The sequence below is a fragment of the Heloderma suspectum genome, chromosome 2 (genome assembly GCF_057233095.1).
Source record: "Heloderma suspectum isolate Gila_16-S chromosome 2, 16-S_ref, whole genome shotgun sequence".
Taxonomy (NCBI): Eukaryota; Metazoa; Chordata; class Lepidosauria; order Squamata; family Helodermatidae; genus Heloderma; species Heloderma suspectum.
Genome location: NC_139459.1, coordinates 13,882,874 through 13,954,030, shown reverse-complemented (window position 1 = coordinate 13,954,030; position 71,157 = coordinate 13,882,874). Strand labels below are relative to the sequence as shown.

The window sequence follows — 71,157 nt, the reverse complement described above, 5'->3', positions numbered from 1 at the left end:
TTAAGTTGTTCATGATTTTTAAGAAGTGCATATAGTGTTGGGAGGGTTGGTGGTAATTTGCAACAAGAAACTGGCCAGGGCTCAGTCTTGCTCAGAAACACTGGATCAGGCATTGTGATTGCTTTTCCTCAAAATGTGTAGTCTGGCCACCAGGGTGGGAAGACCCATTAGGTCATTTGTAACCTTACAATGGCCTTGGATTTCTTTTCTCCTCCAAGCTCTGTGAATTTAGAACAAACTTTAACAAAAGATTTCAGAGATTCTGCTCAAACAATTAGACTGGGGTGGGCAACTTGCAGCCTTCGAGATGTTTTTGCCTGCAACTCCCACTAGCGCTAGCCAGGATAGCTAGTGGTGAAGGATGATGGGAGTTGTAGGGCAAAACATCTGGAGGGCCACAAATTTCCCACCCCTGTTCTAGAGTCTGCATAAACGTCAGTGCTGGGTGCCTCTAGTTTTCCCAAGTGTCTCCACTGTGAACAATGACATGCATGGGCCAGAAGAGGGCAGTACATATACAGGAAATACAAAACAAGACTTCTGCACTTTGCAATTAAAGACCTGAAAATCTAGAGTTGCATGCATGCATTTCCTACGTCATTGGGGCTTTGTCATGTTAGCTCCCTCTTCCATAGTTGTCTGGCGTCCCCAGCTCTTGCACTTAGCCATGATCATCTTGCTAACAGTATGCTTAGCCCTTCTTTGTTTTTAGACCTTAAGGAAGGTCAGGAGTGCACAACCTGCAGCCTGGGGCCGCATGTGGCCCTCCAAGGACTTTACGGCTGCCTCCCAATCGTGCTCTAATCCACCCCCCTTGCTGTCAAGTTCCCCCCTGCAAATTTCCCTGCTGCCTGTACTCTCCTTCCTCAGAGATCCTCATAGAGATTACTTTTTCCCTGCCACTGCAACCAGTGAGCAAAGTGATCTGCATCAGGATATGTGGTGAGTGTGTGTAGTCCCTGACCCCGAGCCACTGTCGCATTACCAGCGTGGCTTTTGTGGCTGCAAAAAAGGCAAATGCTATTTGGGGCTGCATTACTAGCAGCAGAGCTTCCAAATCCCGGGAAGTGCTAGTTCCCTTTGACTCAGCACTAGTTAGGCCTCATCTGGAGTACTGTGGCCAGTTCTGGGTGCCGCACTTTAAGAAGGTTGCAGACAAGCTGGAGAGGGTCCAGAGGAGGGCAACGAAGATGATCAGGGGACTGGAAACAAAGCCCTATGAGGAGAGACTGAAATAACTGGGCATGTTTAGCCTTGAGAAGAGAAGACTGAGAGGAGATATGAGAGCGCTCTCAAAGTACTTGAAAGACTGTCACAGAGGGAAGGCCAGGATCTCTTCTCGATCATCTCAGACTGCAGGGGACAGATTAATGGGCACAAGTTACAGGAAGCCAGGTTCGGGCTGAACATCAGGAAAAGCCTCCTGACTCTTAGAGCAATACGACAATGGAACCAATTACCCAGGGAGGTGGTGGGCTCTCCCACACTGGAGGCGTTCAAGACGAGGCTGGATAATCATCTGTCAGGGATGCTTTGACTTAGATTCTTGCATTGAGCAGGGGGTTGGACTTGATGTTCTTATAGGCCCCTTCCAATCCTACTATTCTAGGATTCTATGGGACAGTTGCCCCTGCACTGTGCCTGGATTCCACACCCCCTGCTAAGTCTAAACAGAAGCACCTTACATAGAACTTCCCACATCAGCATGCTGGGGCTGAAAAGGTTATGCAACCATTCCCTAAGTCCTGTTTCCTCATATTGCCTTCTCCAATTCCTTGCACCTCCACATTCAGCCCTGTTGTCAGTTCTGTTCCCCTTTCTATGAACCACCCACCTTCCACCTCTTTGGGCTTCCTGAGCATAAATGCTGTTCACACTGGATCTCCTTGCTTGGCTTCCCTGCCTTCATTTCAGGGAAATGTGCTGATGTGGCAACAGGGCACAAGGTTCTAAGGTGCTTCTGTTGTGTAGACACAACTAGGGGGTGTAGAATCCAGATACAGGGCAGTGGCAACCATCCCATGCTGGTAATGTACAAACTTGGCCTAAGAGTAGAGAGTAAGTTCTTCATCCTCCCACACGAGAAGAGTTGGACAGAAGATTCCTCCCAAATTCATCACTTCCTTGCCCATTGCAATATGGGACAGACACACTGGTTTTCTCAGCCATGCGTTGTGTATTGGGGGTGGATGAAATTATGATCTGAAGATCTTGGGTTTGAGCAACCTTGGTGATGATCAAGCGATGTATTAAGAGGCACAAGATCAGAAGAGTCACAGATGGAAAAGTTCTGGAGTCCATCCACCCTGCAAAGAATTGACATGTACGTTCCATTCAGTAGGAGTCAAAATTTCCTCCCCAGCCTTGGCTCATTTCTTTTCTGTGAGCAGTCACGTACATGATAGTTTTGTCTCTTTCACCTGTGCCACAGCTTGCACAATTGGAACCAAAGTTTCTGGCCACCTTTTTAAATGCCTGACTAAAGAGGTGAAGAAGAAAAGAATGCATCTTACATAATATATTGGAACAACCCGGTCTGACCTGAAGCCAGTGGTGAGGTGGCATGGGTGGAACCTGCAGTTGGCCAATGGAGGTTTGGATCACACCAATCGTAGGCTCTGTCTACGCATGTAGCAGAAATGTGGTAGAGTTAGGGTCTTATGTATGTCTATTTGGAAGTCCGCCCCATAGAGTTCAATGTATTGTGGTCTTTCAATTTAAAAACTGCTCTGAGAATGATAGGAGGTGACTTCGTGATTGACACAAGGGGTCAGCCAACCAGCCTGGGCATTTATTGGAAGGGCAGGGTAGACATGCCCACAAAGAATAAAACAAATTTAAATACATATGGCCAAACAATTCATTTCAGTGTATCTTGTCACTGTTACTGCTGGTACTTTAGAGGAAATAATTGCTTTATCTTGCTACACTTTTGTGTATTCATCAACACATCCTTCTGGATCGGGGAAGGGGGTGCCCTCTTGTTCATTCCATATTGTGCAGCTCTGTGGATTTCAGAAGACACTTTGCAGAAAAGTACACATCCCTAGACGATACTTCCTGATCGTGTTTTCCCCACCTCCACTCTTGCTCCATAGGCTTCCTTGCCATAGCATTTCACTTGTGGATAAATCCTCCCAAGACACAGCTCCATTCTAGCCTGTTCCTTCTGCTCGATCGCAAGTTACAGCACACCAGCCTTCTTAGGTGCAGGAGGGTGAGGGGAAAGACAACAGAAGAGCCATGGAGTTAATATGGAATACTTTTTCCTCTGTGGAAAGAGGAAGGTTCTTCAAAGAAACATCTCTGCCGATGGTGGTAAGAAATCTATGGTTGGTGGGGGGAAAGGAACCATAAGCGATCTCAGAGGAAGTATTTAATTTCTGTTACGAGACTAGCTAGATGTCCTTTGGGGCTTGTATGGGGCATCATGAACATTTATAGGCTGGGAAGTCAAATTTAAATCTAGTGACAGCTACATCCTTTGCAGGCAGAAGGTCCCGGGTCCAGAGGATAAGGCAACATGTAAAGATAAAGAACTTTGCCTGAGGCAAGATTTAGCGTGGCTCAGAATGAGTTGGTACTATGGACTGTCCCAATGCAGGTGTGAGATCAAGGTGTTATGCTCTCCTATGTACAAAACCAACCCCAAACCCCTGCGTGTAAAAAATAAAATAAAAATGGGCGCAACAGAAAGAGGAACGTCTAAAACATTTCTCCCGAATTCCTAGTTTTCTATTTGCGGTTGGTTTTACTTGGTGGGGGAGCATCATTAAAAACAAACAAGCACAGTGTCTTCCCGGCAGTCTGAATCGTCTGATCCAGCCTATCCTCCGTAGAACTGCATTTTCACCCGCTGGGAGCCACAGCTGGTCAGAGCAGGCCAATGGTCTGACTATAAGGCAGCTCCATTTGTCTGTAAGCAAGACCAGCCCTTCACTGGGCAGACTGAAGTGGCCGCTTCAGGCAGGGTGGTGACAGCAAGGTGTTAGAAAGCAGGTCTGTGTGGACACCACGTGGCCTTGCCTGCTGCCCTCATGTGCAATGGAAGACAACGTCCCACGGCCAGTGTTGAAGTGGGATGCAACTGCCTGTCCAGCTGGAAAAGGGAGGAGAAGGTGCCATGTTCTACCTTGCCTCAGGCGACAGAATGTCTTGGGCCAGCCCTGTTCCATGTTAACTTCCTTGGGTATCAAAGTGACGGAAAGAGGGGATTGTACAGCTTTTGCATGAGTGAATGAATAATCGTTTAGGTGTACGAACAGCCGCCCAGTCACCTGTGGAAAGTCAGCCTTGCCTTCAGGTGACTAGGCAGAGATCATTTGTACGCTGGGACTTCGGCCTTTTATACTTTAGGTCATTGATGGTCTGATTTATTATTTATTATTTTATTTACAATTATTTATATACCGCTCCACATCAGAAGATTTTGGAGCAGCAACAACAAAGGTAAAAGAATAAAACACCAGACTATAACAGTTAAAACAGTTTTTAAAAAGACAAATTCCAATAAGGTTGAATTTAATAAACAGTAACTGTCATGCAAGGAAGGCCTCTTGAAATAACAATGTCTTCAGGAGGTGCCAGAAAGAACACAATACTGGTGCCTGCCTGACCTCCTGCCTGACCTTCCGAGGCAGGGAATTCTACAGGAAGGGGGCCACCACACTGAAGGCTCTGTTCCTGGTGGAGTCCAACCAGGCCATGGGTCCACGTGGAACCATCAGGAACATGCTCTCTGATTACCTCAGTGACCAGGCAGGTTGGTAAAGAAGGAGGCACTGTCTCAGGTATCCTGGTCCCAAGTTGTTTAGGGCTTTGTACACTAGTACTAATACCTTAAACCTGGCCCGATAGTGAATAGGCAGCCAGTGAAGTTCCCTCAGCAAAGGAGTTGCATGCTGAAAAGGGGCAGCTCCCACCAACAGCCACGCTGCTGCATTCTGCACTAGCCCCAGCAGCCTTAAGGGCAGCCCCACATAGAGTGCATTACAGTAATCCAGTCTTGAGGTTACTAATGTCTGTACCACAGTGGTCAAGCTATCCCTGTCCAGGAGAGGCTGTAGCTGGCGAACCAGCTGAAGCTGCTAAAAGGTACTCTGAGCTGCCGTGGCCACTTGGGCCTCCAGCAACAGTGATGGAGTACCCCCAGACTACGGACCTGATCTTTCAGTGCAACCCCGGCCAGAACAGGCAGTGAGCCTATCTCCCAGACCCGGGAACTACTCACCCACAGGGTTTCTGTCTTGCCAGGATTCCGTTTCAGTTTATTGGCCCTCATCCAGCCCATTACTGAGTCTAGGCACTGATGCAGGACTTGCACAGCCTCTCCTGATTCAGATGTCACAGGGAGATAGAGCTGCGTGTCATCAGCATGCTGATGGCATTTAGCTCCAAATCCCCTAATGACCACTCCCGGCGGCTTCATATACATGTTGAACAACATTGAGGACAAGATGGTACACTGCGGGACCCCATAGCTCCATTGCCAAGGGGCTCAGGAAAAGTCACCCAATGTGACTTTTGACATAGGTATGCCTGGCCTGGTGAACATACTTGTGGGCTAGTCAGTTTTTATTCTCAAAGCTGCGCTATTGCACACCTGTAACGGAAGAAATGCAGAGCCTTGTCGCACGACCACCTTGAAGGACGTTAGCCTGGGGGAAAGCTCATGTGTGGACCACTGGCCATGATGAAACAACCTCATGTGCTTGGCACTGCAATGCAGGATCCAACTTTCAGCTAGCGGAGGCTGGTGGCTTTCAGACAGAACCCGCTTTCAGTCAGAACTAAAGGAGCTCTCAGAGCTCCTTTAGAGTTCTGACTGGTTCTGACTGAAACCCGGAGTGGATTCACCGCCCCACCGACATCGGAGCCACCGGCCTCCACTGTTTTCAGCATTTTCCCAGTAATTCTTCTGCCAGCACATCCTGAAACCAAGTCCAGGGAAAGCTGGCAGGTGTATGTGGACAGCTTAGTTCAGACTGGGCACTGCCGCACATGGGCTTTTCAAGTGGTTTCTCAGTGGCTGGATGGTGGCATGACTTGGTCCTCAGTGTGATCTAGTGGCTCCCAGTTCGATGTCAGGGGCAACCAGTGCCAGGCATTTGCCAAGGCCCACGAACAACCAGAACCTGCAAAATGGAGTGCTGGTGCCAGAACCGATATCATGAATCAATACGCTTCTGTGCAAGCTGTAGAGCAGTGTTTCCCAGCCCGGATCCCTCCAGGTGGGTTGGACTGCAATTCCATCTTTCCCAGCCAGCATGTTCTCAGCAACCAGAGAGAGTGAGCCAGTGGCGGACTGGTAAATGTGGAAGTGCAGGCACTGATCCTGGCAGCCCTCATAGTCACACCTCCAAGGAGACTCCAAACATGCAGGCAGCTGTTTTGATCATAAGAACATAAGAAGAGCCCTGCTGGATCAGACCAAGGGCCCATCTAGTCCAGCATTCTGTTCACATGTTCACACAGTGGCCAACCAGCTGCCCGCAGGAAACCCACAAGCAGGACTTGAGTGCAACAGAACCCTCCCGCCCATGTTCCCCAGCAACTGGTATGCATAGGCACACTGCCTCTGCTACTGGAGGTAGCATAGACCCATCAGGCCTAGTAGCCATTGATAGCCTGCTCCACCTGGATAGCCTTGATCCCTTCCTCCCTCTAACTGTCTCTCTCTCTCTGTGACCAGGTTCGCACAATCACATAAGGAAAATAAGCCACGGTGGCCTATTTTCCCTCCGCACGCACAGGTTGTCTTGACATCCAAGCCTGGCGAGGGTGGGTGGCTGGGGTGGTTTACAAACCATCCTGAAACCCATGGCTTGTTCTAGGGTGGTTCGTAAACCACCTCAGCCACCCAGCCTCACCAGGTTTCGACGTCATGACAACCCGCGCCCGGGGAGAGTGATGACGCTAATTAGGCGGCTTGCACCCAGCACGTGCGGGGAGGAAAAATAAGCCACCGTAGCTTATTTTTCCTCCGTGATTGTGGGAACCTGCCCTGTGTGCGTGTATTATACATGTCTTCTCTGGTTCTTTGGTAAAGCTAATGGGTCTTAACTGCCCACTGAAGACCAAGCCATCCCAAAATGCTTCGCTTTACTACAGGGGTAGCTCAAAACAATACATTGTTGCTGGGAAAATCCATTTCCCTCCTAGCTGCTGTGAGGATTACATCTGAGCTCAGAGGGAACAGCGAATTCTGAGGGAGTGGCAGGTGCCGTCATCCTCCCTGCTAACCAAAAACTCCCGGCGCTGCATCCCTGCGAACCCTGCGTCCACTACACCCCCGGAGCGAGCCTTTGGAATGTTCTGATGCATCTTCTGATGATGACGACAGGGAAACAAACCACGAAATTCTCCTCTTTGACCTTCCCTATTGTCCCGTCGTATTTTTAGTAATTGTCAATGTGGGTGAACAGGAAGAACAGGTGCTGTCTGCACTCACGTGTCAATGACTATGACGTTGCCTTTCAAACTCTGCTGCAATCTGGGCTGAGGTGGTTCCCTTTTGCAGGCAGTGATCTTGGTTGGTGGTGCTTGCTTTCTTATGTACCCATGTTGTCATTCTGATGGTCCAGCTACTGCTGCCACTGCCCCTTCTGAGAAGGAACCACCCTTTCACATTCCTCAGCTTTCATTAGAAAAGAAAGAAAGAAGCCAACAACAGACTTAGCCATGACTAAGCCGGATGGGAGGTTAATCTCTTTTAACTTCCCCTCCTATTTTTCTCTAGAAGGGACAAGGGAAAATGTGCTAGCAATATTCTTCCCAATTGTTCTGGCTGGGTCTGTTACTGACAAGCATTTGGCACTGTTATTTGAGGCTCAATCCTGGCACGTTTAGGCAGCAAAAAGCCCTACAACTTCCAGCATCCCTCAGCCAGCCATGCTGGGACTTGAAGGGCTTTTTCTCAGTCTAAACATACATAGGATTGTATGTATTGAAGCAAATTGGTGAATAACTTTTAAACATATTTGACAACTTGTATTGTATTTTGCATTTTTAGATCCACAGTTGGGCAAAGCTGTTGTTAGGAAATGTTACATAATAATGACCAAGCTTTTATGTTCTCCAGATGGTACAAAAAATGGGAGAGAGTGGACGGTAAAAGACTACAAAAATTAGGGCACATGTTGTCACCGTGAGGTCTACATTTTGTCTTAACATCTCATCGTTTATTATATTTATTTATTTTTATTTAAAATATTTATATACCACCCCCCCATTTACAAAAACCCAGACCAGTTTGCAAGAAATGATTAAACAATTTAAAATGATAAAACACAGCACTATTATAAATTAGATGAGGCTTAAAACAACATATGGTGCAACCATATGGGTGTGTCTACTCAGAAGAAAGACCCACTGAGTTCAGTGGACTTTTAGAGGGTTTTTTTAGAGTTCTTTGAGAGTGTCAATAGACATGTAGACAAGCTTATCCAGTAGATATTGCTTACTTGGACTTCCAAAAGCCTTTTGACAAAGTCCTTCATCAAAGACTCCTGAGCAAACTTAGCAGTCATGGAATAAAAAAAGGCAAGCATCTCTATCTCAGCTCTATCTCTGTTATTCACAGATAAGAATACTGGTACAAAAGAAGCTGAAAGAGAAAGTCACTGGGTTGATAATGTCAGCCTAATGTGCAGCCGCTGCAAAAAAGGCAAACTGCACATTAGGCATAATTAGAAAAGGAACTGAGACTAAAACTGCCAACATCATACTGCCCCTATACAAATCTATGGTGCGCCCACACTTGGAATACTGTGTCCAGCTCTGGTCACCACACCTAAAAAAAGAGATTGTAGAGCTGGTGCAGAAAAGGGCAACTAAAATGATCAAGGGCCTGGAGCATCTCCCCCTATGAGAGAAGGTTACAACAGCTGGGATTAGTAAGCCTGGAAAAAAGGAGGGTAAGGAGGGGAGACAAGACAGAGGTGTACAAAATGATGCATGGTGTCGAGAATGAGGATAGGGAGACATTTTTCTCCCTCTCTCATAATATTCAAATCCTATGAAGCTGATTGGTGGGAGATTCAGGACAGACAAAAAGGAAGGACTTCTTCACACTGCACATAGTCAAACTATGGAACTCACTCCCACAGGATGTAGTGATGGCCACCAATTTGGATGGCTTTCAACAAGGGATTAGACAAATTCCTGGAGGAGAAGGCTATCGATGGCTACTAGTCTTGATGGCTATGTGCTGCCTCCAGTACCAGAGGCAGTGAGCCTATGCACTCCAGTTGCTGGGGAACATGGGCGGGAGGGTGCTGTTGAGCTCATGCACTGCTTGTGGGTTCCTGGTCGACAGCTGGTTGGCCACTGTGTGAACAGAATGCTAAACTAGGTGTACCGTTGGTCTGATCCAGCAGGGCTCTTTTTATATTCTTATGACATACTCCAAAGCAAGTTGGTTTAGGATTGCAGCCATCACCAGTTAATGGCCACAGTCCAATGCAACAGCCACTCGGCCATGTTGGCTTGTAACGTTTCTGCCTCTCAATAGCCTGCCCTATCACCTCAATTGTTTGCTTACAACAGGGGTGAGCACCTTCAGAGCATCCAGGGGCCTGCTTATTAATTAATTAATTAATTTATTTATTAATTGCCCATCTGGCTGGTCACCCAGCCACCCCCCGAGGGCTGTACATTTTCACTGAAAACAAGGCATACAGGGAGCATGTGCCTTGTGCGAATGAAAAACTGCATTCTGGGAGCTAAAAAAAGGCCTTGGGGGGGGGGGTGCTGCTGCTGCTGCCACACCACCACCACAATTCAGCAGCGGCAGCAACTTGGGTGGTGGTGGTGGCTGCAAAAAGGACTGAAGGGCCCATGTTGCCCACTCCTAGCTTATAAGTACTGTTGGAGCCGAGTACTCCTTACTGCCTGAGCAAACCAGCTTAAATAGCACTTGTGGCTCTGCCCCCTCGGCTCTGCCCCCTCGGCTTCCACCTGTTTCAGCCTTCCCTGCCTTCTCTAGCCATATAGATGTGCTTCCTCCAGCCCTCCCTGCATCTGCTGTAGCACTGCTTCCTAAGATGCCATGTCACCCAGAACTCCGTTGCCAGTTCTTCCCTTGGACAAGGTGCCTGGGAGGCGGCCCCTACCCACAAATCTCTCAGTGACTCAGAACTTTTAAAGGGGCAGGCACCATCTCGGAGTAAAGGTCTGGCAATCACTATAATTCCCTCTATTTCCAATGTTCGGGTGTGAGTGCCGTTGCTTATATACTCAAAACGACGCCACCTGCCCAGGATAGGGAGATATCAGCTGACTTGGGAGAACCTCAAAGTTTGCAGAAATCCAGAACATCTTAAGATCTCCCCTTCCCTGCAAAAGTAGTGGCGGAGGACCCACAAAACCACCCAAGAAGGACCATGCATGCTCAGTGGCCATGGAAAGTTGACTGTTTGGGGGAGGGGGTGAAAACTGGTGGTGGTGGCAGTATGGTTTGGCCTCTGTGGCTTTCAGCTGATTTATTTTACTGCTTTTGATTTCATTTATATGGATTTTGGATTTTATTTGTGTGTTTATTGTACAATCCCTTGAGAGCTATTAACTATAGGGTAGCTAACACATCTTAGAATAAACTGCAATGCAATAGAGTATCGTGAATAAGGGCATGGCTGGCTGACTGCAACAGTGGACAGGAGCACCCCACACTGCAACATTTTGTTGCAGGTCCTACTTTTATATACTAATAACAAACTCATTCTCTGGCTGCCAATCCTTATGTAGTCAAAATGGCACCATCAGCATGCAAAGGAAAGGTATCAGCAGGCTTGAGGGTATCCCACATTTTGCAGAAGTTGAAAAAAAAACCCTCTAGAAAAGGATGGGGGGGGGACACGCCCCCAACCAGTCCAATCAGGGCTAAGCATGCTCAGTGCCAGGGAATGCAGAGAGTTTGATACGGATGGGGAGGAAAGTCAGGGGAAGGGGGAAATGAAACACAGTATCCTGGGAAAGGGTATGGTTCACTGGCACTCCACAGTGCAGCTTTTACTTACAGGTCCCACTTGTCTTAAGCCTTAGCCTTTGTAGATTCTGCATCTGGATTACCGTTAAGTTCCGAGTCCATGTCTACCCCTACAAACAGTCACAGCTGCTTTCGAGGGATTGTCTTGTAATCCTCCTCCCTCCACCCAGCCACCGCCCCGCACACACTGCAACCTCTGTCCCAGACCCAACTGGGACACCCCCTCGACCCCCCCACATGTTGGCCTTGCTGCTACTGCTTTTTTGTGCTGTGTCTTTGCAGCATTTTGCAAATGCCTAGAGGTGCCCTTCTCTGTAGCAGCCATACCCTGGCAGGAGGGGCTGGATAGAAAGATTGGAACTCTAGCCTTCCCCATTCAGTGCTCTGATGAGAACATGGCCTGGATGGGGATGATAGGAATTGTAATCCAACACATCTGGGGGTGGAGGGCGCTAGGTTGGGGAAGGCTGCTCTACTCAAAGGAAACAGGAGGAGAGGTTGCTATATTTTGCTACCTTCTTGGCTTCATTTCCAGCTGTTTGGGCAGGATGCTGCTGGGTCCAAGCATTGTTTGGCAAGCCGGCAATGAGCACTTCCTTTCTCATTGTAGCCTTCGGATTCTTTTCCACGCTACCATGTAATTACTCACAACTCCCATCCCTTGGCCCTGAGTTCAGCCCAGCAAAGAGCCATGAGAGTTTCCAGTCATTAGCTGATGAAGGAGGAAAGACCTGCCCAGAATTCTTAGGCCAGGCCAGGTTGCCTACTAGGAAGCCAGCTCATGGGGCCTCTCAGGGTCTTAGGCAGAGGTCTTCCTGAACATCTTCTCCTCGACACTTTTAACTGGGGCCGTGGCTGCACCTGCTTTGCATGCCGAAGGTCCCAGGTTCGATCCCCGGCATCTCCAGGTAGCGCTGTGAAAGAACCCTCCCTGAAACCCTAGACAGACCCATCCCACATATTCAAGAGCACCCTCCAGAGAGGTTTTCTGGGGCAGAAAGTGGCTGGAGGGGAGAGCAGGGGACATGAACTTCCCCAAGTTAACTTATCTTAGGATCCAAGCCAGTGAAAGCATGACCACTCAAGGGTCCCTTCCAGCATGATTTTAACGGGCATGGAAATGGCTACTTGGTGGCCCTTTCCTGTGCTGCTCAGTAACAATGAGGTGCCCAGGGTCACATTCCCCAGCCAGAACTCCTGCCCATGGTGCAACCATCTGTCCTTTGGACTAGAGCAGCTTTGCTGTGGGAAGAAGTCACGGCATGTGCTCCTCACATAGGATCTCAGAGTTATGGCGTTACTGGGCAGCATGGGGTGTTCTCTTGGGACAGCCCAGCTGACATACAGGCAAGGTCACTGATAGAGCTCTCTACGCTTTGAGCACCTCTACACCAGCCTAAAATCCTGTATTTAGAAGGGGGCTTTCTGCTTCCATTTTAAATGCAGGATCACAACGGACTCCCTTTACAAATGCTTCCTTTCCCCCTCCCCCTCCTTCTCCCCCTTCCATATGTTTCATTGATCTCACTCCTCTTCTTGCTGCTTTTCCTTTTTCACGGGGGGAGCTCAAGCGGAACACAAGCAGGGTAATTTGATAGCTCATTATCTCCGATCAATTTAAAAACGGAATAAGGGTCATTTAGTGCAGGAGACGCCCTGGAGGTTGACAGCGTCATCTAAAGAGCCTGCAAACTTCCGTGAGTGAGCCATCTCAATCGCAGGACAAAAGCTCCATGTGAAGCAGCCCATTATTTCCCATGCTTTTCCCAATACGAATGCTTATGCTAGAAAGATGCCACGTGTGAAGCAAGAATACCAGTTCCGCCTGTCTGAAGGCAGTCACCTACTCCCAGTTTTGATTCTGCTGGTTAAGATGAAAGATATCAAAAACAAACAAGAGCAAAAAATCCTAGGCTATAAATCTAAGAGGCACGTTTTAAAACATTCAGTTCAGGCCACTGACTTTTCATCTTCATCTCCAGCCTTCTTGTGAAGGTTGCATTGGAACATAAGCAGATTGTTCAAAGCCCAGTGTGCAGCCTCCTAAATGAAAACAATATTTAAAGGCCTATTTGATCAATATATTCAATATAAGCATTTTCTAATTATACTAAGAATAATCATCCATGTCGACAGTACTGGGCTAGATGGACCAATGGTTTGACTCTATACAAGGCGGCTGTCAGGAGCGCCCTGGCGGCCTCTTTCAGTAGACTCCAATAGCCAACTCAAGACACAGACAAAAGGATTCTTTTCAAGGCTTTAATCCTTTTACAACTTAATGACTCTTTCAGATGCTAATCACCAGCGACTAAGCAAGGAGCAGCAGAGTGGCCTTTGCACCAAGTAGGCAGTTGATCCCCGTTTGAAGGAGAGTCACTTGAAGACCCTGAACTTATGGGCTAGGGAGAGATCCTCCCTCTTTCCCTTGGGTCCACGGGAGGTGGGCGCTACACCTCCTTTCCGCACCCTCCATCGCTCGTCGCTCCCTGCGTCTGCGTCGAGCGTCCAGCAAGCCCCCCTCCAGCACTCTCTCGCTGCCAGCGTCACTATCTATCCCAGGAATGCCGGCAGGAGGAATCTCTGCCAGCTGCTGTGCCTGTGAGGGATGAGCTGGCTCCTCTCCCACGGACTGCTGATCCTCCTCAGAATCAGAACTGCTCTGGGGTTCTATCGGCTCAGTTTCCACCCTGACATTGGCCTCCAATGTTCCTGTGGCACGCCAGGGATCTTCTGCATGCAAACAGTGCTCTAACGCTGAACGATGGCCCCTCCTTATGTTTTCTCACCCTATGTCCCGAAAGCCGAGTGGCCAGATGCGATGGTGAACGCCCCCTCCCACGTATCTTCAGCGATCAATAGTTGTGTTAAAGAGAGCCAGCAGCATCCTAGAGTGGTTAGAGGAGGGGTCTCCAACCTTTTTTGACCCCTGGGCACATTTGGGAATTTGAGAAACTGCTGTGGGCACCACCACAAAATGGCTCCCACAGATGATCTGGCTAGTCACATAATGGCTGCCTTGGGGGCCTGGCTAGTCAAAAGTGAGCTACACGGGAGAAATAGTGAGGCTAGAGGCTGTAAGGAGGGAGGGGTAAGCAGCAAGGCAAAGGGGTAGACAGGGGGAGAAAAAGCAAGGGTAGGGGCTAGGAGGGGGAGAAACAGTGAGCTAAAGAGGGAGGAATACAGAGAGAGAAAGAGAGAGGCTAGAGGCTAGAAAGGGAGAGAAAGAAGAGTACTCTAATGTTTTCCAAGGTTTTTATTAAATTATATATTTTTAAGGGGGCAGGAAGTGGAGTTTTTTGGTGCCATTAGAGGTGCCCATGGGTGCTGCATGGGTGACCCCTGGGTTATAATGTCCCTCTAGGACTTGGGAGAGGTGAGTTAAAATCCCTGCTCAGCCACAAAGCTCCCTGGGTGACCTTGGGCTCGTCACCACGTCTCATAAGAACTTGAGAAGAGTCCTGCTGGATCAGACCAAAGGCCTATCTAGTTCAGCACCCTGTTTCTCGCAGAGGCCAAGCAGATGCTCCAATGGGAAGCCCATAAGCAGGACATGAGGGTATTAGCCTCCTCCTGTGGTTGTTCCCCAGCAACTGGTGACCTACCTCACAGGGTTGTTGTGAGAATAAAATGGGAGGAGAAAGGACCATGAGCTCCTTGGTGGAATATAAAAGTTGCCATTATTATTTTATTATTATGGAATATCAGCAAGGGCAGCCTTCCTGACCCCTGCTTAAGAAGCTATGCTGGCTCAAGTTTCTTCTCCCCCACAATGCTTAGATTGGGGAACGTTTTAGATTCTCCTCTCTTTTCATCCTGTGAGAAGTAGTTGCAAAAATAATCACATTTTTAGACTCTCTTTTCATCCTGTGAGAAGTAACTGCAAAAACCATCACAGGCTTCCTATCTGCCCTAACAAATCTCCTTGCCAGAAATCCTCCTTTGTTCACAGCCCCACACTCCTTCCTTCTGCTAGGAGGTGAACAATTAATACATGCATCTGGGGGTGTTTTATTTTTACAAGCAACTTGAACGTTGGAGGTAATTATCGCCTGCAAAACTTTGCTGATGTCACCAACACTCCAGCTGATTCCCCCAGCCTCTGTTCAGAAGGTGAGGCTTCTGATATACTAGGCCGCCTTTTTGTCAGGGAATGCTCCTGTAGCTATGCAGCAGGCAGAAATTCAACTGATGCAGCTTTCTGGCAAAGATGGGAAGAGCATCACCTGTTGGATTTCTGCCATACGTCCAAGAAAGGGCCACAGTCCTTGTTCCTGACAGCCCAATCCTAACCATGTTTACTCAGAAGCAACCTATCCATTTTGGTGGGACTTACATCCAAGTAAGCCTGCCTTAAAACCTGTGGCTGTGAATGCTTATTTGGAAGTAAATTTGACTAAGTTCAATGGGGCTTGTTGTTGTTGTTGTTCAGTCGTTCAGTCGTGTCCGACTCTTCGTGACCCCATGGACCATAGCACGCCAGGCCTTCCTGTCCTGCGCTCTCTCCCGGAGCGTGCTCAAGTTCATATTCATTGCATCGGTGATGCTATCTAGCCATCTCATCGTCTGCCGTACCTTTCTCCTTTTGCCTTCAGTCTTTCCCAGCATCAGGGTCTTTTCCAGGGAGTTTTCTCTTCGCATCAGGTGGCCAAAATATTTGAGCTTCAGCTTCAGTATCTGTCCTTCCAATGAGCACTCAGGGTTGATTTCCTTTAGGATTGACTGATTTGACCTCATTGCAATCCAGGGGACTCGTAAGAGTCTTCTCCAGCATCACAGTTCGAAAGCATCAATTCTTCGGCGCTCAGCCTTCCTTATAGTCCAGCTCTCACAGCCATACGTTGCTACTGGGAAAACCATAGCTTTGATTAGACGGACCTTTGTCGGCAAGGTGATGTCTCTGCTTCTTACTATGCTGTCTAGGTTTGCCATAGCTTTCCTCCCAAGGAGCAAGCATTTTTTAATTTCATGGCTACAGTCACCGTTACACCCTAGTAAGTGTGTATAGGATTGCTACCTTACAACACAAGCCCATTTATCCAGAAGGGATGACCTCTGAAGAACAGATCCATCATTATAGCTGGAGGCTCAGGCGGCCTCCATTGTGGGGAGTGCCTTCTACCAGCTTCAGTTGGTAGTCCAGCTGTGACTCCCTCTGGATGGGGATGGCTTGCCATCAGTGGTCCACGCTCTGTAACCTCTAGGTTAGATTACCTCAATGTGTTACATATTAGTCTGCCTTTGAAGATAGTTTGGAAACTGCAGCTAGTGCAGAATTTGGTGGCCAGGTTGCTATCTGGGATGAGGTGATGCGAACATATAAGCCCAGTCCTGGCTTTACCTGCACTGGTTCAAAGTGCTGGTTTTAACCTATAAAGCCCTACTACAGAACTGTAAGAACTGGCACCTGAGTTTGCTTGTCTCCCTTCTCTCTCCCCCACCCCTGTTTTCCTTCTATATCATATCTGTTAGGTCATAAGACTGCAGGCAGAGACTGTCTTGGTTTTTTTGATCCTATGTAAGCCATTTTGAGCCTTTTCAGCTGAAGAGCAGGATAAAAATGCTTTAAATATATAAGTAAAATACTGTGCATAAAGCCTGCAGCTGTACAGCCTGATCCTATGCATGTTTACTCAGGAGGAAGTCTTACTGCGTTCAGTGGGACTTACTCCAAAGCAGGTGTGCAATGCATGGATTGTAGCTTTAGACCATAATCCTAATCTTATATAAAATCTTTTAAAAGAATTGTTCTTAACTAAATAAAATGAACCTACTTACTTGGGAATGAGCCCCACTGAAATGGACAGGGCTTACTTTGGAGTAAACACAGTGAAGATTGGGACTGTTAGAGCACAATCCTATGCATGTTCAGACAGGATAAAAGTCCTACAACTCCCAGCACTGGCTGGGGAATGCTGAATGTTGTAGGACTTTTTTCTCTCTAAACATGGATAGGATTGCATCCTCAGTCTCTTTACTCCAGTCGTGTTGTCCTCTTTTGCATCTCAGGACTGACCAGGACGTTTTATATGTGGGGTGCTTCCAGAACAGGCTTTTAACGGCCCTGCCAGAGTCACCGAATTTTATGGGGGGAGTCCAGCCATGGTCGACATCCGCTTGTAATCTTCCCATGTCTCACCACTGCTTCTTCCATTTTCTTTCTTTCTTTTTTCTTACTGGGGAAAATCCATTAGGGAAGCAAAGATGGAGTAGCCACACAACTCCTTCTGATTGTTAACCGTGGGGAGTCCTCCATCTGGACGCACCCAGGTTTTTGAGCAGAAGAGGAAATGCGAGCAAATGCCGCTTTTCTCAAACCTGCCTATGCGCACACACAGAACATCCTTGCCCTGCATCGCTGTGAAAAGTACATCCGCATAGTCGTGGTTCTCATTTGGTGCTGGACCCCAGCCACACAAAAGAAGGGCCCTGCTGGATCAGACCAAGGGTCCATCTAGTCCAGCATTCTGTTCACACAGCGGCTAACCAGCTGCTCACAGGAAACCCACAAGCAGGACCTGAATGGAACAGCACCCTCCCACCCATGTTCCCAGCAACTGGTGTACATATTTTATTTATTTATTTATTTATTGCATTTATACCCCGCCTTTCTCCCTCTCGCAAGGAACTCAAGGCAGCTTACATTATCCTCCTCCTCACCGTTGTATCCTCACAACAACAACCCTGTGAGGTGGGTTGGGCTGAGAGTCTGTGACTGGCCCAAAGTCACCCAGTGAGCTTCCATGGCCAAGTGGGGACTAGAACCCGGATCTCCCGGCTCCCAGTCCGTCACTCTCACCACTACACTACACATAGGCATACTGTCTTCCATACTGGAAGTAGCATAGAGCCATCAGGACTAGTAGCCACTGGCAGTTACATCTGGGGTAAAAACTAAAACCAGTGTGGTGTAGTGGAGAGAGTGTTGGACTGGGAGCCAGGAGAACCGGGTTCTAGTCCCCACTCGGCCATGGGTGACTTTGGGCCAGTCAGAGACTCCCAGCCCAACCTACCTCACAGGGCTGTTGTTGTGAGGATAAAACAGAGAGGAGGATCACGTAAGCTGCCTCGGTTTCCTTGCAAGAGGAAAAAAGGAGGGATAGAAGTGCAATAAATAAATAAATACATGAATAACTAAAATAAATAAAATAAAAGCCCTCCTCCATGTGTCCAGCCTAGAAGAAACTGGCTGGACACATGGAGAAGGGCTTTTATTTTATTAAAATAAATAAAAATGCTGCGGGGCGGATAGCTTTAGGACCCAGCAGAAGGCGGCGGAAAGCTCGAAGAATTGAGGAACTCGAGTTTCGCAGCCCCGGCGGCTCCGTCCCTCTCTCGCCGCGCTTCGGGGCACCTGGCGGGGATCGAACTGCCGGAGGCGCCCCAGCCAGCATGCGGGAGACCCTGTTCAAGGACAACTTCTGGGTGAGAGGGGAGCCGGGCAGAGGAGGGCGGGCAGAGGAGTCCTCGAGCGCTGCCAGGCGAAGTTGGACCCGGACCGAAGGCTTGGTGGAGGAGAGCCCGGCGGGGAACGACATTCCGGCGGCTGCTGTAACGCGGCGGGTCTGGACCCCGCGCCTTTAAGAGATGCGCGCAGGCGGATTCCGCCAGATGTGCCTTCTCCTGCCCATGCAGCTGTTTGCCGGGGGGGGGACACAGCGGGACGAGTCTTCCTCCTTCAAAGCGGCTGGCTGAGATTCTAGAGGGAGCGGGGAGAGGCGTGAGGCCACCCTTTCCCTAGCCGGGCGTCCTCCAGCTGTGTTCGCTGGGGATGATGGGCATTGTAGACACAGGTTGCGGAAAGCTGTGCTAGACTGCTGTATACCAAGATCCTGTTTGCACCATCACCGCAGCCCGCCGTGGCTTATTCAAACCGTGGGGCATGCCAGGAGACTTTGGAATATTCCAGCTGTGTCGTCCGAACCTGGCAAGGGTGGGTTGTTGGTGTGGTTAACAAACCCAGAACCCATGGGCTGGTGGATGGTTTGTTAACCCATGCCAACCACCCACCCTGGCCGGGTTCACGGGACACAATGCAGTTGCGGCTTGAATATTCAAAATGGCTGCCTGTGCCGAAGCCCACCGTGGCTTAAGTAAATAAGCCACGGCGGACTGCTTGATCGTGCGAACCAGCCCTGATCTGGTTTTCATGACTATTTAAGCCACTGTAGCTTAAATACATCCATAAATCAGGCCACAGGTTCTGGGTGGTTTGTTAACCATGCCAATAACCCACCCTTGCTGGGTTCAGATGACACGACAACCTATGACGGGGAGCTGGATTATGGAACAGGCACCCGCAGGTGCCTGGCACATGATGCAAGGCACACTGGCTTATTTAAGCCACGATGGCTCAGTATGATCATGTGAACACAGCCACAGGCTAACATACACTTGCACAGAGTCTTGTGATACCTTGAAGGCTATGTTTTTTGGGTTCACTTTGCTAGAGCCTCCCTCAACCTCATGCCCTCCAGATGTGTTGCACTACAACTCCCACAAGAAATGATGGGAGTTGTAGTCCATTGCATCTGGAGAACAGCAGGTTGGGAAGGCTGCTTTACCAGATTGTTGGGGTGGATTCCTATCCCAAAAGCTTGTGCCCCGAGAAATTGTGCCCCTTCCTGATGTCACAGGATGTGTGTCTCTGCCTGGAAGGGCTGGATTTAGCAGCATTAACCAGAGCACTGAACTTTTGTAAGGTCTCTGCTCTCTGGTAATCCACATCTCCTCTGTGTCCCTTCCTCCTTCTATCTTTATTCTCTTCTTGTCACAGATGAACCCACAGACTCTGCTCCGAATGATGGAGCATATCCCCAACTCCTGAGTTGACATAATAATGGGATGTTTCATGTGCAGAGTCCTTTCCTTGAACCACTGAGTACCAACAGTGTCAAAAGCAGCGGAGGCTGGTGGCTCCCATGTCAGTAGGGCGGTGAATCTGTTCTGGGTTTCAGTCAGAACCAGCTTTGTGCCTTGGATAGCTCCTTTAGAGTTCTGACTGGTTTGGACTGAAACCCAAAATGGATTCACTGCCCCACTGATATTGGAGCCACCAGTCTCCACTGGCCAAAAGTTTCTGGGATTATTGCTGGGAAATGATTCTGCATCAGGCAGGCTAGAGCCCTGGCTTCTCTCATTTTCGAAATTAGGCACTACCAATCTCCTGCTCCAACTTGCACTATTGAACAGGCAATGCAACCATTTTCTTATTCTGTGTACAAGTTTCTGACCTGCGCTAAATTTGCACACTAAAATTTGGAATGTGGCTTCGAACCATCATGGTTTGGAACAATTCTGTGCATTTGCTTTAGGAGCTTATCTCTCCTATTCCCTCTGATCCGGTGTAGCATAGCGGTGAACAGCGCAATCCTAAATGTGTTTACTCAGAAGCAAGTCCCATTGAATCAGATGAGTGAGCTCAGTGTGGGAGCTGCTGAGAACTTACCTGCTGTATGAAGTCACTGGATAGCTTTACCGCATAATCTTATGCATGTTTACTTGGTTTGGGATGATCTGCCCCAGGGTGCAGATTAATTGAAAAATGTATTTTACCTGAGATGATTTGGATGAGAAATTAATTGGTTGGTCTTGCCTCCTGTGCAATCTTAGTAATTGTTTCTATATTTGCAAATATAAATATAAATTAGTATATGCAAATTTTATGTAGATTTGTGTCCTATGAGCCTGGGCCCAAATCTTTTAAGTGCCTAGCAACACCTCTGCCCCCAGATATATGGGAATAGGATTGTAGCCTTGATGAAGCCATTACCTTTCCAACCTTGTGCTATGGATTTACAAGATGGGGGTTATAATAAAACTGTCCTATCTTTCAGAGTTTATTTATTTATTACATTTCTATACCACCCAATAGCTGAAGCTCTCTGGGTGGTAATCAACCATTAAAACCATAAAATACAACACAGCACAATAAAATACAATATGAAAGTTTAAAACTACAGTACAAAATAAAAATAACCAAACTGAACATAGCAGCAATGCAAAGATTTAAAATATGGTACCAGATTTAAAACAGAAACTAAAGGCAAAGCTTAGGGCGCAATCCTATGCCTGTTTAGACGAAAAAGTCCTGCAGCTCCCAGCGTGCTCCAGCCAACATGGCTAGCTGGGGGATGCTGGGAGTTGTAGGACTTTTTTTCTATCTAAACGTGCATAGGATTGCACCTCAAAAGACTAAAATGCCTGGAAAAATAAGAAAGTCTCACCTGGCACTGCAAAGACACAACGTAGGCACCATGCGAGCCTCTCTGTGAGCTCATTCCACAACTGGGGTGCCACAACAGAAAAGGCCCTCTTCTTAGTAGCCGCTCATCTCACTTCCTTTGGCGGGGGCTCCTGAAGAAGGACTGCTGAAGATGAACTTAGGGTCTGAGCTCGGTTGTGGCAAGAGATTATTGAGATATGGCTGGTTTGCACAATTGCAGGGTAGTTAATGAGCCGTGGTGGCTTGCTAACCACCCTGCAAATGCCAGTTGCATGCTGGCCCGATTTACATAATTACCCTCCCCGGAATAGCTTATTGTGACGTCTCAACCTGGTGCAGGTGGGTGATTGAGGTGGTTAACAAACCACCCAACAACCCTAAAACAGGCCATGGGTTCTGGGTGGTTCGTTAACCACCCCAACCACCCAACCTCATGAGGTTCGGATGTCACAACAAGCTGCACCGGCGAGGGTAATTATGTAAATGCGACCAGCACGTTCAGGGTAGTTACCAAGCCACTGTGGCTTATTAACCATCTGCGATCCTGCGAACCAGGTCAATGTATATGTGAATGCTTTGAACACTCAAAGCTATTAGAAAAATGCAAAATGTTGAAGTGCCTTGGATTTTGAAACTCTTGATAGCATTTGGGAAAGCACGGTTGGCGTAACAATACACACCTATGAATGTGTAGCATGCTTGTGGGTTGCAGGAAAACATTAATTTTAGAAATTTCAACATTATGGGTGCAGTCCTATTTATGTTTAGACAGAAAGAAGTCTAAATGCTTCTGCTGTTTCTTTCTGCTGTTGACATGGATCATTTTTAATGCTACAATTCTTCCATATGTGTCTGTCTCTGTTTCTTGCAAATTTTGTGTCCTTCAGCCTTTGCACCTCCTCCAAATCATACCATTTTCTGTGTTCTTTGCTTTGTAAATGTCTCCTGCAGCATTAAGATAAAATAAATCCTTCTGAAATTCAAGGCTTAGTATAATCAACTCACTATGAGTGTTAGGATAGCACAGAGGTGAAGAGAATGAGCTGTGAATGAGGATGTGCCCCTAGGCAGGCCTCTCTATCTCAGCTCTGTCTCTGTCATTTACAAATAAGAATACTGGCCTACCTTGCAGGACTGTAGGTGGGAAAGTCCAACACAGTTTCATTTAACTTCAAAAGGAGGACATTTCTCTAAAACAGGGAAACTGCTAAAAAGAAAGTTCAAACAGTCAAGAGGTGAAATTTCTCCAGAATGCTTGAGAGTTGCTCAAAACCACAATAATAGATACTTAGCAAAAATGTATGCTAGAGGTTAGGAAAGGTTAGGAAAGTCCGAGAGGTCACCAACATAGTTAACAAGCAATGTCAAGGAAGCTATTGGAAAAAAAGGTTTCCTTCAGAAAATGGAAGTCTTGCCCAAACAAGGAGAAAAAAAAGGTACACAGATGTGAACAAAAGAAATTTGAGCAGACAATAATGGATGCAAACATGGATTGTGAGGAGCATATTGCTAATTTTAAAATCCTTTAAAAACATCAAAAGTAGGAAAACAGCTAGGGAGGCAATTAGACGGCTGGATGACAACAGAGTTAGAGGAATACTAAAGGAGGATGAGTAGACTGAAGAGAAACCAGATGAGTTCTTTGCATCTGTCTTCACTGCAGAAGATTTAGGGCAGATACCTGTGCCTTCAGGAAGGGAGTCTGAGGAACTGAAGCAAATGGTGGTGACAAGGAATGAAATTCTAGACTTTACTGATAAATTGAAAAACAAATCAGATAGTATCTTTCCAACAGTTCTTAAAGAACTCAAATTTGAAACTGCTGATCTTCTAATAAAAATATCTAACATGTCCCTAAGATCAGCCTCTGTACCAGAGGAAAGTGACCAATGTCATGTCAATTTTTAAAAAGGGATCTAGGGGGATCCAGGAAGTTATAGGCCACTGAGGTTAATGTTTGTTCTGGGTAAATTGTTGGAAAGCATTATTAAAGACAAAATGATCAAGCATGTAGGGACAGGTCTTGCTGGAGGAAAAATCAACATAGCTTCTGAAAAGGTAAAGCCCTGTCTCATGAAGCTTTCAGAGTTCTTTGAGGGATGATCCAGTAGACACTGTGTACCTGCATTTTGACAAAGTCCCTCATCAAAGACTCCTGAGCAAACCCAGCAGTCATGGAATAAGAGGAGAGGTCCTCTTATGGATCAGTAAATGATTAAACAACAGAAAGCATAGAGTAGAAATAAATGGTAAACTCTACTGATGGAGGGATGTAAACAGTGGAGCCCCATAGGGGTCTGTATTGGGACCAGTGCTTTTTAACTTGTTCATAAATGATCTGGAATTCAGAGTGAGCAGAGAGGTGGCCAAGTTTGCCGATGACACCGAATCATTTAGGGTGGTTAAAACAACAAGGGATTGTGAGGAGCTCCAAAAGGATCTCTCCAAACTGTGAGAATGGGCAGCCAAATGGCAAATGTGGTTCAATGTAAGCAAGTGTAAAGTGATGCACGTTGAGGCAAAAATCCTAACTTCATGTGTATGGTGATGGGGTCTGAGCGGGTGATGCCTGACGGAGAAAGGGATCTTGGATTTGTGGTAGACAGCTTGATGAAATCTAGAGGGTGTGTGTATGGATATGGAATGCTCTTCTCCTTCCTTGCTTGGAGGGAATGGTTGGGAGCACTTCTCTTAGAAGGGAATACGGTCGGCCTACCATAAGGCAGATGCTAGGAGCAGGGCAGCAGCTCTGCACCATTTTCCCTGCTCCCTGAAACTAGCCTGTTGCTTCCTGGTGTGTTGGAAGGAAGCTGTCCTGTCACCAGTACTGCAGTAAAGTAAGACTCAACTGGCAGTCTAGTTGGATTCCATCTGTGGAATGGGGGTGGTGTGGGCACCATCTCGCCCTTTGCCTCAAAGTGCCTTGAGGCAGGCCTGGAAGGGAGGGTACACGGCAACGTTCTCTTAGGAAGTGTATTGTGAGGCCTAGAAAAATCCATTGCTTGAGGGAGGTACTAGATGTTATCTTGGCAAATGGGTGGGAGGTGGACACTTGCACAGAGAAGAATCCATTGGTTTTATTGACTGCTTACTTTGGGTGTCTCTACACGAGCGATTTATTGCACGCTTGTGATTGGTCACTCACAGAATTTTGCGGGTTCTTTACATGATGTTGTCAACCTCCAGGATGCCTCGCACACATTTTCCCCTTTATCACGCTTTCAAAAAGATCAGAGATCAACTAGTAATAAAAGTTAATGGCGCCGTATCGGCAGTGTGCAAGGCCGGCTTAGTGCCATGAACTTGCCGAGGAAGGACTTTCCTCGGTTCAAACCACATGTCTCTCAATCGCCAATCGGAGGGAGAAGAGAGTAAAATGCCTCCTTGCAATGAAGGGAGACGGATCTGATCCCCACCCCACCAAGCTCAGAGTCAATGTCTTCTGTTGATTTAGAGCACCCCATTGACTTCAGTGGGGCTTACTCCCAAGTAAGTGTGCCGAGGGCTGCGAGGAACAGTGCCGCACAAGTTAAGCAGCAAAAGCAAGACTCTCTCCCCCCGACCCCGCTTCTTTGCAGATGTGCCAGGGAGGAGGGAGGTGCTTCCTCTATGCAAACCATGCATCCGATGGGTAAAGAAGCCCATCCAAATCCCACAAAGAAAGCGAAAGCAGAAAGCCCCAGAAAGGATGGGTTTTTGTTTTTGTTTTTTTGCTTAATGTAGAGATACACCTAGACTGCTTGCCCTTTTCCACCCCTGATGGGACGCAGGGCGGCCTAGATGAGGTACACACAGGATCACCTGTTCAGGTGATATTGCCTTGACTGGACCTGTTTAGCTTCAGCAAGGCTGCTGCATCTCATGCTTTTGGTTCATGCTCTGGTTTTTGGAGCCTGGCCAGGACAGGGAGGGGGGGACGTTTACAAAATGACACGGGCGTTTGCAGGAAAGAACTGTTGGGCAAGGGAAGGGCATACTGGAAATGCTTCCCCTGCATCCCAACATTTGTGCAGTCCATCACTTATATCAGCTGACCGCAACCTGGTGCTGTCCCTCTGATGTCAGTGGGGTGGTGAATCTGCTCTGCACTTTGGAGAGCTCCTTCACAGTTCTGATTGCAACCTGGAGTGGATTCACTGCCCCTCTGACATCGGAGCTACCAGCCTCCAGTGCTATAGATGTAGGAAATGGCCCACCCAGGGGGCACTTTGCCAAGGTCCCCTTTGAACCTGGAGCTGACCCAGGAGTCTGTGGAGTTGTTCACGTCAAAGCTGCTGCCCCATGCTACCTGCCTCTGGAGCCAGTCAGAAGGGCTCCTCGAAAAGCAGGGATTGTACAAATAAAGCCAGTGCCGGATTACAGCTGGGAAGGAAATAAAGCACAATGCCAGGTCGTTGCTAGAGAAAGATGATGATATCACCATCAGGCCATGAGAACAAAGATATGATGCAGTAAAGCAACGTAAAAAATCCAGGAACCTCATGTGTGTGTGTGTGAGAGAGAGAGAGAGAGAGTGAGAGAGAGAGGAATTATCCTATGTTCTGGAAGGTATTTGCAGGATCTGCTTGGCTTTTGGTACCACATTTAGTTATAGTCATTGCTCAGAAATAATACGTAAATTTGCCTTGCCTGAATACATTTGTGCACATTTTTAAAAGGTGGGGGCATAGAGTGGTGGTTCTCAGTTCCTTCACCTCCAGGTTAAGGTATAGAATCATAGAATCATAGAATAGTAGGGTTGGAAGGGGCCTACAAGGCCATCGAGTCCAACCTCCTGCTCAATGCAGGAGTCCAAGTCTGAGCATCCCCAACAGATGGCTGTCCAGCTTATCTTGAATGCCTCCAGTGTGGGAGAGGCCGCCACCTCCCTAGGTAACTGGTTCCATTGTCGTCTTGCTCTAACAGTCAGGAAGTTTACCAGAATCTGGCTTCTTGTAACCTGAGCCCATTATTCCATGTCCTGCATCTCGGGTATCAGGGCTAGGGAAGTTTTTCTACTGGAGACCCTGCAGGGCTGCTATCAGTTTCAGCAGAAACACCACACTGGATGGATTAACGGCCTGCTCTGTACAAGGCAGGTCATCAGATCATGGAGAGGGTCCGTGGTTCAGCAGTAGAGCACCAGCTTTGCATGTTGGTGGCCTAACTCTCAGTCAGCGGCATCTCCAGTTAAAGAGAATCTCTGGGGGCAGGAAAGCCTGCTGCCGGTTATTAAAACTCACGCACATATTGGTCACATTTATAGTCTGGCTTTTCTCCAGGAGCACAAGGCAGGATACGTAGTTGACTCCCTGCCTTTATGTCCACCAACAAGCCTGTGAGGTATGCTGTGCTGAGAGTGACTGTCCCAACGTGGCCCAGTGAAATTCATGGCTGAGTGGAGATTTGGACTCAGGTCCCACCAGTCCTAGTCCAGTGCTATAACCACTACACCACACTGGGCTGATTTGCATGTGACAGGAAGCCACCGTGCTAAAATGGCCCCACAGAGCTTCTTGTTGTGGGGCTGACATTGCTCATCTCTTCCATTAAAATTCCTTGAGCAGTGGAGCTTGGAGAGGGGCAGGGAGCAAACGTCTCTCGTTGGCTGAGCAGCATCTATGGGGTTGAGGACATTCGCTTCTGCTAGTGGGACTCCGCCTATCCAACTGCAGAGTAAGGCAGATTAAGGTGCCATTTGAGCCATGAAAACTGGATTTTAAGGTAGCGTTTACTCCGCATGTTTTGCTTCGTGTGGCTTGACAGACCAAAACCCATTTCCTGAAACTCCACATTAAACGTGAAAGCGGTTCACATTCGGTTGCCATGTAGATTTGGCCCTGGGTTCGGATGATCATGGGTGGGGGGAGAAGCCATCATGGCTTCACCCTCCGCCCCCCGCGCATGCTTTGCGCGGCCCCGTTGCAACACATGACGTGCAGCAGGGGTGGTAGGTGTCAGGAGCGCCTTGGCGGCCTCTCTCAGTAAATTCCAATAGTCAACTCAAGACACAGACAAAAGGAATTCTTTTCAAAGCTTTAATCCTTTTACAACTTAATGACTCTTTCAGATGCTAATCACCAGTGACTAAAGCAAGGAACAGCAGAGTGGCCTAAGCTTCAAGTAGGCAGTTGATCCCCGTTTGAAAGAGAGTCACTTGAAGACCCAGAACTTATGGGCTAGGGAGAGATCCTCCCTCTTTCCCTTGGGTCCATGGGAGGCGGCCGTTGCTTGTGCACCAAACGGGCGCTATGCCTCCTTTCCGTGCCCTCCATCGCTCGTCGCTCTTTGCATCTGCGTCAAGCATCTAAGAAGCCCCCCTCCCGCACTCCCTCACTACCAGGGTCACTATCTATCTCTGGAATGCCGGCAGGAGGAATCTCTGCCAGGTGCTGAGCCTGTGAGGGATGAGCTGGCTCCTCTCCCACCGATTGCTGTTCCTCCTCAGAATCAGAACTGCTCAGGGGCTCTCTGGGCTCAGTTTCCACCCTGACAGTAGGGTGGTACGTAGCCACCCACGCCGTGCATGCGCCAGGTATGCACATTATGTATACAACAGTTTTGTAAACAAAGCTCTTCCTGCCAGGAAGTCAGCCTCAAGATATGCATTTCAACCTTTAAGAAGGGGGAAAAACTGCAAAAGCCAAGAGGTCACCAAACAATTGGTCCTCAGGGGAAGGGGTGGGTCCTTCTGGGGAGCCCCAGAGGGCTGGATTGGGAGCCCAGGCAAGCTGGATGTGGCCCTGGGCCTGAGGTCCTACACCCCTGGAATAGACAATATGGAACTAATATGGACCAGTTATCTGACACTGCACCATGCTGCTTCCTACTGGTACATGCATCCTGATGGTGCAGGCCAGTAATTTAGTCTCTGGACTTCCTTGTCCAGAGTCCATTAAGGGCACTCCTCTTTAGATGGGAACGTGCATGAATTCATGTAGTTCAAAATGGGGTCAGCCAGCCCTGCTGCCTTTGGGGGCCTGCCCATTATGCTGAGCGGGGACCTCGACTTCTGCCCCAAACTCCTGCCCTGATGGCGCCACTGGGGCTGTGGGAATGGCATTGCCTTCTGCTCTCACTTTCTGTTTCCCAACCATTTGAAATGGCTCTGTATCCCTCACTTCCTCCTCCCTCTCCCTCTTCGCCTTGCAAAAGTATGCTGAAAGCACAAGACACATTTTGTTTTCTGAAGGTGGCTTCTTTCTTCAGGGGGGGCCTGAGGTTTGGAGTAGATGAGGTGGTGAGAGACTCATGATTGAATCTCCTGTGGAACTATGGGTTGTTAACCACGAACAACCCTCGATTCTGGGTTTGCATGTAACAACAACCCGTGGTTTAAGCACCGCATAGTTCACAACCCAACAACAAACCATGGGTTCGCTTTGTGGGTTGTTCGTGGTTAACAGCCCATAGTTCCGGGTTGTATCAATAATCAATATTCCTCAATTCAACAAATTGTGGATTGTTGCTTTGTGCAAACCAGGTCAGTATAGGCATTTTGGGGATAAGCATACTGTATAGAAGGAGGCGGCAGAAGGTAGATCTGGATCTACTGGGTGATTTGCAGTGGGTCAGCAAGGATTCCTGATTCCCAATTATTTAACAATAGCAGTGACAAAATGACTCCTCTACCTCCCTCAATGATGCCACTGAAATGAAGAAAGTTTGGGGTATCCAGGAGTAGATTTTTAGGTGGAAGGACTGTGAGTTCTGTTCAGTCCTGATACTCAGACCAAATGCCTGGGCTCAGAATCCTAAGTGCATGTCTTTTGCACCAGGCTCACGTTGGTGGATCTCGGGGTTCAATAAAAAGCAAAGTAGATCCCTCGAAGATAGGCATGATGGCTATATATTGCCTCCTGTATCAGAGGCAGGATGCCTCTCAACGGCCATTGGTCTATGTTAGAGACCTATGTTAGACAGTGGAAGATCTATGTTAGAGACAGTGGTAGTTAGAGATCTATGTTAGAGATAGTTAGAGACAGTTCGCCTGACACCTACGTCATACTCCTTCCAGCGCCAGGTGAATACCTTTTTATTCTCCCAGTACTTTAGCATTTTAGCTTCCTAGTCTTTTAGCTTTGGTGTTTTAAATCCATATTTTAAATCTCTGCATTGCTGCTAGGTTTTATTCTGGTAGTATTGTTATATCGTGGTTTTAAGCTTTCATATTTTATATTGTTTTATGCTGTGCTCTGCAGTTTTAATTTTTGTGAACCATCCAGAGAGCTTCGGCTATTGGGTGGTATAGAAATGAAATAAATAAAATAAATACTACAATAAATAGTTAGAGATCCGGGTTAGAGATAGTGGCAGTATTTTGCTTACTGAGAAGAAGCATCCACTGATTCCAGAGGGGCTTACTTCCAGGTAAGTGTGTATAGGATTGTCGCCAGAAGCTCAGATTAACTGAACGTAGAGCCCAAGGGTGTGATAGCCGAAGTTACTGAAATGAAAAATGAAAGGAAAAAAATAGGATCTTGGTCAACTCTTGGTCATTTCACAGGCTCCTGTGATGCCGCTCAGCATACAGGAAGACACAAGGAGAAGGGAGGCAGTGTGGCAACATTTTATGTTGCTTAGAGGAGTTAAACAAAAAACAAAAAACCCAAACCCTGTGCTGACCCCGCTGGCGGATGCTGTGCTTTCTGTTGCTGAATGAATGAACTGAAGGCATTATGTTCTTCAACCCTTTTCCGGCGTTTGGGGTTTCTTTCCACTTGCCTTGGCACTGCTGCACGTCTCCTGCTGCATCAAGGACTCATCCACCATTGACTCGTCACCTTGAAATTGCCTACTGTCAGGGTGGAAACTGAGTCCAGAGAGCCCCTGAGCAGTTCTGATTCTGAGGAGGAACAGCAATCGGTGGGAGAGGAGCCAGCTCATCCCTCACAGGCTCAGCACCTTGCAGAGATTCCTCCTGCTGGCATTCCAGAGATAGATAGTGACCCTGGTAGTGAAGAAGTGCGGGAGGGGGGCTTCTTAGATGCTCGACGCAGACGCAAAGAGCGATGAGCGATGGAGGGCGCAGAAAGGAGGCGTAGCGCCCATTTGGCGCGCAAGCAACAGCCGCCTCCCATGGACCCAAGGGAAAGAGGGAGGATCTCTCCCTAGCCCATAAGTTCTGGGTCTTCAAGTGACTCTCTTTCAAATGGGGATCAACTGCCTACTTGAAGCTTAGGCCACTCTGCTGCTCCTTGCTTTAGTCACTGGTGATTAGCATCTGAAAGAGTCATTAAGTTGTAAAAGGATTAAAGCTTTGAAAAGAATTCCTTTCGTCTGTGTCTTGAGTTGGCTATTGGAATCTACTGAGAGAGGCTGCCAAGGCACTCCTGACACCCACCTCCATGTCCCGCTGGTATTCCTGCAAATAGCTTTTCTGGGGTTATTTCTGTTTGTAGCTGTGCCACAGATGGCGAACTGGATACGTCCTGAGCCTCACAATTTACACTCGCCTTTCTGCCTCCATTGTTGCTGAGGACGATGCTGGTGAGGTGCCCGTGCCGCTAACCCGGCACAGCAACTGCTGCATCACCTCCGAAATTCATTTGCCTGGCTAGGTGCATTAAGGTCAGGCCAAGTGGAGAACAAATACGGCCCTTTGGATGCTACTTTTTCCTGAGTCCTGTGGAATAATATTGTGGGCTACAAGGATTGCCAACTGACCACAAGAAAACCAGCAAGGCCTGCTCCTGGGCCTTTAATGCCAGCTGGATCTGCAATAATCGGTGGGCAAAGCTTTCTACTGTGTGGAGACGAGCATGACTATCTGCTAATACATGCAGATCCAGTTATGATTAAAGGCACAGGAGCTCCTGGAAGACACTGGAGGGGTACAAATAGAAGATGTAGCCAACTGGACCCCCTGTAAGATTCTGTGGATGAGGCAGGGCGATTGCACAATAAAAGGCTCACCTGGGAGGTACCTGTGTACTTCCGAGCCATAGAGACTGGTGGCTCCGCTGTCCATGGGGCGGTGCATGCGCTCTGGGTTTCAGTCAGAAGCGGTCACCTTGGATAGCTCCTTTAGAGTTCTGACTGGTTCTGACTGCAACCTGGAGCGCATTCCCCGCCCCAGCCTCCGCTGTGTCCGAGGGCCACTTTAAGGGTCAGGAGACCTACGTCAGCCTCCCCCAACTGGGCATGCTGGCTGAGGATTTCGGGAATTGCAGTCTAACACATCTGGAGGGTGCCAGGTTGGGGAAGGGGGTCTACCCCAATGGGCAGTACCTCTCTGACATTAGACCTTAGAGAATGGTCTTTTCCTGCCTGGATCTGGGACCTTCCGCACAGATGGGATGCTCTCTGCGGCCATTCCCAACTAGCTATGGAAGTGTGTGTGTGTGTGTGTGTGTGTGTGTTTTAATGCTGCTCTTAAAGAGCACCGCTCATACGTCATCCTGCTAGTGTCAGTATGTCTGCTTCAGAGCAAATGATCTTGCAGCTAAAGAAAAGGATTTGAAACAGAGTTGTCTCTGCGTTGGGACCTTGAATTCTTTGTGTCATTGAAGACTCAAGATTACGTGGAAAGAGGATCTCTGCTTCTCAGGCTGCCATGACAAGGGCTCCAGGCAGCGGCAACAGTGGTTTTTAATACCCGGCAGAAAAAGCTGCAACCTCATCCTTGCATAAGCTTTTGAGGAAATTAAGACTCTTTTAAGGGAACTCCTCAGTGGGACTGGCCCACTGCATTGCCTGGCAGATCACCAGGCTTTTTGGTGAAGGAGACTGCAGCTTGGAAAAGGTCAAGTCACAATAAAGACATGAGGCTTGAAGGCAGCCTTCCCCAACCCTGTGCCCTCCAGATGGGTCGTACTGCAACTCCCACCATCCCCAGCCAGCAGAGACAATGGGAGTCCTACTCCAACAGTTCTGGAGGACGCTTGGATGGGGAGGGCTGCTTTAAGGCATGGAGGAACTCTTTGGGGCTGGTTGGGCGTGATGGGAGTTGCAGTCTGAGACATCTGGAGGGGAACAGATTGGGGAATGCTGCCCTAAGCCATCCTCCTAATCTGATTTCTTCCCCTCTTGAGGCATTGGCTGGTTTGCAGGGTGCCAGGTAGGGGAGGGCTGTTTTATGGGGCAGCAGGAGCCTTTGATTTGGCACACACACATGCTTGGTGTGTACATCTTTTTTTTTGCGGTGGAAAGCTGGTGCACTCATCCCCTCTAGCTCATGGGGAACAGCTTGTATGCATCTGGGCCTACACAAAGACATTCGTACAAGAGTATGTCCTGCCCCATGTGATCTGTTAACTGTGAGTTGTATGGCGTTTTGGTGGCACGTTGATCACGTCAGTGGCACGTGTTGTACTTACGTAGGCTTCTGGTCATAAGAAGCATTTATATGTATTTGGTATGCGTGTGTGTGGTGTCTCAGAGTGCTTGAAGCTCACTCATAAGAACATCAGCAGAGCCCTGCTGGATCAGACCAAGGGTCCATCCAGTCCAGCATTCTGTTCACACCGTGGCCAACCAGCTGTCAACCAGGAACCCACAAGCAGGACATGAGCGCAACAGCACCCTCCCGCCCATGTTCCCCAGCAACTGGTGTACATAGGCTCACTGCCACAGGTGCTGAAGGTAGTACATAGCCATCAGGACTAGTAGCCATTGATAGCCTTCTCCTCCAGGAATTTGTCTAACCTGCTTTTAAAGCCATCCAAACTGGTAGCCATCACTGCATCCTGTGGAAGTGAATTCCACAGTTTGACTATGTGCTGTGTGAAGGAGTCCTTCCTTTTATCGGTCCTGAATGTCCCACCAATCACCTTCATGGGATGACCCCAGGTTCTAATATTATGAGGGAGGGAGAAAAATATCTGCCCCTGGGGTAGACATGTCCCCCCGCTGCATGTAGAGTGCACAGAACAATGCCAAGCCCACGTATGCACTGGCCAGTGGTATCAGAATCCGTCTTTCTACTGGCTGGGCTTGAGCAGCGTCTCGAGGGACTCAAGGAAGGCATCCGCAGCTTAGCTCAGTTGACATGAAATGTTTTCCCTTTGAGCATCTTTTGGCTTGGCTGCCCTTTGCTTCTGCACCATCGGAGGCACCCACATGCAGGGCCAGTCCAAGAGCTTTTGCTCTCTGAGCAGCAAGTCCACAGCTGGCTGGGTATGATGGGAACCGCAGTCCAGCATGTCTGACCGGCACCTGGTTGGGGAAGGCTGAGCTAAGGAAATAACTTGTGCATTTCTTGCACAATGATGTGTTAGTGTCTGTGGGTCCGCTGGCATGTGGTAGCTTTGGAGAAGAACATTGTCCATGTTGTCCAACTTGAGCTGGCTGTGCACATTGACTGCCCTGTGTGGGATTTGCTCTTTGGCATGCCACTGCAAATGCTCCAGTGCATTTTGGAAGAGATCCCCAGAGGTCCCTCCTTGATTTCTCAGCTCCCTCTCACTTTTCACTTCCTTCTCCCGGGCCGACTTACATCAACCATGTTGCAATCTCATTCTGTGTGAAGCAGCACCCACTTCTCTTATTCCTTTCTCCTGTGGCTTGCTTTTGGGGTAGTGCTACTACTCAGATGGGAGAAGAACAGTAGCAAGCCCTAAATAATGATTGCAAGCTCATTTTCTGAGTGTGAATCCTGATGTGCCCAAATACAGCACCATCCTCCCAGGAGGTATCAGCAGGCTTGGGGAGAACCCCAAGTTTTGCAGAAGTACAAAAAGAGAAAAAGAGCCCCGAGGGCAATGAGCATTCTCAGTTTTGGGTAAGGGGAGAATAGGAAAACAGGTTGGAAGGAGAGGGGAATGGAGTAATTTCAAATGAACATGGCTGGCTAGAATCTTTGCTGTACTGCAACATTTTGTTGCAGGTGCAACTTCTACCCTCTAATAGTGAAGTCTGTGGTCCTGTGTCTACCAGCTCAGCAGTGAAACAGGACTGCTGAGAGGGGTGCGTGGTTTCTGCATATCCAGGGCCACCCCGTTTAAATACTGGTTAAGAAAAAAAGAGAAAGAAGCCGTTCCCTAACGCAAACACTGAAGATTATTATGCTGTAGACCTCTGGGTGGGCAGTGACGGCAGCAGCGGGGGAGGGGGGATTCCCTATTGTTTTAGTGCCTACCCCTATTAATTCCTTGCAGCCCTCCCCCCCCCCCCATGAATACAGGTAATATGTGTTCGGTCAAGTTTGGCTTCTAACTCTTTACCCTCTCAGACCAGATAAGATTTTTATCCTGCTGTCTTGTTGAACTACTCAAGGCAGATCGTCTTCAAGTTAATCCTGAAACAGTTCAGTAACAAACATAAATATTGTTAAAGCGTGCCCATTGCAGTCAAACTGTCTGAAAAACAGGGCAAAGGCCCGGCAACAACCATACTTGCTTTTCGTTAACATTCCTCATTGTTGGGCCCGAAGGGGCCATCCTGGGCTCTGAGCTGTGGAATAGTTTTGGGCTACGAGGATTGCCATCTAACCATAAAAAAACCAGCCTGGCCTGCTCCTGTGCCTTTAATGCCAGCTGGATCTGCAGTGATAGGTAGGCGAAACTTTCTAGTGGGAGGAGATGAGCAGGGCTATCTGCTTATATGTGCAGACCAAGTTGCTATTAATGCCATAGGAGCTGGTCCTGAGACAAAAGTTGGCAACTCTAAAGACTACGAGTGAAGTCAGCAAGGCAGGGGTGTTGAACCTCTTCCAACCCGAGAGCCAAATTCAGTTTTGGAGACACTCTCAGGGGCCACGTCCCTGTGGTGGGTGGGGCCAAAAGAAAATGGGGCAGAGCCAAAGGCGAAGTGGGAGGAGCAAAAATGCCAGCATGTTTTAGCTTAGCGCTCTTACTGCCAGCAGCTGAGGTTTAGGAGAGGCATCTCAGCCTTTTAGAAGGCGGGCGGGGCACAGGCAAAAGCCAAGAATTCACCAGAACCTTCAATTGTAAGGGGATGGGGCCAGGGGAGGTGAGCATGGGCATCTGCAGAACCCTGGACAGCTGGATTTGGCCCCATCAGGTGGGCCGGATTTGAGGTTCTATATCCTGGCTGTAGGCAATGCTGGACTATCCTCGATTGGATCATTTGAACAGAGGGGAATCAAATCAGCGTCTCCTTTGCCAACCTCAGCGGGCTGGTGGGCTCATAGGGGAGGTGCGACGTGTGTTTTTTTCTAAGGATACTCTTCTCTAAAGGCTTTTTTTTAGCATGCATGGTGTGCCTGTGCACCTCCCCAGCTTGTCCTTCCTTGTGGTTTGGATCTTTCAAAATGTTTCACAGCCTTTGTCTGGGCAGCTGTCAGGAATGAATCTGAGTGTGTGGAGATGTCTGGCAGCTCAGATTCAGATTCAGAATGGGAACAGCAAGAACAGAGGGAGGCACCCTCCCTAGGGAGCACAGATACAGCGAGGCTTTCTTCCCAAGACCTTGACACACCGATGGCCCAGCCTGAACGGCTCCCCCATTCCTCCACCATGAGAACTCAAGTTGCAGAGGAGGAGGAGAGCGAGGGGCGTGACTTGAAGGGCTCTAGGGTCCGTCGCAGAGTGAAGCGGGAAAAGCTAGGGGCAGGGCTTAGATGCTCTGCCAGGTTGGCCACTCGTGGAAGCCAACGTAGGAGGGGGCCACTCTAAGGGCGGGGCATCCCGGAAAAGCTAGTCTGGCTGAGAAGTTCTTGCCCAGACTGCTGGCAACTCCTCTAACCTCCACTTTGTCTCCTCTATTGAGATTTGTAGATGTGTGGATTAGTTGGTTCTGTGCAGTCTGAGAGTTTCCTAGGATCTGCATTTGTAAAGCAGCTAGTCCTCTACTAATAAAATAATGTTGGCCTGAAGCTTTGTTTCCTGGAGTGTGCTGACTGCAAAGGGAGAGGACAAGGGAACTTGACAGCAGCCTCACAACATGCATGCGAGATCACGCCTGCTTTGCAGAAAGGAAACTGAGGCTGGGACTTCGGAAGTTTGGCTATGTCTTTAAACCAGGAGTAGGGGAACCTGTGGCCCTCCAGATATTGGACTACAACTCCCATCATCCCTGATCATTGGCCATATCAGTCATACCAGGTTTCCCAACCCTGTGGTAAACCCTTCATGGCGTTGTTATACATATGCGTCTGATCCCCACATGGTTTTGAAACACAAAACATAGCCCTGCCTATGGCTGCTTACATCTACTCTGTGCATAGCAATGGAGGCTGGTGGGGCGGTGAATCCCCTCCAGGTTTCAGTCAGAACCAGTTAGAACTCTGCAGGAGCAATCCAACCTTGGATAGGTCCTTTAGAGTTCTGACTGAAACCTGGAGCGGATTCACTGCCTCATTGTCATTGGAGCCACCAACCTCATTTGGTGCATAATATGGAAAACGTCCGTATTTCCTCTAAATAAGTTTTTCAAACTCTTTGCTTAGACTACAGATTTGATCAGCACAGCTGGATATGACTGCATTGTCCAACACCTCAACGACGGCAGGAAGAACTGCAAGGAATTTGAAGATTTTCTGAAGGAGAGGTGTGTCTCTTGTTCTGTAATGGTGGAAGACTCTCACGTTTCGTCACGATCTTTGACTGTTGAGGAGCCTCTGTGGTCTTCTCCCAGTTTCAAACTGGTTTGAATTTAATAATAGTGTGGCAGATGTACCTTGGAAATACCTAAAAGATGTGGCTTCAGCCCAGCTCCATTGATTACCTGTGATGGAAGCTCTGGGCATGTTTAGCCTTGAGGAGGGAAGACTGATGGGAGATAGGATAGCGCTCTTGAAGTACTTGAAAGGTGGTCACAGAGAGGAAGGCCAGGATCTCTTCTTGATCATCCCAGAGTGCAGGACACGGAATAATGGGCTCAAGTTACAGGAAGCCAGATTCTGGCTGAACATCAGGAAAAACTTCCTGACTGTTAGAGCAGTACAACAATGGAACCAGTGACCTAGGGGACAGCCACCTGTCAGGGATGCTTTGACCTGGATTCCTGCATTGAGCAGGGGGTTGGACTCGATGGTCTTGTAGTCCCTTTCCAACCCTACTATTCTATGATTCTATGATTCTATTCATTACCATCTACTCTTGACCCAAAAGTTTTCCCAGCAGTCCATGTGATAGTTACTCTTATAGGTGATTGAAGGCAAACAAAATTTTGACCTTGCTCATGAGATGTTTCCATGAATCATGGGTATGCCCAGTCTCTCTTTGGAGGACTTCACAATTTATATTTCCCCCCTTTTAATGGGGCTGCTGGGGCTAAGATGTCCTTAGATTGGGCTGACTTGCCCTTTTTTCTGGGCGGGAAAGATGAGCCCTATTAGCCTGGAAACCACTTTCTCCTGAATGGGTCTTCTAGGATATTTGACTCTGTTGACAGTCATGGCCTTCTCAGATTTTGTACTTCATTTTCCTTCATGGGTGCCTCTTAATTTCCTCTTAAAAGGACGGACACCACTTGACTCTTAGGGTGAAGGGAGGAGATGTCAAAGTTGCACTGAGAACAAACTGTTAAGACCCAACATGCTTGAAGTCGTTGGTTGATACTCTTATCAGATGATTTCGATGGATCCTTGAAGAGGCTGAGTCGGTTGCCCCAGAAGAAGTGTCTTTGGACTAGAAATGTTTTGGGCCTTTAATGTTGCTCTCACTGCACCTTGGGCATCTCTTCTCTCCTTCCTGTTCTGATCATTCCCTTGCGCTGCTGTGACTCCAGTTGGCTTTGTAAATATTACTGCTGCTACTCCTCCTCCTCCTCCTGGCTAACCCTTGGCTCACTCCTCTGTTGTTCTGGCATGTCCTGATGATGTCCCCAGAGATTCAGGGCAACCAAGATGGCAGTCGCTTGCTTCCCAGGAGGTTTCCTCAGCAATATGCTAGCCACCCTTTGGCCAAAATATCCCCTCCCTCTCCCTCTCCCTCTCCCTACTTTTATACTCATTCCCTCAAACCTTCTTTCTTCCCATGCAACAGGGCTTCTATCGAAGAAAGATATGGGAAGGAACTTCTCAACTTATCAAGGAAGAAGCCCTGTGGGCAGACAGAGCTGAAGTGAGTCAGTGCACTTCCTTACAATTATGGTTTTTCAGAACTTATTTGGCTCGTCCTGTATACCAGGGGTATTGAACCTCTTTCAGCTCAAGGGCCAAATTCACCTTTGAAGAAGCTCTCGGGGGCTGCACTCCGGTGGTGGGCCAGGCTGAAAGGAAAAGGGGATGGTCCAAAGGCAAAAGGGGCAGGGCAAAAATATCAAACCAAATACCAACATATTTTAGCACAAAGCTTTTACTGCCAGTAACTAAGTTTTAGGAGAGGCATTTTAACCTTTAGAATTGGAAAAAAATACATGCCAAAGCCAAGGAACCACCAACCATTGTGTCATGTTCCTTTGTCCTCCCCCTTCACAATCAACACACTCCAGGAAACAAAGCTTCAGGCCAACACTACTTTATTAGTAAAGGACCAGCTTCTTTACAAATGCAGATTCTAGGAAACTCTCAGACTGCACACAACCAACTAATCCACACATCTATGAATATCAATAGAGGAAACGAAGTTAGAGACGTTGCCAGCAGTCTGGGCATGAACATCATGGCCAGACTAGCTTTGCAGGGATGCCCCTCTTGTAGGGTGGCTCCCTCCTACACTGGCTTCCACGAGTGGTCAACCTGGTGGAGCGTCTGAGCCCTGCCCCTAACTTTTCCCACTTCACTCTGTGACAGACCCTACTGTCCCTCAAGTCATGCCCTTCTCCCTTCTCCTCTGAAATTTGAATTCTCATGGTGGAGGAATGGGGGAGCCGTTCAGGCTGGGCCATCTTTGTGTCAAGGACTTGGAAAGAAAGTCTTGCCGTATCTGGGCTCAGTAGGGAGGGTGCCTCCCTCTGTTCTTGCTGTTCCCATTCTGATTCCATCTGAGCTGCCAGACATCTCCACGCGCTCAGATTCATTCCTGACACATCGGACGAAAGAGGATGGAGCCGGGGATGGGATGGGGCTCTCTCAGGAACCCCAGAGTGCCAGATTGGAAGCCTAGGCAGATAGAAGAACCACCCAGTAACAGTGCTTCCAGAAAGAGGGCTCATAGCACTACAGATCAAAAGGCATTGTGCACCTATTGCATCGTAACTTACTTCCTCTGATAAGAAAAAAGACAGACGACGCAGTGGTAAAGCATGGGAGGATTGCAAATGGAAGACATTGTCATTTGGACCCTGAGAAGAATTCCGTAGATGAGGCAGGAGGATACAATAAGAGCCTTGTCTGGAAGCACTCCTTGTAGAAAACTCTGTTGTTTGTCCAGAATTTGGGTGGCAGTTTGCCCCAGGTTTAGAAGTCCATAAGAGGTAGGGAAAGCAAGAGTGAGATAATATTGCGGGGAAAGCACTCATGAAAATGAAAACTATGCTGGGTAACTCCAATGTTTTGCAAATCTGCTCATGTTGGCCATACCAGTAATCAAACCTTTCCATTTCCAGAAAGTAGTTCCTGGTTTAGTGGAAATGATGAGCAAAGGATGTGGCTTAGGGGAGTTTGCACGCGCTATGTCCACTCATTGCTCCAGATGGCAGCTTTTGCAATAGCGGGGGACAGAGAGCTATGGGCAAAAGTATGAGGTCCCTTGGCGGCTTTGGGCTCAGAAGAACTCATGGGCAATGTCCAGCACTGGCTCCATGCTTTGGAGGGCCCTTGGGCAAGACACCCTCCATGGCCCCCCTCCCTCTGTGAGTCCACCTTCTCACCCCCCTTGTCACCAGCTGCTCCTCCTCCACTTCCTCATCCTTGCTCCCGCTGGCTGGCTTGGCAGGCAGAGAGCCAGGGAGCAGGGAGGCCACGTCATCTGCTGCTCCTCCATCTCACCACCTCTCTCGACTGGGCCAGAGCGAGAGGCAGGAGAACAAGCAGGTTGCGATGGCGAAGAGGAGGAGCAGGCCCAGGGGGCCCCTGCTGAGGTGTAGGCCCTTGGCAGACGCCCGGCTTCGCCTACCCATGATGCCAGCACTGCCATTATCTGTCACACCTGGCTGGTCATGTGTGTTCTGACTCTGCCTTGCTTAGGGCCTGGTAACGTGGCCATCAGGACACATGGCAGTGGCATGGGGAGACCTATTGTGCGGCAGTTCCCTCTTCATAAGGAGTGAATTGCATGACATGCTACCATGGGTGGGGTTCATGGAGAAGCCCTGTGGCAGGTACATCTCACCAGCTCACCAGAGGCTGGGCACCACACAGGGCTTTTTCAAGCCCTTTTCACGAGCCAGCATGTGAGAATAGCCCCTTCCTTCCGAAGTGTTTGGTATCCCAAATACAGAATGTTCAAGCCATGCCCATCTAGTAGCTGTTCCTCAAGCGAGGGTGCAAGGAAAACCTTGGTATATTCCGGACGGTGGCCTTGCTTGGATGAATATCCTTGAATGAATATTCCCCTCTGGAGTTCAGGAGGGCCTCAGACATTTTGTCTGCCCCAATCTCACTGCAGCAAGCAAAGGCAAGTGTTGCCATCACCGCAGGCTGGTGCCTCTGATGTTGGTGGGGAATTGAATCCACTCCGGGTTTTAGTCAGAACTCTAAAGGAGCTATCGAAGGTGCACATTAGATAGCTCCTTTAGAGTTCTGACTGGTTCTGACTGAAACCTGGAGGGGGTGCACTGCCCCACTGACATCGGAGCTACCAGCCTCCACTGGTTGCCATCTTGTCTCCCTAGATCTATGCGCGCAGCTCTTTTATGGGCGTCAAAGTGGAAGACGGATGGATCTGGTCTATGGGTGCACAATCTAGCAGGAAGGTGTCCTGCACAAGACCCACTGAAATAAACTGAAGTTGTGCTGGAGACCTTCCCAGTGGCTTGTGCCCAGTGTGAATTATGATGGATGAAGAGGTCTGTGAGATGCCTTTTGGATTCTAAGCCTCGAAACATTTTAGGCTGGCTCCTGTTGGGAAATCTGGATGTCTTTGCTCAGCCATCAGGGCTTTTGAAAAGGTCGCTGGCAAGCAGGAAAGAGAAGCCTAATTCCTCACGCCCGGCCGCGAAGTTGTGCTCTGGATTTCAAAGGTTGTGTCACCAGGTGTTGACATGGGGCCAAGTCCTGCAAGTTCACAGAGAAGTTGTGCTCTCCTCGCCTTTCAGTGCCATAACAACAAAAACTGAATATTGTTTCAAGGTTTCCCAGCCTCTCTGACATTGTGATCTTTCTTTTCTCTGTGTTTTTCTTCACTTCAGCACCCTCAGAAGAGCCCTTGAGGTTTTTAAGCAACGTAAGTAACCTGTGGTATCTAGGATTTACAAGAACTTAGCTAAATTGTGCATGATGTCAATGTGAACACACACCCGCACACACACTGTGGTCAGGGCTTCAAAATATGTTGCTAATTGCAGGTTGTCTTGGAAAAATGTCGTGTATTATATATAATTCCCGCTGCATTTAATTGAACTGTCTTCCGCAGTTTAATTTCCTTTGCTCCATTTCCTCCCTTGAACCATTACAATGGAATGCAGAATCTGATCCACCCTTAGAAGGTGTATGGGGGAATCTTATTCTCATTTAACTGTTGGAAAGTGCTGCAGCTAGGCAGAAGGGATGCTCAAATAACAGGAAGGGGGCAGGGAGCAGGCAGGCCCCTGTGCACGACACATCAAAACTGGGAACACTTCACCAGAAAAGAGGATGAAAGATGACACCAATTTGCATAGCATTGGCATATGCTAATTTATTTGCCTTTGATGCACATTTAGAAATAATAGCTAGAACTTAAATGGAAATACAGTAGGTCTCAGCTTGGTGGGGACGAGCATGACCTGTGTGTTTCTCAACCTGCGCTCCAGGGTGCTAACTCTTCCTGAGCCGCTTCAAGGACCCTAATCTCCCTTCTTCGAGCTTTTGTCTTTAAGCTGGACTTGGACTGCCCATTAAATGGAGGCCACCTTCAAATAGAGGACCACCCTCTGACAGCTCTTCAAAGAGAGGACTGTCCTCTTTAAATTAGGAGACCTGGCTACCCCAGCAGGGCAGATCTGGTCCCCTCCTTACCTGGTGTTGTGGCTTTCTTAGCTGTTGTTCTTAGAAGTGGTGATTTTGCTAAAATTCAAGGAGGTCCTCTGGATTTCATTAAGGGCCAGCAATCCCAGCAATAATTGCCCCATTGTCCAGCCCCCAGCAATAATTCTGAGCACAGCGACCAAACAGTAGCTCTTAATTAAACCATGCACGGCTCTGCAGGGTTGAATGATTTATGGTGACGTTCAGATCCCAACCTGTTTGAGCCCGTTTTCAGCACCAGTGCTCAGACTTGGCAGGGAAAACCGAAGAGGGCTGTGATGTATTTTATTTAATTAAAAATCTGAACACCTCAGAAAAGCTAAATGCAGTGATCCGTATTACTTATGCAAATCAAGTCAATGTCCTTATTGTCGCTTATTTGGTGTGACTCTGCTTTCCTCTCCACCACCCTGGTGGGCCCCTGTCTGAAATCCTTGACAGCCACTGACAGTCAGTGTGGAGCGGGGGTGTCGAACCACTTGCAGCCCAAGGGCCAAATTCCGTTTCAGAGAAGATCTCTGGGGTTGCATTCCAGTGGTGGGCGGAGCCAAAGGCAAAAGGGGTGGAGCCAAATGCAAAAGAGGTGAGGACAACCCCCCCCCCAAATACAATACGTTCTACCATATTGTAGCTTAAAGGTCTTACTGCCAGTAATGAAACTTTAAGAGAGGCATTACAACCTTTCAGAATGGGGGGAAAACTGTACAAAAGCTGGGAAAGGGGGTGGAGCCAGGGGATGGAGGTGTGGCTATCTGGGAAACCCCAGAGGGCTGGATTTGGCCCCCTGGCCTGAGGTTCCCCACCCCTGGTGTAGTCCTAGGTCAATCTAACTCATTGCCTACCCAAATTGGTAGCAGCTCCCCAAGGTTTTCGCCGTACCCGGAAATGCCAGGTAGCATCTCCAAGCGTGCACTCTACCTCTGAGCTAGATGAACCGATGGTTTGACTGGGGCTGTGTCAGGAGCGCCCTAGTGGCCTCTTTCAGTGCACTCCAATAGCCAACTCAAGACACAGACAAAAGGATTCTTTTTAGGAATTTAAAAAAGGCTTTAATCCTTTTACAACTTAATGACTCTTTCAGATGCTATCACCAGCGACTAAGCAATGAACAGCGGAGTAGCCTATGCTCCGGGTAGGCAGTTGGTCCTCATTTGAAGGAGAATCACTTGAAGACCCTGAACTTATGGGCTAGGGAGAGATCCTCCCTCTTTCCCTTGGGTCCATGGGAGGCGGCCGTTGCTTACGCGGGCGCTACACCTCCTTTCCACACCCTCCATCACTCGTCGCTCCCTGTGTCTGCGTCGAGCATCTAGCAAACCCCCCTCCCACACTCTCTCACTGCTAGGATCACTATCTATCTCAGGAATGCCGGCAGGAGGAATCTCTGGCAGCTGCTGTGCCTGTGAGGGATGAGCTGGCTCCTCTTTCACGGATTGCTGATCCTCCTCAGAATCAGAACTGCTCTGGGGTTCTATCGGCTCAGTTTCCACCCTGACAGGCTGATGGGAACAGGTCCAAAGCATCCGGTGGAGACCAGATGAGGGAAAGCTGTTCTAGTAGCACTTACTCCTGGCTTCCTGGCTTGGGGAGGTGGAGCAAAATAAACCCTTGTGCTTCACCTGAGAGGGGACGGCAGTCGTGTGTAGAAAAAGGGTGTGTGAAACATCCCAAGTGGCGAGGCGATGGTGTATTATGCATTGTACTAGCTGAGTTTGCAAGGCCACCTTTGTGGTGACTGCTGCATCTGCAGGAGGCTGTGGGACCATAACTGGTTTCTAGGAACTGAGATTGCCAGCCCTGTGCAACGCGTGGGTTGCTGGAATTTCACACCCTTGGAAAGACGCCAGTTTTATAGGCAACCGTAGGGCATTGTAGTCTGGGAGTTTCCCACACTGCCAGTGTGGTGGTGTTTTTATTGTCAGCAGGACTGAATTCCCTCGGCCTGGTCTGTCACAGGGAGGGGCTGATCAACAAGAACCATTGTGTGATTAGGGAAGCATGAAAAATTCCTCGATTTGAATCTCGGGGCTCAGGAAACTGGGAAGTTGGGCTTTTTCCTCTGGATATGGACTCCTGCATGCTGGTCCCAGGCATGAGAATGGTCCAAGGCCTCCTCTAATTTTATCTGCCAGTGGTGGAGGCTGGTGGCTCCAATGTCAGTGGGGCAGTGAATCCGCTCCGGGTTTCAGCCAGAACCAGTCAGAACTCTAAAGGTGCTATCCAAGATCCTGATTTACCTTCTGCTTGCGCCTGCAGTAGGCCAACTGTTGAACTGATGCCACCTACGCAGAAGATAGGAAACCAAAGAGCCCTAAGCCCTAGGGCCCTCCTCTGCATCCCATCAGTGCAAGACATACACTGTGGTGGGATGTGGGAGAGGGCCTTCTTTGCTGTGGCACCCCGGTTGTGGAATGCCCTCCCCTTGGAGGCCTGATCGGCATGGACATAGGTTTAGTTTCAGCACCAAGTTAAAACATGGCTATTCACCAAAGCCTTTGAGGCTAACTGAATTCCCTAAAGTTGCACACTGTTTTAATGGTTTTATTGTTTTAGATTTTCTAATTGATATTAGCTTGTTTAATGGTTTAATATGCTTTTAGCTGTTTAAATTATTTACTGTTTATACTGTTTAAATTGACTTTATCTGTATGCCCCCCTTAGATCTTAATGATATACAGTGGGATACAAATGTTCTAAATAGCTAAAATAAAAAATAGATAATCAGCCCCCCCCCCCGCCCCCTGGTGGTTGGGAAGGAGCCTGGAGCTTTATATGAAGGAATTTAGGGTGCTTCCAAATGAGGCTTTTGTTGTGCCTTGCGCACAGAATTTTTCAGGAGGTTCAGCTGTTGCATTTGCCTTCCATTTGTAACTTTTCTGTGTTTTCCCACCACTTTTTCTGTCTTTTTTCTTACCAGAAAAATAAATCCATTAAGGATACAATCCTAAAAAAAGTCCTACTGTTCCCAGCATTCCTCAGCCAGGATGGCTGGCTGGGGAATGCTGGGAGTTGTAGGACTTTTTCTGTCTAAACAAGCATAGGATTGCTACCAATCAAAATGCACAGTGCAATTTTGATTGGTAGTGCTAAGAGCTGTCCATCTCGAAGCACCCTTGGGCCCGTTCCATGCACCACATGGCAACAAACCCAGATTTGACTCTGGTTGTACCATAATTCCAGTCGTTGTGTTTCAGCCTCAGTTTCCCATCTGTAAAATGGCAATACAAGTGACTTTCTTTCCAGAGATGGTGACTAGGATGCTTAAAGCTTGTCATCAATGTTTCCTTCCCATCATTCATCACGGTGACATTTCTTGCTTTCAGAGGTGGACACTGTAGGTCAGAGCCATATCCAGTTGGCCCAGATGCTGCGAGAAGAAGCCAGGAAAATGGAGGATTTCAGGGAGAAGCAAAAGCTCCACCGTAAAAAGGTCAGGAGTACAGAGGGGTTGAAATATCTTCAGTAAAATGTGGAGTGAAATCAGTCTTTAGGACAGTAATGCTTTAAACTGAATCTGTGCGATAGAAGATAATGGTGATTCTAGAAAGGCTCTCTGTCTATCCAAACTCAGAGGAGCAAGCTCATCTGGATACTGCCAATAGAACGTAGGTGTCTTCAGCACAAACTACGTTCTGTCAATAGAACGTGTCTTCAACGCAAACTCTAGCTTGTGTCTTGTGGATCCCAGTCTGTGTCATGATGCCTGTTGGGAGGATGAGAGCTTAATATTTTTGGTAGGTGTCTGTGTCTTGAAAGGGTATGAACTTTGAATATTTATTTATTACATTTCTATACTGCCCAATAGCTGAAGCTCTCTGAGCGGTTCACAAAAATTAATATGTGTAAAGGAAGCATATTTTAAAATACGTTTATTTAATATATTTATATGCCGCTGACCATATTTAAACATATCTTGAAGAGGTTACAGGCAGCATTTGTCCTACTGTTGCTGATTTTAATCTTTGACGTTGGTTGTGAAGGGAGGAAGGGGTTGCCCTAACTGCCAGGGATTTAGGCAGAGACAAAAGGTTACTTGGGCTGAACACCAGCCCAGCAAGATAGGCTGGTACCGCCCCTCACATCCAACGCAGCTTGAGCCAGGGGACTCTCAGACTTTACAGGACACCCCTAAGGCTTATGAAATAGGTGGGCCAAGCTAGCACCCTCTATTTCTAAGGCTGAGGTCTGAAACTTTAAACAGTAGCATTAACCAAGAGGATGGTTCTGGATTTCATACTGAGCAATTTGGAATGAAGCACACAGACAACCACCTATAAGAGGTAGTGAGTTTATTGGGGAAAGGGGAATAAAAGACCCACAAGAACCAGAGTACCGTTTGCAAACAATACTTAAAGGCAAAAATGAAGCTGATTGGTGGGAGATTCAGGACAGATAAAAGGAAGGACTTCTTCACACAGCACGTAGTTAAACCATGGAACTCGCTACCACAGGATGTAGTGACGGCCACCAATTTGGATGTCTTTAAAAGGGGGTTGGACAAATTCCTGGAGGAAAAGGCTATCAACGGCTGCTAGTCTTGATGGCTATGTGCTACCTCCAATACAAGAGGCAATGAACCAGTTGCTGGGGAACATGGGCGGGAGGGTGCCGTTGCACTCGTGTCCTGCTTACGGGTTCCTGGTCGGCAGCTGGTTGGCCACTGTGTGAACAGAGTGCTGGACTGGATGGACCCTTGGTCTGATCCAGCAGGGCTCTTCTTATGTTCTTAAAAATAACAAAGCTGCCTAAACCTGCCTACACGTACCTAAGCTGAGGTCTTCCAATAGGACAAGGCCCAAACGGAGATATTTGGAGTCCAAAGTCAAGGTAAGACGAAGACAATGGGCAGCTGTAACCCCCATGGTTATATGCTCAACCTCCTGGCAACTCTAAGTTGATCCCTGTTAGTCGGTCGCAAGCTGGCTAGCATAGGCTTCTCAGGCCCCTAAAGGGCGGGAGGGTTCCCACTGGAATGCAGCTGAGATCACTCAGTCCAATTAACTTGTTCTGACCTTGGGGCTAGAAACACCACGAAATAACACATGCGGGTGGTTTAGCACTGCGTGCAGCTTCAGCCTTGCAAAACTTGCGGAAGAAAATGGAGTTCTTGACCTGAGGCAAATGTATTGCCTCCTTTTTTTTAAGCAAAAGGTGTCCGAAAGACAAGAGCAACATTGTGCGTCTGATGAAGTGAGCCCTTGTGTCTTTAAAGCTTCACACCTTGGAGAGCTCCTTTAGAATTCTGACTGGTTCTGACTGAAACCTGGAGCGGATTCATCGCCCCACTGACATCGGAGCCACCAGCCTCCACGGAGACTAATGTGACCCCTCTGGGAGACAGCAACACTTTCTCATAGTTTAGGTCAGGGATGGGAAACCTCTGGCCCCCAGGGTTTCCCCATCCGTCCCACAAGCGTCCCCTGCACTTCTCTCTAATGGAGAGAATTTAAAGGCATTTGAACTCGCCATGCCCTGCACAGAGCTGAGCTGTTCTTTTTGGCCAAGAAAGCTCTTGCATTGGGGCATACTCCCGAGTAGACATGCCTAGATTTGAGTTGTCCTTTGCATCCCTGAAAGCTGTTACTCCTAGGTGCCAGGCCCTAGGGCAGGGGTGGGCAATTTCTGCCCCCCTTGAACCCACTAGGGGCAGCACCACCATCTCGCTGCTGAGATCGCTGCTGCCAAACTGCGTAGGGAAAATGCGGCTTTTTTCTCGCTGCAGCATGCAGCTGAAATTCAGTGGGAATTCATTAGCATGGCAGCAATTTCTGGGGGGATGGCCCAGGCTGCAAAAAAGGACGGGAGGGGGAAACAGGGAGAGAACTCAGTACAGAGATCCTTACAAACACACAGAGACTTCAGGTGTTGTAGGTAAAGCTTGGGTGAGCTTTATTCCAAGGACTTCAGCCAGGATTATTTATTTGATTGATTGATTGATTGATTGATTGATTAATTAGCCACCCATCTGGCTGGCTACCCAGCCACTCTAGGCAGCATACAGTACAAATAACACAAAATACAACATAATCAACATCGCTCTAAAAAACCCCTAACCCACCCCAAATGCCTGCCTGAACAGCCAGGTTTTCAAAGCCTGGCAGAAGCTCATCAAAGATGGAGCATGGCGGAGGTCACTAGGGAGGGAATTCCACAGAGTGGGGGCCACCACAGAAAAAGCCCTCTCCCTAGTCCTCACCAGCCTAGCTGTCCTGGCTGATGGGACAGAGAGAAGGCCTTCTGAGGCTGATCCCATTGAACAGCATCCTTGGAGTTGCTGGAGGTGCTCCTTAAGATAGACTGGACCGGAACCATATAGGGTTTTAAAGGTCAATACCAACACCTTGAATTGGGCCCGGAAAACAACTGGTAACCAGTGCAACTCCTTCAGCACTGGAGTGATGCGATCTCGCCGACAGCTGCCTTTAATCAGGCAGGCCGCCACGTTCTGCACCAGCTGCAACTTCCGAACCATCTTCAAGGGTAACGCCACATGGAGCGCATTACAGTAGTCCATAAAGATGGAGAAGGTGGCAACACTAGCCATTTCTTACAGATAACACGCATCCCACAATACCACAGCATCAGGCAAAGTTGGCAGTCCAAGTTACACAGTTGTTTGGTTCATAGGCCATAAAATGCGTGACGCCTGTCTTTTGACCCATAGGTAATAAAATGCGTAATGCCACCTGTTTGCCTGGGGCAACCAACATTGTGCAGACCCAGCGATCAAGCGTGTGCTGCCTTCCCGGTGCTTTGTGGCTGCATATTTTAATTTTCTCATTCCTGTTACCGCTGCCCATTCTATGAATGAAGTCCAAAGGTTATTTCGCCACATATAACATTATAAGGACAAATCAGTGCAGCGGTATGCAACTTCCTTGTTGGGTAGATGCTTGTGTTTTTGCATTTCAAAGCTGTGAAGGAAAAGTTGTTAGTTTTTTAAATTTCCCTTTCAAGCCCAGACCTGCAGTGATTTTCCTCCTCCCCACCCAAGGCAAAATCAGTGCTGTTAGCCCAATTTCATCTTGCATGTGCAGATTCTGAGAAAACTCTGCCAACTGGAGCAGAACCTGGATTACAGAGAATCTCTACTTTTGTTAAACGAAACCATGTTTCTAGTCCTCATGGGGGTTGCAGAGTTAGGAGATGAAAATAGTCAAGCTATACTTGTGGAAGAAAAGCTGTGCTCTCAATGGCTGACTGTTCTGGTGCAGGTCTTCTGTCATGAATCATATCATCCCTTTAAAAAATAAGCTGATACTTGTGGAATTCAGATTCTATGTCAGATATCAGAATCTGTGTGGATATGCAGAAGACCACAAACTTGGCTTGAACGCTTTTAGTAAGTAAATGACAATTCTATTTTGCAAGGTGAAGTGGAAAACAAATCACAATATTTCTCTTTCTTGTTACATGTGGTCTTCTAAGAGCCTTTCCATATGAGGCATTTATTGTGCGCTCGTGATTTTTCACTTGAAGTAGTTCACAGATGCTTTACACAACATCCTCCTCCTCCAGACCCTCTCCCATTCTTTGCAACCATTTTAGTGTGTGTGTTTTTAAAAAATCGGGGAAAGTCTGGTATATCTGAGAATGGCGCAATGAAACTCTAGTGTATTTGCACAATTCCCCTATACCACAGCACCACCTAGAGGTTATGTAAGAAACATATAGAAAGGCAGACAAGGAAAAACCGCAAGAAAAAACATGTGTAGGGGACTGGATCTTTATCCCACAAGGAATCTGAAGCAGAAGCCTTGGTAAAGTGGCGGGTTAAAAGCCTCATGTAGAAAAGCCCTTAGAAGGGGGACAGAGTTTCTTCTTTCCTTCCCTACCCTTCTTTGGTGCAGGACAGACCACTAATGCTGGCTACTCTTTCCACAGGTTGAGCTTATAATGGATGCCATTCATAAAAACCGGAATTTGCAACATAAGAAGACCATAGAGGTGAGTTATTCTTCCCATCTGGTTCTCAAAATACAGCATTGAATCTGTGCAATCCCCCTCCTCTAATGGTTGTGTGACTTAGCAATCCATAGACTTTGCACAAGACAGCATTAGTTTCATGCAGCAAAAGGGAAAAAACTCACCCCCATTTTTCATCTGGGAAAGGGAGCAAGAAAGGGAAGCAAAGGCTAGAGAAAGCCAAAGCTGTCCCCCCCCCCCCGAGTGTCGAGAGCAGCTTGAAAGCGGCTTGAAAGCAGCATGGCTGCCCATCCCTCTTCCACCAAACAGGTTTTGTAGGTTTTCTGTATGGTTTGAAAAATCTCCCAAACCTGTTTGACCACTGGTAAATGTGGGTCAGAAGAAATGTGTGGATACCATGGGAAGCAAAGCCTCTCTCAAACCGCTTTCAACTCTCTTAAAAACTCTTATGTGTGCCCACCTGGGGAATGTCATACCAGTGATCCAAATCTTAGGTTCCTTCCATTTCCCAGCCACATCTTGGTTGTGGATGATGGGAGTTGTAGTCTAACAGATCTGGAGGGCACCAGGTCAGTGAAGTCTGAATTAGAATGACTGCCCTCTGGCTGGACAACAGCACTTGAGGGCTGGATGCGCCTGCTCTTCTCGGATTTCGGAAGCTAAGCGGGGTCAGCCCTGGTTAGTATTTGGATGGGAGACCGCCTGGGAATCAGGCTTCCTGCACTGAGCAGCTGCTTGGACTTGATGGTCTTGTAGGCCCCTTCCCACCCTATGATTCTACATGCCACATTTGTTGACCTTCCTTCCATTTCACTGCAATAGTTCGATGCAACCTGCTGCAAACTGTTTTGTCTCGACTTTTCATAGGCAAAGAGGCTGTACGAACAGCGGTGCCGGGACAAAGATGAGGCAGAGCAGGCAGTCCACCGGAGCACCAACCTGGTCACACCAAAGCAACAGGAAAAGGTAGCCAAGGTGCAGAGGTGAAGAGGGCTTGGACTAGGCAAGGCTGACATGGAACGTGATGGGAAAACAAGTCCAAAGAAGGGAGAGTGATGTGTTACAACTGCAGCCCCTGCTTTTCGCTGCCTTCTTCCTTAGATGTGTGATGGACACCAATTTGGATGGCTTTAAAAGTCCTGGAGGAGAAGGCTACCAATGCCTACTAGTCCTGATGGCTACTTGCTACCTCCAGAGGCAGTATGCCTGTGTATACCAGTTGCTGGGGAACATGAGCTGTAGGGTGCTATTGCACTCTTGTCTTGTGGGCTTCCCATTGGGGCAGCTGGCTGGCCACTGTGTGAACAGAATGCTGGATTAGATGGACCCTTGGTCTGATCCACCAGGGCTCTTCTTCTGTTCGTAAGCCCAGCATACATACAGGTATGCAAGGATGTTTTTCAGTGGTATCTCTCTAGGGATTTGTATACTGGTTTGACAGTAATTCTCTCGCCCTGACAAACCATGGGAACTGTAGTCTTGTGCGAAGGGCAGGTAGGAATTTAGGAGGTAAAACAGACTTATCAGCTTTACTAAGCTACAATCCCCAAGCTGGCTTGATGAGAGCTTTTGCTATTAGTTACACCCCCCCCCCAAATCAGGCTTCACCTGGGATTCTGCAGGCCTCAGGCATGGCTTAGTTGTGGGTGTCCTTGGTTGTGTGGGAATTTCAGGGCTCGTTCAGGATCTAGGGAAAGCTGAGGTCAGATCCTCTTCCATTACCCGGGAGATGCTGGGAGAAAACCCATGTTTGTGCTAAGATGTCTGCTCTTCGTTTTGCCTCCCTTCCAGCTGTTTGTAAAGTTGGCTCAGACAAAGACGGCCCTGGAGGATTCAGGTGAGTGGCTGTGGGGAGTAGGGTTGCCAGCTTTTGAACTGACCTCTGCTCCTGTGCCTTTTAACATCAACTTGGTCTGCAGGCATGAACATACCGCTCCATGCCATCAAAGGCTTCCTTGGCTCATTCTTCAAAATCCATCTGATGTTAAAGGCATCAAAATCCATCTGATGTTAAAGGCATCAAAATCCATCTGATGTTAAAGGCACCCCTCTGGGCATCGATTCCTCTCAGGGGAGGCTAGGGGTTCCGATGTCAGTGGGGTGGCGAATCTGCTCCGGGTTTCAGTCAGAACCAGTCAAAATTCTAAAGGAGCTATCCAAGGTGCACCTTGGATAGCTCCTTTAGAATTCTGACTGGTTCTGACCAAAACCCAGAGTGGGTTTACTGCCCCACTGACATCAGAGCCACCAGCCTCCACTGCTTCCTCTTCTGCTTTGTATGTGTGCGCATGAGAGAGGTTGAGAGAAATGGCACAGCCCACCGAGAGAATCAGCGAAGCAATCCTGCATTTCTGTAAAGTCTACCCACTCTTGGCTCTGGTTCTGCCCACTCTTGGCTCTGGTTCTGTGGCTGCTAATGGACTTTTCCTGTGGGTCAACAGCTATTCCTAGGAAAAAAGTTTTTCCCATTCTAGAAGGTTGAAATGCCTCTCCTAAGGCTTCGTTCCTGGCAGGAAGCACTTCAAGTTAAATTATGCCGATATTTTTGGTGTTGCGGCCCCACCGTCTTTCTCTTTGGCCCAGCCCCCCTTTGTCTCCAGCCCCACCCACCACTTGAATGCACCCCCCCCCACCGTCTCCCTGAGCTTCTCCAGAATTGAATTTGGTTCATCAAAAAGAAGTTCGTCACCCTTGCTTCAAGAGTACAGGAGCAGTTTTTAGGGCAGCCATTTTTAGTCATCCAGGCAGCTGGGGTGGCAGGGAAAGGGCTATATTTAGATCCCCCCCCCCCCGCAGATGACAGGTGGGAGAACTTTATTATGTTTCCAGTGGGTGGGGTTTGGGGCGGGGTGTTGATTCTTGGTGCTTATCTTGCTTGACTTTACAAAGTGTCCAAGGAGTTTCTCTTGCCCTAAAGACTTCCGGTTCCTGGAAGTCGAGAATGGGAACAGCATGACAGAGCGTTGTTCCTTGGGCATTTCAGGAACCGTTGCCGGCCTGGGAGGTTGCAGAGAACCCTGCATTGCTACGAGCAAAAGGGTTAAACCATGTGAAAACCCCTCAGCCACCTTGTAAAGCAGGGGTGCCAAACCTTTTTCAACTTAAGGGCTGAATTCAGTTGTGGAGAAGTTCTCAAGAGTGGCACATTCTGGTGGTGGGAGGGGCTGAAGATAAACGGGTTGTGCCAGAAATACCTGCCTAATTCAGTTTAAAGCTCTTACCGCCAGGAACTAAGCCCTAGGAGAGGCATTTCAACCTTTTAGAATGGGGGAAAATTGCACAAATGCCAGGAAACTCCCAGATGACTGGTGGTTGGGGGGAAGGGGGAGTGGCCATTTGGCAAACCCTGGAGGGCCAGATTGGGACTCAAGGTTGGCCGGATTTGGCTCCCGGGCATGAAGTTCAACACCCTTGTTGCAAAATTAAGTAAGGCACGTACGTGCCAAAACCCCCACCCCCTGAAAATGTCACTGGTCCTCTGCCCACCCCCCGCAAAAGCCGCAAAAATTGTCCCCGCTTTTGCAGGGGATGAACGGACTCACAGAATTGGGGGCTGATTTTTGGCCCACCTCTTCTCAGGAGAAGGCCCCAGATGCTTTGCTGTCTGAAGTAGAAAATCTAGAAGTTGCCCCTGGTGGTAACCCCCTGCCCCTGTATGCCTCGACCATGGGCTGCTAAGGTTTGGAGGTGCTGAGATAATGATAAGCTAGAGCCAGGTTTGCTTACAAGGAGCCTTTATTGAGTACTTACAGCACACAGGCGTACCCAATAGTTGGATCAGACAGCTTCTCTGAATCCAGAGCCATGGGGTAAAATGGGTTTTATGCCAGACATGTCAGCAGTGAGGCAACATGACAGCAGCAAGCGTTAACTAGCATTCATCTGCAACTTTCCCAGCATAGGCTAACAGTGCTTGTTCAGAAGGAAAACAATCAGAACTTTCCCAGCACAGACACCTGTACCTCGGCATAAACAGAGCCTCACTTCTCAGTCACATCCTACACCCTGATAAGATACTAGCCTTTGTTAGCATGGAATGTGCCAAGGCTGCGCTATTGACCTTTGATTCATCTCACATGCTCAGAGGCCCACTAGCAAGGAAACGGCACCAATAATGAACCCAAGCAAAGCATTATGGATCTCTAGACCCCTCTAAAACTACAGGTGACCTGGTTGCACTCCTGAGGCCATTTCACCCCCGAATAATAAAGTCAAGTAATTGTCTGGTCGCTGCCGTTTTATGGTACTCCATGTCGGCTGCCCAAGGCAGGTTGCCTCACTGTTAGAGCCAGCTGTGGTTCTGAGGCCATTTGGTCTGGGATTGTCGTCCCAGGGTGCTTTGGGAACTTGGTCCCTCTATTCCAAATGTGACTGGATTGCTCTTCTCTTCCATCCAATTGCAGACAGGGTCTACCAGACGAACGTCAGCGCTCTTGAGAAGATCAGGGAAGAATGGCAGAATGAACACATGAAGGCTTGTGAGGTAAAAAAGAAGAAGAGGAGATGTTTCATGGGCCCCTCCTCAGCCAATGGAATGCTGGGTTATTGCCAAGTGAGAGGTAGTGGCCGAGTTCTCAAAGAGTGGCAACCCAGTTTTTTTTAAAGAAACCTGGTGTCAAGGTTCCCCTTATGACCTGGACCCGCTGAGCAACTCCTTAAGGATCTCTTCCCTCCTTAAAAGTTCTTTTACTTTCTCCTTTCCAATAATCTGGGGTTTAGGCTTTAGACGTGGGGTGACTGACACTCTAGACGCAGGGTTTAATCACAGCAGTTTACTAGCAGATTTAAAGCAAGCAAATACAACTAAAGGTATTTACAGAATAGAGTTGAGTGATACAAAAGGCATTAAGAGAAAATAAAGGTTGCAAAAACGCAAATTCCTCTACCCTAGCTGCACTTAGACGTCTCCAGGCTGCTTCTTCCCGCTCCCTCTTCCTGCTCTGGTCTTCCTCTCTCTGGTCTCCTTTCCCCAAACTGAAAGTACTGTTTCAAACCTGGAGAAATGAAATCTAACTCAGGAAAATGAAACTACTCCTCTCAGGGTTACCCTCTCCCAACAAAAAAACCAGGGCTGTAGGCCTGACCTTTTTACCTTGCCCCTGTAGGCCTCAAACCTTCACACCTGGGTTGTCACGGACGCAGCAGTGAGCTGGTGCATGCAGCCTGATCACTCCCACTCTGAGGAGAGTGGCCACTTATCAATCACCCCCAAAAGAGGAAATGCATCACCCCGAAAAAAGAGGATTCTGATTTGCATAAAATGTGCATATGCTAATTTATATGTATAGGTGCAAATTCAGAAAAATTATTATAATTTAAATAGAAATACGGTACATCTCACCACAGTGTGGAAGGTTGTGACCAGGTGATCTGAGTGTCTTGCTCAGGCTCCTGGCCAGGCGCTGTTGATGGGCAACTTCAAGGCCCAGCTCTTCCTTCCGATGGTTCTTTATACCAGACTTGGACTGGACAGCCCCTCAAATTGAGGACACCTTCAAAATAGAGATCAGCCCTCTGGCAGCCCTTCAAATAGAGGACTGTGGCAGGAGCAGCTAAATAACCCAGGGACACGCTGTCCCTGGGTTGTTTAGTGTGACATGGAAACCAGGAACTCTGGCTTGTTGGGGAAGAGGCAAGCCAGAATTGGAAGCCAGGGTTTTAAATAGCTGGAAGAAGCCATGGGAAAGCATAGGATGGTTTCAACTGGAAGACAACAATATCTAGCACACAGCCCTGCCCTGAAATTTCATGAATGAGGCAGGGCAATTTGCCAGATAAAAAGCCTCATCTGGAAGTACTTTTGATTGTTTCTTTAAAGATATCCTAAAATAGTTCTGTTTCTACATGGATCACAGCAGAAAGGTGCACTGTGTTTTAATTTTCTTGTGGATGGTTAGAGTTTGGAAAACGTGGGTCCCCAGACCAGGGCTAGGGATTGGGCACTTTGTGACAGAGGAAGGGCAGGCAGAACTAGTTCAGATTAACCAATCAAGTCAGGCACAGAGCTAAGATGGAGCCTGGCAGGCTGTGGGTGGGGCCCTGTTCAGAATCTGGAATTGGTTCTTCACCCCCACCCCAATTCTGGTTCTGGTTATCTGAAAGGACACAGCGTTACTGGTCGGATCAGTAAAAATACTGTCTGTTTGACAACACTATCAGGTGATTCCATTGTGTGAGCAAATGCTTTGTGAAAAGTGATTGTGTAAGCACTGCAGGGCATCTGTACCATGGTGACCACAACATCACAGCTGTGGTGAGCAGCACAAGCTCTGCCCTCCCAATGGCTTGAATGCTTTGGTACTATTTTACAAGTTAAGTTTACAATTTTCTGCTCTTTATGGATTCTGGTGCTGATTGTTTTATTTGCCGATGTGTTAGAGGTTTTATTGCAAAGTTTGTATTTGTCGATCTTTGTGATTAAGAGAGAGCAATTTATTTTACATAAAACAATAAAGTAAACCCTCTTGAAGGAATTCCACATTCATGTTCTGACTCGGGCTTTAATGTTTCTCCCCTTTAATACCACAGTTCTTTGAAAGCCAAGAGTGTGATCGGATAAACTACTTCCGGAATGCGTTATGGCTTCACGTCAACCAGCTGTCTCAGGTGTGCGTCAAGAATGATGATGTAAGTAAACAGTAGCATTTTCACTACTCTCTAGGTTTCTGCTATAGATTTTCCCTAGCTTTGAGGGGGTTCTTTCTTTATTTTTTAATGGCCTTGTTCCTGTGTCTTGAAAAGCAGCCTGGCAGGAAGAAAAGTATGAGATGAAGCTCTCCCTAGCATGGAGATATTGAGAGAGTGATCAAACCTGGCAATGCTAAACGAGGTTGAAACAGGGTTGCTAGATTCCAAACCAGAGAATCATAGAATAGTAGGGTTGGAAGGGGCCAGTCAGAAGGGCTCCTTGAAAAGCAGGGATTGTACAAGATAAAGCCAGTGCCGGATTACAGCTGGGAAGGAAATAAAGCACAATGCCAGGTCGTTGCTAGAGACAGATGATTATATCATCATCAGGCCGTGAGAACAAAGACATGATGCAGTAAAGCAACGTAAAAAATCCAGGAACCTCATGTGTGTGTGTGTGTGTGTATGTATATGTGTGTGAGGAATTATCCTATGTTCTGGAAAGTATTTGCAGGATCTGCTTGGCTTTTGGTACCACATTTAGTTATAGTCATTGCTCAGAAATAATATGTAAATTTGCCTTGCCTGAATACATTTGTGCACATTTTTAAAAAGTGGGGGCATACAGTGGTGGTTCTCAGTTCCTTCACCTCCAGGTTAAGGTATAGAATCATAGAATCATAGAACAGTAGGGTTGGAAGGGGCCTACAAGGCCATCGAGTCCAACCCCCTGCTCAATGCAGGAATCCAAGTCAGAGCATCCCTGACAGATGGCTGTCCAGCCTCGTCTTGAACGCTTCCAGTGTGGGAGAGCCCACCACCTCCCTGGGTACTTGGTTCCATTGTCGTATTGCTCTGACAGTCAGGAAGTTTTTCCTGCTGTTCAGCCGGAATCTGGCTTCCTGTAACTTGAGCCCATTACTCCGTGTTCTGCATTCTGGGATGACTGAGAAGAGATCCTGGCCTTCCTCTCTGTGACAACCTACAACTTTAAGTATCCTGATGTGGTCAACCACATATAGGGATGAACTGATTTTGTTAAATCCGTTCCATCTGTGTTTTGTGGTTTGTCAGGCATATTTCGTTCTGGCATCTGCTCATTGATGGAATCGGATATTTTTAACCAGAATGTCATTCTACTTGCAGTAATGCACATTTGTGGATGTGCGCATTAGCGCAATTGCGCAAATACACAAATGCGGCTTGGTGTCAATGCGCATTATTGCAAATAATCCACAAAAGTGAAGAACTGGTTCACAAGTCCACGGAATCCACGTGACCTGGAAAAAGCTGTGTGGAATCTGCAGGTTGGATTCATAGAAATCTGAACTTGTTTGAATGTGTTGCGGATTTCTCCGACATCCCTATCCACATGGGATTCCTGGAGCCTTGCTCAACGATAGCAGGTTAGGGATGGGGCCCGGAGTGAAGGGCAGTGCCGGCCCTGGGTGCCTGAGGACTCTTGTTTGGAGCCAATGAAATGGTTCCTTCTGGTTCCCTGTTTCTGAAGACAACATTCTTTTGCACCTTACAGAATTATGAGGAGATCCGGAAGAGCCTTGAACAATGCAGCATCGAGAAGGACATAGAGTGTTTTGTGAACTTTCGCAAGACGGGCGCCCTCCCCCCAAGTACGTGGACTGTGGCTGGGTTTCTGGACTCCCAATGACGAGAGATGCCGGCTCACACCCGTCTCTTTCAATGTGGGGTCTGCCCCATTCATTTGTCAAGTGAGAGGTGGGGAAGGCGACTGAATGGCCCAGAAAGCTGCAGAGCTGTTGGAGGGGGGGGAACAACCCCCTCCCACCCATGCCTTCTCCCGCAGCCTTTTTTCTGGGTCACTTTGATCTCAGTCGGGCTCATGTTCGGTTCTGGAGTCTGGCTGGGAGAGAAATGCTGGAGGAGGAAGGGCAGCTTTCAACAAATCCATGCACCACAGCGAGTGTGGCGCCACCTTCTGGCGAGTGTGATGCGCAGCCTGCTTTCCTCCCAAATTTGACTCTGCTGAGGTGGGCAGGGATCGTCCCGCGACTCCCAGGAAATCCCCGACACGTTCACATCACAAACGTATATCAGTTATTTTTATGCCAGTTTAACTGGCCTGGCTTCCAGTGCGGGTTCCAGGTTCTCAAGGTCCTTTGGGCAAGACACCCTCCGTGGCTCCCCTCCCTCCGTGAGTCAAATTCTTCACCGCCATGGCCACCCGCTGCAGCATCTCCTGCTCCTCCTCCTCACCACCGCCGTTGCCTGGGCCAGAGCAAGAGGCAGGGGAACAAGCAGGCTGCGATGGTGGAAGAACTCCAGGGGCTCTCGTCACTGGGCCCTGCTGGGGTGTGGGCCCTGGGCAGGTGCCCAACCATGCCTACCCTTGACGCTGGCCCTGCTTCCCTGCTCCAGAGTAGGAAAGGCAGGTAGTGGGGAGCATCTGATGCCACTGCCTGAATGCACTCGGGCAGTGGCATGCAGGAGCACATGCTGTCTGCCAGACTCTCCCATGGAGAACGTAATTTATTTTACTGATGATTGCGTTTATATCGCCCCTTTCTTCCAAGGAGCTCAAGGTGCCAAATAGGATTCTCCTCTCCCCCTTCCCATTTTATCTCACAACAACCCTATGAGGATGGTTAGGCTGAGAAAGAGAGAGGGAGACACTGGCCCAAGGACACCCAGTGAGCTTCACAGCTGAGCGGGGATTTGAACCCAGGTCCCCCCAGTCCTAGGCCAGCACTCTAACCACTGCACTGCACAGGCAAGGGGGTGGAGCGTTGGTTGGTGCTGCCTGAAGGTACTTGGGTCCAGAAAGTGTAAGTCAGAGTGATGGGAGGGGGAGGGTTTTTCACCGCCTGACACCCCCCCCCCGAGCCCCAGTACCCTCCAACCATGCACCCCTTGGCCCTTTTAATCCCATTCCTCATCCACCTGCTTTAGACGTGAATGGAGCAGAGCCGGGTTGAACGACACGGATGTAGTCATTGCATCTGGTCTGAGCCTAAGTTTCGGTTTGAATTGTTTTCATCCTCCTATCCAGCCGAGTTGGCTGTGCATCCTCTCTGCACCATTTCAAGCAGTCCTGTGCATTGATGCTGATCTGGGAGAGCTTCCCTCCAGGTGCAGATAATAGGGTTGAGGAGAGTTAAAACCTCCCCCCCGCCATGGCACAATTCTGATCTGGGTTGTCTCTCCCCCCGCCCCCCACCAAGTAACTGCTCTTTACTATATATATATATATATATATATATATACACACACACACACACACACAGTACTGTGCAAAAGCCTTAGGCCACCATTAGATTTGTTGTTTTAGCAATGGTATAATGACCATATATTATTATTTCTCTGTCTCTTCATTAGAATACAACCAGAAAATACAGGAAATTTGTATGCAATATTCAACAATAGGAAAAAAAATCAGAAAAAACAGCTTCCATAGGCTAAAGTGGCAAGTATTTAGTGTGACCTCCCCTTACACTAGAGTAACAGCAGGCGCCTGGCCAGGAATGGTCTTTGTGGAAGGGTAGCAGCCAAGAAACCATTTTTGTGGAAAGGGAACAGGGTGAAAAGGCGAAGATATGCTAAAGCTCACAAAGATTGGAATGAGGATCAGTGGAAAAGAGTATTATGGAGTGATGAATGCAAGTTTGACATTTTGGGGTCCAATCGTCGACAATATGTGAGAAGAAGAGTTGGAGAGAGAAGGACGAATGAGTGCTTGCGGCCTTCAGTGAAACATGGTGGAGGGTCTGTCCTGGTCTGGGGCTGCATTTCTGCCAGTGGTGTTGGCGATCTTGTCTGTATTGATGGGATCATGAATGCTGAAAAGTGCAGACAGGTTTTAATTCATCATGCCATTCCTTCTGGAAAGTGCCTGATTGGGAATGGTTTCATTTTTCAGCATGATAACAATCCCAAGCACACTGCTAATGCAGTGAAATCATATTTAGTGAGGAAAACAGCTGATAAAACACTGACAGTCATGGACTGGCCTCCACAGAGTCCAGACCTGAATATTATAAAGGCAGTATGGGATCACCTGGACAGAGAAATAAAGACAACCTACATCTAAAGAAGAACTCTGGGAAGTGCTGAAAGAAGCCTGGTATAATATACCAGAAGATTACTTCAGAAAACTTCAGGACAGTCTCCCCAAAAGAGTTCAAGATGTGCTTAGAGCCAAGGGAGGTCACACTAAATACTGACTTTTGCCTGTACATATTTCCTGTATTTTCTGTTTGTATCTTAATACAGAGACCAAAAAATAATCATGGATGGTCATTAAAACATTGCTAAAACAACAAAGCTGGTGGTGGCCTAAGACTTTTGCACAGTACTGTATAGATAGATAGACAGACAGACAGACAGACAGACAGCAGAATTGCTATTTGTGTGAATAATGTCACATCTAGCTTTGGCCTGCATTTCTCCAGATCTCGCACTGAATGCCACATGAACCTATTGTAGTTGCTTTTCCACCCAACCACTGGCCAAGGAATGAGTATTTTTGACAGGATTTTGCAGCTGATATTGCAGTTCATTTACCGGACACAGTACTTACAACCTGGCTGCTTTCCTCTACACGTTTTGCAGCTCCGGTGGTCTATGAAAATTATTATAACATGCAGAAGAATGCAGTGCCTGGAAGAAATAATGCCCCGGCACCTGGGAGGTAAGAATAAAGGGATTGCTTACATTTCTTCATTTAATTAACTCAATTTACTGTGCTTCTCAGCTGAGATTGGCTTATTAAGAAGCCACAAAAGGTACAATGCATTAGATGTTACTAGGCGTGTGCTAGGGTCTTCCAGGACATCCTACAGGTAGGGCTGTGCTATGAAGAGGCAGCCTGAGAACTTTGGGGACCTACCCTGCAGGGGTGGTGGAATCTTTTCTAGCTCCTGCATAGTAGAGCCTCTGCTGAGGTTTAAATAAAGATCAGGTAATCCCAAAAAGAAAAAGAACAGTAGCTACATCATTATTCCCGGGGCAATAATATCAACCCAAAGGGAAGGACTTAGTCAGGAACAGGTAGTTCTGGGGTCTACCTTATGGTTTATGGTATCCTCAAATAGCAGTTCCTCAGAGTGAGCTAAGCAGAAATGTTGCCATGGCTTGGCTGCCGCTTGAGGAAACCTTGTCTACTCCCTTCTCCATCACTGTCAGGATTGATTCTGGGTGCAGGGAGATCGTCAGCAGCTCAGATTCAGAAGAGGAGCTGCCAGAACTGGGGGAGGCTTTTTCACAGGCCAGTTCAGATATGGGCAGGCGTGCTTCTCAGGTTACCAGATGGCCGGGCAGGAAGCTTCCCCCTCACCCCCCTCTGAGAAGCAGCGAGCAAGAGGAGGAGGGGCTTGAGGACTGTGACCTAAGAGACGCGAGGCGGCGGCGCAGAGCTAAGAGGGAAGCACCAGGGGCGGAGCTCAGACGGTCTAACCGGTTAGCGCTGTGTGAGAGGCTACGCAGGGAAGCAGCGCGCGAGGGGCGGGACCTCCCTCCCTAAGTCAGCCTAGCCAGACAGCCGCCCTTTCAAACTGCGGGCAACTTTCGGTGATCCCATTTGAATCCCCTGGAGGCATTCCTTTGCGGCCAGAGAGTCTTGGAGGATTTGCATCTGTAATGAACTTGTGAATAATGAATTAAAGGCGTGAGACTGAAGCCTCTCCTTTTGTGTGTTTGTGAGTGCTTGAGGAAAGAGGGGGCCAGGGGAACCATGACTATCATGGCTTGGCAGCCAGCACCTCCATCTGTGCCCGCCCTGAAAGTCTGCCCTGGAGCTTCCTCTCTGGCCTTCTTCCTCTCGGTCTCCTCCTTTTCCACCACCACCACCACCAGAAGAAGAAGCCTATTTTACTGGTGGAGGGCTGAAAGTATCGTTCTCCTCTGCAGCCCTTCCTACCATTCCTCAGGGTTACTGGGTTCATGTATAGGAAGCGCCATTAATATTAATTAATTAATTAATTGATTACATTTCTAAAGCTTCCATTAGCTGGAGGCCTCTGGGCAGTTTACAAGACAAAGCTTAAACCATAAAATACAATGACATAGTAAAATATAATATAAAACCATAAGTTTAAAACAGAAGAAAACCAAAGCAGTAACCGAGATAAAAACCAGCGGCAGTGCTAAGACCGAAAAGCGCACTAAGGGTGCAGTCTTGTCCTGATGCCTGCAAACCTCTGAACCCGGAGGCTGACGGGCATCCAGTGCATAGCAGGAGGAGCAGCGGAGGCAATCTTCACCTCCCTGCTCCTCCTGCTTTGCATTTTCATCTAGCTGGGGTGCTGCAGAGGGGGAGGGAAGGAGGACGGAGAGGCCTGGGGAGTCTTCATAAGCTGGCTTCTCCAGCCTCCCCCCCCCCCCCGCTCACAGAAGCGCCCCCTTTACTTCCTCTCTGAGGTTGCTTTTGTGACGAGAGGCAGCCGGCATGGCTCTCTCCGCATAGGCTGTGAGGGGGCGGGGAGCGCAGATGAATATGCATGGCACTTGAGGGAGTAACAATAAAAAGACAAAGCCCTTACCCCGAGGAGCCCACAATCCTAAATTCAAAGCAGGGGAGGCAATAGAGCAGGGGTGGGTAACATGCAGGCTGCATGTGGTCCACCCCTGGCTGTTTTTGTGTCCTCCTGTGACTGAAGCTGCCGAATTTGCTGCAGCGGTGGCAAAAAACCGACGATTTTGCAAGCAAATAAGGTATGCTGGGGGCACATGCTCCATTTGCAAGCACAATCGAGTTCCCAGGAGGTTTCCCCAAGCACAATTCTACTTGCAAACAAGGTATGGGCTTCCTGATGGTTTTCTTTTTTCTTTTTTCCTGCAACCAAGGTGCATCAGGTCGCTCTTGCAGCAGTGGCAATTGCACCGCCAAGTGGGTTGCATGGGGTGCAATGTGCCCCCCACCCCGACCTCCAGAGCTTGCCTTCCCTTGCAGTAGAGGGACAGCAGGAAGGCAGGTGATGGTACACGGGGCAGAAAATGCACTCTATACTGAGGATAGAAGTGCACTTCTAAGGGCATCTCTACACCAGCCTAAAATCCTGCATTTAAAATGGAGCTTTCTGCTTCCTTTTTAAATGCAGGATCACAATGGACTCCCCTTTTTCATGTGCTTCCTTTCCCCCTCCCCTTTCCCCCCCCATCCCCGTATCTGAGTCTTCCATTTTCTTTCTTTGATCTCACTCCTCTTCTTGCCGCTTTAACTCTTTTCATGGAGGAAACTCAAGCGGAACACAACGGGGTAATTTGATAGCTCATTATCGGCGATCTATTTAAAAATGGAACAAAGGGCATTTCATGCAGGAGATGCCTTGGAGGTTCATGGCGTCATGTAAAGAGCCTGCAAACTTCCACGAGGGAGCCATCTGAATCACAGGATAAAAGCTCCATGTGAAGAAAGCCTAAAAGCTGACCTTATTCAATGGTGTGCTTTTTTTTCCCCCTGCAGGAGGCCAAAGTTACCCATCCCGTCCAGTGGACCAAGTAAGCAAACCTGCTGCTTTTCTGCGAATCGTGATGGGCTGATGAAGTCACTTTTACCGCTCTTTCCTGCATCTCTGCTTCCCTTCTTTTTAACTCAGGGTCAAACTAGATGGGAAGAAAATAGCAAGGGCCCTGATGGATCAGAGCAAACGTTTCTCTCCTCCTGTATTCTGTGCCCTCAATGGCCAACCAGATGCAATGGAAAGCCTGCAAGCAGGGCCAGGGTGCAATAGCATCCTGTGATCCCATCTCCAGTCTCTTTAAAATGATATTATTTTATTATTATACAAGATTTGGATTGCGACAGTGGAACTGGGGGAGAGGGGTTTAATCCTTACCCCTGCTGTCTTCCTAACAACAACTTAGCGAATCCTGGTGCGTTTTCTTGATCTGCCCCATTCCTCCTCACCCCGCCCCCCGGTAAAATGTGAGACAGGAGACATAGAAGGAATACTCTAGCAACACCATTCTGGCTGGATGACCTCAGCATGGCTGGCTGGGGAATGCTGGGAGTTGTAGGACTTTTTTTTCTGTCTAAGCATTCATGGGATTGCATCCTTAGGAACGTAGGAAGCTGCCATGATGGGTCAGACAATCAGTCCATCTTGCCCAGTATCGCTTGACACTGACTGGCAGTGGCTCTCCAGGGTTTCAGGCAGGATTCTGTCCAAGCCATACCAGGAGATGCCGGCAATGGAACCCAGGACCTTCTACACACATTGCAAGGGCTCCCTCCGTGAGCTACAATCACCTTGCAGTAGAGAAAACATATGTGCACAAGTATGCTTTCCCTAATGGGGCTACAAGTAGCTTAGCATGAATTTTAACTGGAGAATTCCACACAGGAGATAAGGGTTAACCCCCAATCCCCCAACACCATGCTTCTGATCTGAACCCCCCCCCCCGCTTTTAATAAATCTTTTAAGAGGGGAAGATCCAGTCACAGATCTCCATCTTGTCTAGCTTGGCCCTTTGTGTCGCTCGTTATTGTCAGTTCCTTGTGTTTCCTGTATGATCATTTTTACTCCCATCAGCCTTTTAAAACAATATCTTGTATATACACCAGGGGGGAGGAGTAAATAAGGAGAAATGTTGATATAGCCTTAAAGCCAGAGTGGGCATCGTGAGGCCCTGCAGATGTTTTGGCCTACAACTCCCATCAGTCCTAGCTGTCCTAGCCAATGGTGAGGGCTGATGGGAGGTGTAGACCAAAGCATCTTGTGGGGTGGGGCACAAGTCACCCACCTCTGCTTTAAAAGATAAAATGTTGGCCTTGGATTTGGGAACAGAACATAAGAAGACCCCTGCTGGTCCATCTAGTCCAGCATTCTGTACACACAGTGTCCGACCAGCTGTCGACCGGGAACCCTTCCTCCCACCCCCATTCCTCCTCGTCAAAACCCACTTAAGAAAATAGGAAGAGCCATTCTGGATCAGACCAAGCATCCACCTATTCGAGGATTCTGTTTACACAGTGGCCAACCAGCTGCCTACAGGAAACCCACAAGCAGGACCAGAGTGCAACAGCACCCTCCTGCCCATGTTCCCCAGCAACTGGTGTACTTAGTCAGACTGCCTTTAATGCTGGAGGTAGCATAGAGCCATCAGGATGAGAAGCCACTGATGGCCTTCTCCATGAATTTGTCCAGTCCCCGAAGCCATCCAAATTGGTGGCCATCACTACGTCTTGTGGAAGTTACTATGTCTTGTGGAAGAACAACCTGGAACGTGATGAAGATCAGAAGATGAGACTTTGAATTGTAAGAGATGTAGCACAGTAACCCAGTTAAACCAGAGTATGAGATGTAGCACAGTAACATACACTTAAACCAGTTTTAAGTCTGTTTAAGGGTGTGATCAGACTGTATCTGTGACTATTAAAACATGTATTTCCCACCTTTCCATTGGATGACTCTCAAGGTAGAAGCTTTACATTTTGAAAAGTGTACACCGAAAGGCCAAACTGCGCACTCTGCAGCAGACGCATGTAACCGTTCCTGGATGTTTTTAGTGAAAAACAGTGGTGGCAGGCTATGTGTCTGAGCAGAGGAAAGGTGGGACAGGATGGGGAGGAGAAGTGCTTGACCCTTTCCTCTCCAGCCAAACTGCGCACTCTGCAGCAGACGCATATAACCGTTCCTGGATGTTTTTAGTGAAAAACAGTGGTGGCAGGCTATGTGTTTGAGCAGAGGAAAGGTGGGACAGGATGGGGAGGAGAAGTGCTTGACCCTTTCCTCTCCAGCCAAACTGCGCACTCTGCAGCAGACGCATATAACCGTTCCTGGATGTTTTTAGTGAAAAACAGTGGTGGCAGGCTATGTGTTTGAGCAGAGGAAAGGTGGGACAGGATGGGGAGGAGAAGTGCTTGACCCTTTCCTCTCCAGCCAAACTGCGCACTCTGCAGCAGACGCATATAACCGTTCCTGGATGTTTTTAGTGAAAAACAGTGGTGGCAGGCTATGTGTTTGAGCAGAGGAAAGGTGGGACAGGATGGGGAGGAGAAGTGCTTGACCCTTTCCTCTCCAGCCATTTTCCCACTTAAAATCACCTCCGTGAGTTGTTTTACCACTCATGGTAGATAAGACAGGGCACCACATCTTTCCCCCTGTCAATGGAAAGACAGCTTAAGGGGTAGAGTTTAATAGTCCCCCGCCCCTTCATTTCTCTGTTTGAACTTGGAGCCTTGTACAGCATTTAAAAAGAAAAGCCAGTTGTGTAATGCCTGTTTTTTAAACTAAAAATATGAAGAGTGATTGTGACAGGCAGGGAATTGGAAACACGTGTGTCGTATATGTACACTAGTCAATGGGCTAAGATTATCTGTGGGCTTCCTGTAACAAGTATCCTTCATGGCCAATCTAAATTGGTTGCTGTGTAAAGTGTGAACTTGCCCTAACTTTCATGGCTCCCCGTCGCCAACACACTCTGGAATTACATGAGAATGCTGCAAATTATCTGTTGAAGGTCAATGTCTTTCCCCCACCCCACCCCACCCCACCCCACACATACACATTTCCCTTCAGAACTGCGTTTCCCAGGATTTCTAGGCTGGGTGGGGATTCATGTTAAATCCTGCCCTCTTAAGTTCACGATGCTAATTGATTGTGATATGTATTTTGCAGTGGACCCGGAGTACTCTACTGTGGACGGCTACAGTTTGATACAGCCTCACTAGCCTAGAGAGCGTAAGTTTGTTGATTGTGAAAGAGACCGGTGTGGGTGCTAGGAAACAAGTCTGGGAGTTTGCCACTGTGCTGAGCCCTGTCCATTTCCTGTCATCTGCAAATGTTCGAGGTTTAGGGCAGGGGGAAACTCTTGGGCAAACTGCTAGACTTTGTGAAATGTGAGGCATTACCCTGCAAAGGGCAATCTTGCAACATCTGGAAAGTGAACTTGGCAGCTCAGAAATGCTGAGGTTGGAAAGGGGTCTCGGAAGTCGACCTTGTGACAAAATTCCTTCACTGCAACAGAATACTGTGAGCCACTTTTGTCTGCCAGCCTGATCTTATGCCTGCCTGCAATGGGCACCAGAACTTTTTATAATGCAGGCTGTTTAATCATAGAATTGGGAGGGGCCTCAGAGACGATCTAGTCTAACCGTGCTCCGTGCGAGCTCTGCAGTGCAGGGCGCAGCTACAGCACACCTCTGACAGATGGCTGACAAATGGCTTCTTCGGAAAACCTCCATCAAAGGAGAATCCATCACCTCCTGTCACGATTCCCTTAGCCCCCAATTTACTTCAGCGCCCAAACATACACAGGCGAGAGGCTTCAGTCTACAGCTTTTAATCCAGTACTTCACAGGGTCATACAGATGCAAATTCTTAGAGAAACTCTCCTTCTACAAGGAATACCTTCAGGGGATTCAAATGGAATTTACGAGAGTTGCCCACCTTTGGAGAGGGAGGTGGTCTCGCTAGCCTAACTTAAGGAGGGGGAGGTCCCTCTCTTCTCGTGAGGCTTCTAAGCGCAGCTTCTCACGCAAGGCCAATTGGGTAGACCGTCTTAAGTTCTGCCCCTGCCTTCTCTCTCTTTGCTCTGCATCTGCACCTGGCATCTATAGGTCAGTCTCCTGCTCACTGCCTCTCACGGGTGTGTGTGTGTGAGGAGGGACCCTCAAGCTCAGCCATCTGGATGTTTGTAACCTGAGAAGCATGCCTACTCATATCTGGACTAGCCTGGGAAAACACCTCTCCGATGTCTGATGGTTCTCCTTCAGAATCTGAACTGCTATCCCACTCCCTGCACTCAGAAACACCCCTGACACCTCCTTTTTGGGGGTGGGAGATGGAAAGGTGGGATGTAAATGTAATAAACAAATGGATAAGTTTTCCCTTGGTTCAATTTTTGATTACAGCTATGCATCCGCTGTTAGCCTCAGCGCCCCTGCCCCTCCATTTGCAATGTGGATGTATTAAAACCAGCACCAGAAACTTTGGGCCCAGAAACTAATTGGAAGCCAATTCAGTTGGTACAAAATTGGCTGAAGGTGTCCTTGCCTGGCACTTTTTTTCTTTTCTTTTTACACACCCTTAGAACTTCCATTTGGTTAGATGCAATGCAGGAATAACATAGGGAGAGAGTCACAAAATGTGTACTTGGAAGTCCACTTCATGCTTTGCTGACGATACCATTTTTTTCTTCTAGAACTTGGAATCTTGCCCAGCTGTGCCTCCATGAGGAAAGCAAATAAGAAAACAACAGCATATAAGAAGCTGTGCTTTCCCCCCTTTCTCCATGATTGTGGTTTCTCTTTGGCTGGACTAATTCTCCTTCCGAAAAACAAGGTCATCCGAAGAGATCATTCTTGCACAATAGAGAATTCTTGCACAAAGCAGAAGAGCGATAAAAAACTGTGACTTTCTGGCAACAAACCCCACAGACTGGTTTTTTCATTTCAAGGGTGGGGAGGGGGTGGGGTGGGGCTAGAGTGTTAAGTTTGGATATGTGAATCTTAAGCTGAGATCCTCATGTAGTGATGAAATCCACTGAATATCCTTGTGCAAGTTGCTATTTCTCTACCCGACCTACCGTACAGGGTTGTTGCAAGGGTAAAATGAGAGTATCCCATTATGTTGTCCTGAACTCTCTGGAGGAAGCATGGGATACCACTGTGAAAGCTAAGGATGCTGAGAGGAGGAGGGTAAGGGAAGGAAGGCTTTTCTTTTTAGTGCTGGCCCAAGCCCTGTGAAGTCCAGGTTAGGAGGATGGAAGGACTGCTTAATGATTAAAAAAAGATTATTAACAACAGCCATAACACTTATTTGCCTGTACATGATTGGGAATCAATGTGTGGGAATCAAAGGACTACAAGGTAATTTGTCTTCTGCACTGTTACATGGATTCTGAACTTTGGTGGGGCAGAGCTCAGCTTCCTGAGAATCTCTCCTTTCATTAAAGGAGGTTGCTAGTCCTCATGGTTTTGAGAGCTGGAAAATATGTGGCTGCTGTTTGCCAGCCTGAGATCCAAAGAAAGCCACAATGGAGTTTCTGTGCTCTGTATGGATCTCTGTCATCCCCCTCCATGGCTTTTAATCTTCCCCTTCTTGTAATGTTCTGTTTAATCCCATTGCCCTGGCCCACACATACCTGGAGGCAAGGATCTGTATTCTTAAAGCACTATTCTCTGAGAAATGGAGAAAATGATGTGGAACTGTGCAAATGCGGCAGCTGCCGGTTAACTGGCCTTAGTTTCACTTACTGCAGGGGCGCACAGCCGTTTCACTCCCGAGGGCCTCATGTGGCTGGCCAGGGACCACACACGTATAATAAATAAATCATACCCAGCAACACACACACACAAAGTCCCAGCAGCCCTGACACAGAACACTCTTGCTGCAGGCTGCAGTGGGGGAAAGGTGATCTGTTTTGCTAAGGGAGGGAGATGAGAGCTCTTTTCTATACTTCTTCCCTCCCCTAATGATCCTGAGTTTTTTCTACATGAGGCTTTTATTGTGCGCTCATGATTGCTCACAAATTCCTAGAGGAAAGGCTATCAATGGCTACTAGTCCTGATGGCCAAGTGCTATCTCCAGGATCAGAGGCAGTGGGCCTGCGTACCCCAGTTGCTGGGGAACATGGGTGGGAGGGTGCTGTTGCACTCGTGTCTTGCTTGTGGGTTGGCCACTGTGAATGCTGGACTAGATGGACCCTTGGTCTGATCCAGCATGGCTCTTCTTATGTACTCACGGTAGTTTGCAGGTTCTTTACACGGCGATGTCATCCTCCAGGGCCTCTCCCATGCTTTGGAACCATTGTTGCGGGTTTTTTTTCTTAACCGGGAAAGTGTGGTATTTTTTCTGAATGGCTTCTATAACATCATAGAAATCTTGTAATTACACAATTCTGCTATACTACAGCACGACCTAGTGTTCATATAATGGTGCATATAGAAAGGCAGACAAAGACAACCTCCGGAAAAAAATGTGTAAAGGAGCCAATCTTCATCCTGCAAATAAGCTGGAAGTAGAAGCTTCGGTAAAGGTGCAGATGAAACGCTCCACGTAGAAAAGCTCCTTGATACAGATATCTCTTTCCTTGCCATCAGTGAGGAAAGAACATTTTGTATCGGGATTTCAGGAGAAAGGAGTTTAGTGGTGTTGGGGTCAGGACATCCCCCCCCCGGGGGGGGCATGCGGTTGTGCACCCCTGACTTACTGGTATCCAACACAGATTTTTTTGAGTTGCATAGAGAGACCTCTGTTGATTTTGAATTCAGTGCCTGAGCTGTATGGTGGATTAATAGAGGAAGAACAGAGGTAGTCAGTTGACAAATAAGAACAAATAAGATGGGGGAATTAAGCACAAATTCCTGTCTCAAAGCTCTGGAAGAAGCCATTGCTCACTGAGAGTTGCATGCAAGGAGTCCCCTTCTACAAGTTGGAGCTGTTGGGCTGGATCTATGCCCATCTATTGCAAATTGCTCAGAGAACCTGGGATCTAGAAAATGGGAGTCATCCCATGAAGGTGATTGTTGGAAGATTCAGGACA

At 48.1% G+C, this 71,157-nt stretch overlaps 1 protein-coding gene across 2 annotated transcripts; it reads left to right on the top strand.

Moving 5' to 3' along the window:
• The first annotated feature begins 18,277 nt into the window (after window positions 1–18,277).
• Window positions 18,278–70,519, top strand: PSTPIP2 (proline-serine-threonine phosphatase interacting protein 2). 2 transcript variants are annotated; one of them, XM_084832850.1, is made up of 15 exons: window positions 18,278–18,409; window positions 36,538–36,638; window positions 38,078–38,155; window positions 41,325–41,359; window positions 45,465–45,571; window positions 50,026–50,088; window positions 50,935–51,033; window positions 51,859–51,904; window positions 54,471–54,550; window positions 56,596–56,694; window positions 58,229–58,325; window positions 61,282–61,360; window positions 64,133–64,167; window positions 67,290–67,352; window positions 68,815–70,519. In XM_084832850.1, exons 1-14 carry the CDS (start codon window positions 18,377–18,379, stop codon window positions 67,340–67,342), a joined length of 1,005 nt encoding a protein of 334 aa, XP_084688976.1. In that variant the 5' UTR covers window positions 18,278–18,376; the 3' UTR covers window positions 67,343–67,352; window positions 68,815–70,519. The 2 variants fall into 2 exon arrangements, with proteins under 2 accessions (XP_084688976.1, XP_084688975.1); XM_084832849.1 differs by lacking the exons at window positions 67,290–67,352; window positions 68,815–70,519 and having other exon boundaries at window positions 64,133–64,487.
• Window positions 70,520–71,157: the final 638 nt, after the last annotated feature.

Excerpts from the sequence above, each read along its gene's own strand:
- PSTPIP2 (XM_084832849.1), top strand. The coding sequence starts at position 18,377 with ATGCGGGAGACCCTGTTCAAGGACAACTTCTGG. Across the intron at positions 38,156-41,324 it reads TGTGGGCAGACAGAGCTGAA|CACCCTCAGAAGAGCCCTTG; the intron begins GTGAGTCAGTGC and ends TCTTCACTTCAG. Across the intron at positions 51,034-51,858 it reads CACCAAAGCAACAGGAAAAG|CTGTTTGTAAAGTTGGCTCA; the intron begins GTAGCCAAGGTG and ends CCTCCCTTCCAG.